At 45.1% G+C, this 59,548-nt stretch overlaps 2 protein-coding genes and 1 long non-coding RNA gene across 11 annotated transcripts; 1 reads left to right on the top strand and 2 right to left on the bottom strand.

Annotated features, from left to right (window-relative positions):
- Nucleotides 1-1,334: 1,334 nt before the first annotated feature.
- Nucleotides 1,335-5,901, bottom strand: LOC311120165 (L-seryl-tRNA(Sec) kinase-like). 2 transcript variants are annotated; one of them, XM_084194782.1, is made up of 6 exons: nt 5,566-5,901; nt 4,862-5,147; nt 3,556-3,757; nt 3,360-3,435; nt 2,613-2,706; nt 1,335-1,940 (listed from the first exon to the last, which is right to left on the bottom strand). In XM_084194782.1, the coding sequence occupies exons 1-6, from the start codon at nt 5,791-5,793 to the stop codon at nt 1,696-1,698; spliced, it is 1,131 nt and encodes a 376-aa protein (XP_084050908.1). In that variant the 5' UTR covers nt 5,794-5,901; the 3' UTR covers nt 1,335-1,695. The 2 variants fall into 2 exon arrangements, with proteins under 2 accessions (XP_084050908.1, XP_084050909.1); XM_084194783.1 differs by lacking the exons at nt 1,335-1,940; nt 2,613-2,706 and adding an exon at nt 2,723-3,084 and having other exon boundaries at nt 5,566-5,890.
- A 9,177-nt stretch (nt 5,902-15,078) lies between these two features.
- LOC311120162 (disintegrin and metalloproteinase domain-containing protein 9-like) lies at nt 15,079-55,444 on the bottom strand. 3 transcript variants are annotated; one of them, XM_084194778.1, is made up of 22 exons: nt 55,257-55,443; nt 48,546-48,655; nt 48,365-48,441; nt 48,188-48,266; nt 45,068-45,144; nt 44,405-44,597; nt 44,194-44,256; nt 43,746-43,817; nt 42,534-42,703; nt 41,055-41,145; nt 35,082-35,212; nt 31,681-31,852; nt 27,495-27,584; nt 27,050-27,245; nt 26,789-26,897; nt 25,859-26,039; nt 25,393-25,482; nt 25,007-25,112; nt 22,562-22,703; nt 17,467-17,585; nt 15,625-15,665; nt 15,079-15,504 (listed from the first exon to the last, which is right to left on the bottom strand). In XM_084194778.1, exons 1-22 carry the CDS (start codon nt 55,324-55,326, stop codon nt 15,379-15,381), a joined length of 2,505 nt encoding a protein of 834 aa, XP_084050904.1. In that variant the 5' UTR covers nt 55,327-55,443; the 3' UTR covers nt 15,079-15,378. The 3 variants fall into 3 exon arrangements, with proteins under 3 accessions (XP_084050904.1, XP_084050905.1, XP_084050906.1); XM_084194779.1 differs by having other exon boundaries at nt 17,507-17,585; nt 55,257-55,442; XM_084194780.1 differs by lacking the exons at nt 15,079-15,504; nt 15,625-15,665; nt 17,467-17,585; nt 22,562-22,703 and adding an exon at nt 24,360-24,472 and having other exon boundaries at nt 55,257-55,444.
- LOC311120163 lies at nt 35,790-41,033 on the top strand. 6 transcript variants are annotated; one of them, XR_014612126.1, is made up of 3 exons: nt 35,790-36,371; nt 36,834-38,382; nt 38,579-41,033. It is a non-coding gene; the product is annotated as an uncharacterized lncRNA (long non-coding RNA). The 6 variants fall into 6 exon arrangements; XR_014612127.1 differs by lacking the exon at nt 35,790-36,371 and having other exon boundaries at nt 36,661-37,225; nt 37,275-38,382; XR_014612128.1 differs by lacking the exon at nt 35,790-36,371 and having other exon boundaries at nt 36,661-37,715; nt 37,780-38,382.
- Nucleotides 55,445-59,548: the final 4,104 nt, after the last annotated feature.

Here is a 59,548-nt window from a genome sequence, read left to right as displayed (position 1 = left end):
TTAGTTGCCCTGGCTGTGTGTTTCGGGTCGTTGTCATGCTGGAAGACCCAGCCACGACCCATCTTCAATGCTCTTACTGAGGGAAGGAGGTTGTTGGCCAAGATCTCGCGATACATGGCCCCATCCATCCTCCCCTCAATACGGTGCAGTCGTCCTGTCCCCTTTGCAGAAAAGCATCCCCAAATAATGATGTTTCCACCTCCATGCTTCACCGTTGGGATGGTGTTCTTGGGGTTGTACTCATCCTTCTTCTTCCTCCAAACACGGCGAGTGGAGTTTAGACCAAAAAGCTCTATTTTTATCTCATCAGACCACATGACCTTCTCCCATTCCTCCTCTGGATCATCCAGATGGTCATTGGCAAACTTCAGACGGGCCTGGACATGCGCTGGCTTGAGCAGGGGGACCTTGCGTGCGCTGCAGGATTTTAATCCATGACGGCGTAGTGTGTTACTAATGGTTTTCTTTGAGACTGTGGTCCCAGCTCTCTTCAGGTCATTGACCAGGTCCTGCCGTGTAGTTCTGGGCTGATCCCTCAACTTCCTCATGATCATTGATGCCCCACGAGGTGAGATCTTGCATGGAGCCCCACGAGGTGAGATCTTGCATGGAGCCCCAGACTGAGGGTGATTGACCGTCATCTTGAACTTCTTCCATTTTCTAATAATTGCGCCAACAGTTATTGCCTTCTCACCAAGCTGCTTGCCTATTGTCCTGTAGCCCATCCCAGCCTTGTGCAGGTCTACAATTTTATCCCTGATGTCCTTACACAGCTCTCTGGTCTTGGCCATTGTGGAGAGGTTGGAGTCTGTTTGATTGAGTGTGTGGACAGGTGTCTTTTATACAGGTAACGAGTTCAAACAGGTGCAGTTAATACAGGTAATGAGTGGAGAACAGGAGGGCTTCTTAAAGAAAAACTAACAGGTCTGTCAGAGCCGGAATTCTTACTGGTTGGTAGGTGATCAAATACTTATGTCATGCAATAAAATGCAAATTATTTACTTAAAAATCATACAATGTGATTTTCTGGATTTTTGTTTTAGATTCCGTCTCTCACAGTTGAAGTGTACCTATGATAAAAATTACAGACCTCTGCATGCTTTGTAAGTAGGAAAACCTGCAAAATCGGCAGTGTATCAAATACTTGTTCTCCCCACTGTATATACAGGGGGTACCGATACCGAGTCAATGTGCGGGGGTACAGGTTAGTCGAGGTAATTTGTACATGTAGGTAGGGGTAAAGTGACTATGCATAGATAAAACAGCGAGTAGCAGCAGTGTAAAAACAAAGGGGGGGGGGGGGGGTCAATGTTAACAGTCTGGGTAGCCATTTTGATTAATTGTTCAGCAGATGTATTTGATTTGCAATGTGGTTATTACAGTTTGTCAGAGTAGAATGCAGCTATGTCCACTCAGGAACAACTGATGTGAGACCATAATGTAGCTACTTCTATTAAAAACTACAACTTGTGATGAATTCACCTTCACCAAAAGCTCTGCTTTTATTTATTTACTACTTTTATTTATTTACATCCTAAAATACTATTTCAGGGAGCTGACTGTGTGGTGTCTTCATTTATATCTAACTCAAAAGGTTACAAGGAAAATGATACATTCAAGAACATATTCACATTTGTAAACAAATAATTCAACAAGAGACAATACAATCAATGAAAGTTACATAATGGCTATCATCTATCCCTCATTTTCTGTTGCATTTATTCTGTCATAAGGAGGAAGGAATCTTGCAATGATTTCCTGTTTCTCTTTGTGGAAGACGTCCACGGCTTGGTTCACAACCTGCTCCACCTCAATGCTCTCTCCCTGGGTTAGGGGAAGGCTGTGGAGAACTTGTTTCCGCAGGTCCTGGAGAAATCTGGTTTTGGATTCATTGAACTCGGCTGCCAGAGACCTCATCCTCTCTGGGGGAAGTTTATGTTCTGAACATCGAGGAAGAAGAGTAGAGATATATTGGTGATCATATAAAAAAGTAGGGAGGCAGTGAGTCAAGAAACGTACTACTTAGAAGCCTACAATATAAACATGATCATTCATTTTCTCTGTGAAACATAAAACATGCCTTGCCTCTATGAACTCTTGATTATGTTAAAAGGTAAGACTCAGCAAGATGACGTTGCAACAAGATTTTGAGATGAGCGCGATGCAAGACTTTGCTCTCGTGCTCTCACACAGTCACAGAGTATCTGGCATGTGCACGAGTTGCTTTTTCACGCTGCTCCAACGTGGTTGGTACGGGACCAAAACAGAGGAGACGTTTAGCCTCGCGCTTCAACGCTCTTAGTTGTTGCGGAAATGGAGTGGATATTGTGTTTACTTGGTGCATGCAACGTCATCTCGCTGAGTCTACCTTTAAGGGAGCGTACACACCAGACCTAATGTCCGTCTACTGTTCATCTGCCCTTTGTTCGCCGTTCGTTCGCCACGGTGTGTTTTAGGGACCAACTGCCGGTGGGCGTCTTGACTGCCGACATTTCCGCTTGCAATCGGTTTGTAAATTACGGCTGGTGCTGTTCAGAGTTGCTAAGTACTCTCGGCCGGCAAACGCTATCAGTGTGTGTGCCTTAAGGATCATAGTAAGGATGAATACTGACCTCTGGCCCCCCGCATGGCCTGTGAGACCAGGCGTCTGCAGGCCTGGTCAGCCTGGTGGATCACACTGGACACACAGCTCTGACGGTCAGCCTCCTACAGAACATAGGATACACCACAGCTCTGACGGTCAGCCTCCTACAGAACATAGGATACAGCACAGCTCTGACGGTCAACCTCCTACAGAACATAGGATACAGCACAGCTCTGACGGTCAACCTCCCACAGAACATAGGATACACCACAGCTCTGACGGTCAACCTCCCACAGAACATAGGATACACCACAGCTCTGACGGTCAACCTCCCACAGAACATAGGATACACCACAGCTCTGACGGTCAACCTCCTACAGAACATAGGATACACCACAGCTCTGACGGTCAGCCTCCCACAGAACATAGGATACACCACAGCTCTGACGGTCAACCTCCCACAGAACATAGGATACACCACAGCTCTGACGGTCAACCTCCTACAGAACATAGGATACAGCTCTGACGGTCAACCTCCTACAGAACATAGGATACACCACAGCTCGATGGTCAGCCTCCCACAGAACATAGGATACACCACAGCTCTGACGGTCAACCTCCCACAGAACATAGGATACAGCAGAGGTCACGTTAACATGGTCAAAATTGCTCATCACCATAATGTAAGTTGCTTTGCCTCCTGAAGAATACAGGAGGGTTTCACAGAGATGTCCTGTGGAAGTGGCAGTGGGTTCCACGAACTAACAGAACATACCTTTCGCTCAGTGTTGTCCTGGACTGGACTCAATGGGTTCTCCAACGCCGTAGAGATCACCTTCACCAACCTTTGGCTGAAGGAGACAGTGAAACATAAGACTAATTTACATAAATAGTAACACAGGATTATATGTTAACATCAGATTTCCTGTCTGACTGCTTGTGTAAGGGGACTCTTTCCTGGACTCACTCACATGTATTCTATGGTGAAGTGGTCTTTGCTGTCCAGAGTGACACTGTTCTGCTCCCATGGGTTTCTCCGAGGGTTCGGAGGCTCCATGCGCTTGGCCATCTCTACTATAACGGCACTGGGTAAGGGCTGGGGCCTCAGCTGGTTTCTCCTGACGCAGGCCTCCACAGGACACTGAACGTACACCTGACAGAATCCCACAGAGTCTGTTTCAAAGACAAAATATATCAAGGTAGACAAACAATATCTACGATGACCAACTCATTAAAATGACCACATAACGTAATTCCACTGTAACGGAATTACGCTGAGACTCTGACCTTTCACTTTAAGACGTATGCCAAACAAAAACCATTCATTTCAAAGTTTAACAAACCATACATACAATTCTATGCACGCTGACTACTGGTTTGAACAATTGACACAGTAAATAATTAAAAACATTTACTGGAAAAATAGATTTGTCAAGTAACCAGGTTCTTGGCAATACTTTATTCGGTGAAAAAAAGTATCTTAGAAATGTCCGTTTCCAGTTGCAGGTGGTTCTACATTTACAGTTGGCATGTTAAGTCATTTAGCAGATGCTCTTATCCAGAGCCACTTACAGTTAGTGCATTCACCTTAAGATAGCTAGGTGGGACATGTTTTGTATCGAGTGAGATATGCACCTTGCAACTGTGTAGATCTTTTGTTTTGGTCGCACCGTGTGACGCGCTGTCATCTACTTCTACAAGCGGCCACGTCTAGTTCCTGTAAAGATGCTGGGAAAGGCTAGATGTGCTGTCATCTACTTCTACAAGCGGCCACGTCTAGTTCCTGTAAAGATGCTGGGAAAGGCTAGATGTGCTGTCATCTACTTCTACAAGCGGCCACGTCTAGTTCCTGTAAAGATGCTGGGAAAGGCTAGATGTGCGGCAGCCTCCTCACTCGGTAACAAAACAAGGATTTAAACATCTTTGAGTTTTCGTGTAGAACCACCTGCAACTGGAAACTGACATTTCTAAGATATTTTTTTTTTTTACCGAATCAAGAACGAAGAAAGTATTGCCAAGAACAGTATGAAAAATGTATGCGCTCACTAACTGTAAGTCGCTCTGGATATGAGCGTCTGCTAAAATGACTAAAATGTAAAATGTAACAGGTTAGTTGACAAATCTATGCCGGCGGTTTGTATGGGGCTTTCTTGTAACGGCCAGTAATGGACTCCAAAAATCTTGGGTTTTATCGCATCGTACGCCAGATAATCTGAAGCTAGGAACTGCCCATAAAATGGCAGATTAATCAAAGTTTCTCTTATCGATTTAACATACGTTTCCTGGCCAGTTGGTACACCTCATATCTCATGCTTGGATAGTAGAAGTTGTCGTCCAGTAGAATGACGAGTGGTGGAGGAGGTGGTCTATCTAAAGGTGAAGGGTAAGCCTGAGAAGAGCCCACTGACGTCCCGTAGACCTGAGCGGCGTGAAGGAGACGACGCCAGGCGTCGCTGTCGATCTGGTAGGCGTTTGGGGTTAGCTGTCCCAGCTCTGTGGGACTCTGTAGGAACTGTTCGACACACCGTAGCACTGCTTGTCTGTGCAACTTCCATTTAGTTTGCTGAAAGACATGGGCAGGCACAGTGACATGAGGAATACATTCGGACAAAAATATGTCGGCTATTTCAAATAGCATTTACATTTACATTTAAGTCATTTAGCAGACGCTCTTATCCAGAGCGACTTACTGGAGCAATTAGGGTTAAGTGCCTTGCTCAAGGGCACATCGACAGATTTTTCACCTAGTCGGCTCGGGGATTAGAACCAGAGACCTTTCGGTTACTGGCACAACGCTCTTAACCACTAATTAACTTCCTTTTGATTCCCCAGGTAAAATTTTTGTCTAATTGCAGTAGTTTACAGGCGGTGTAATGCAGATTTGATTGAATTTCAGCACAAAACATTCCAGGTGGGTAGTTTGAGCATTTACAGCTGTCGGTAGCCTACATTGATATAACAGGACTCAGACGCGTCATTACCGTCTGCGGGCGCGTCATATCCTCTTCATCCTCGACTTCTTTCACATTGAAAGCGTCATCGGGAATCAAGTCATCATAAGAAATGACAGCGGACCTCCACCCTCGTTCTACAGTGTGAGAGTTGACCGCCCGTGCAAGCGTCGACTTTCCTGCTGCAGGCAAGCCGCAGAGAACACACAAGCATGTCCGTGCACATCGCAAATTAACAGCATCTTCATTTAGATCCATCTACGGAACGGTTGGTCACCTTTGCAACATAATTTCACTACAATTCGTTGAGGAAAGTCCTCTTCCTGCCTACAACAAGTCCACTTCTGGATCCAGTACTTCGATGGTGTTTCGGTAAACATAGTAGTTTATGGCCCAGTGCTGCCACCTATGGTGCTGGAGGTTCTACCAAACCAATGGCGTGTTCAGAATAATATCAAAGACAGTACAGTATGAGGATAGGCTGAACTGCTTCTCCAACACACTTGTAGGCGATGTCACGGCGACGTTGGCAACTAAACTCGTCATCGGGTCTAATGGGCCTCTCGCGTCAAACTGCGCATGTGCATGCCGTCTCAAAGGCACTCCTAACGACAAAGTTTTTCAAATCTAATGTTATTGGTCACATACACATATTTAACAGATATTATTGGTCACATACACTGCTCAAAAAAATTAAGGGAACACTAAAATAACACATCCTAGATCTGAATGAATGAAATAATCTTATTAAATACTTTTTTCTTTACATAGTTGAATGTGCTGACAACAAAATCACACAAAAATTATCAATGGAAATCAAATTTATCAACCCATGGAGGTCTGGATTTGGAGTCACACTCAAAATTAAAGTGGAAAACCACACTTCAGGTTGATCCAACTTTGATGTAATGTTAGGACGGCAGGTAGCTTAGTGGGTAAGAGCGTTGTGCCAGTAACCGAAAGGTAGCTGGTTCTAATCCCCGAGCCGACTAGGTGAAAAATCTGTTGACGTGCCCTTAAGCAAGGCACTTAACCCTAATTGCTCCTGTAAGTCGCTCTGGATAAGAGTGTCTGCTAAATGACTAAAATGTAATGTAAATGTCCTCAAAACAAGTCAAAATGAGGCTCAGTTGTGTGTGTGGCCTCCATGTGCCCGTATGACCTACCTACAACGCCTGGGCATGCTCCTGATGAGGTGGCGGATGGTCTCCTGAGGGATCTCCTCCCAGACCTGGACTAAAGCATCCGCCAACTCCTGGACAGTCTGTGGTGCAACGTGGCGTTGGTGGATGGAGCGAGACATGATGTCCCAGATGTGCTCAATTGGACTCAGGTCTGGGGAAAGGGCGGGCCAGTCCATAGCATCAATGCCTTCCTCTTGCAGGAACTGCTGACACACTCCAGCCACATGAGGTCTAGCATAGTCTTGCATTAGGAGGAACCCAGGGCCAACCGCACCAGCATATGGTCTCACAAGGGGTCTGAGGATCTCATCTCGGTACCTAATGGCAGTCTGGCGAGCACATGGAGGGCTGTGTGGCCCCCCAAAGAAATGCCACCCCACACCATGACTGACCCACCGCCAAACCGGTCATGCTGGAGGATGTTGCAGGCAGCAGAACGTTCTCCACGGCGTCTCCAGACTCTGTCACATGTGCTCAGTGTGAACCTGCTTTCATCTGTGAAGAGCACAGGGCTCCAGTGGCGAATTTGCCAATCTTGGTGTTCTCTGGCAAATGCCAAACGTCCTGCACGGTGTTGGGCTGTAAGCACAACCCCCACCTGTGGACGTCGGGCCCTCATACCACCCTCATGGAGTCTGTTTCTGACCGTTTGAGCAGACACATGCACATTTGTGGCCTGCTGGACTTCATTTTGCAGGGCTCTGGCAGTGCTCCTCCTGCTCCTCCTTGCACAAAGGCGGAGGTAGCGGTCCTGCTGCTGGGTTGTTGCCCTCCTACGGCCTCCTCCACGTCTCCTGATGTACTACTCCTGGTAGCACCTCCATGCTCTGGACACTACGCTGACAGACACAGCAAACCTTCTTGCCACAGCTCGCATTGATGTGCCATCCTGGATGAGCTGCACTACCTGAGCCACTTGTGGGGGTTGTAGACTCCGTCTCATGCTACCACTAGAGTGAAATCACCGCCAGCATTCAAAAGTGACCAAAACATCAGCCAGGAAGCATGGGAACTGAGAAGTGGTCTGTGGTCACCACCTGCAGAACCACTCCTTTATTGGGGGTGTCTTGCTAATTGCCTATAATTTCCACCTGTTGTCTATTCCATTTGCACAACAGCATGTGAAATGTATTGTCAATCAGTGTTGCTTCCTAAGTGGACAGTTTGATTTCACAGAAGTGTGATTGACTTGGAGTTACATTGTGTTGTTTAAGTGTTCCCTTTATTTTTTTGAGCAGTGTATTTAACAGATGTTATTGGTCACATATTTAGCAGATGTTATTGCGGGTGAAGCGAAATGCTTGTTCCTAGCTCCAACAGTGCAGTAGTATCTAACAATTCACAACAATACACACATCTAAAAGTAAAATCATGTAATTAAGAAATATATAAATATTAGGAAGAGCAATGTCAGAGTGGCATTGACTAAAATCCAGTACATACATATGAAATGAGTAAAACAGTATGTAAACATTATTAAAGTGTGTCTATGTATATAGGGCAGCAGCCTCTAAGGTGCAGGGTTGAGTAATCGGGTGGTAGCCGGCTAGTGACAGTGACTAAGTTCAGGGCAGGGTACTGGGTGGAGGCCGGCTAGTGGTGACTATTTAACAGTCTGATGTTATGTGATGAAAGAAATAAAAGCTGAAATAAATCATTCTCTCTACTATTATTCTGACATTTCACATTCTTAAAATAAAAGTGGTGATCCTAACTGACCTAAGACAGGGAATTTTTACTAGGATTAAATGTCAGGAATTGTGAAAAACCGAGTTTAATTGTATTTGGCTAAGGTATACGTAAACTTCCGACTTCAACTGTGTATATGTAGGTATGTATGTATATACAGTGAGGGAAAAAAGTATTTGATCCCCTGCTGATTTTGTATGTTTGCCCACTGACAAAGACATGATCAGTCTATAATTTTAATGGTAGGTTTATTTGAACAGTGAGAGACAGAATAACAACAAAATAATCTTGAAAAACGCATGTCAAAAATGTTATAAATTGATTTGCATTTTAATGAGGGAAATAAGTATTTGACCCCCTCTCAATCAGAAAGATTTCTGGCTCCCAGGTGTCTTTTATACAGGTAACGAGCTGAGATTAGGAGCACACTCTTGAAGGGAGTGCTCCTAATCTCAGTTTGTTACCTGTATAAAAGACACCTGTCCACAGAAGCAATCAATCAATCAGATTCCAAACTCTCCACCATGGCCAAGACCAAAGAGCTCTCCAAGGATGTCAGGGACAAGATTGTAGACCTACACAAGGCTGGAATGGGCTACAAGACCATCGCCAAGCAGCTTGGTGAGAAGGTGACAACAGTTGGTGCGATTAATCGCAAATGGAAGAAACACAAGAGAACTGTCAATCTCCCTCGGCCTGGGGCTCCATGCAAGATCTCACCTCGTGGAGTTGCAATGATCATGAGAACGGTGAGGAATCAGCCCAGAACTATACAGGAGGATCTTGTCAATGATCTCAAGGCAGCTGGGACCATAGTCACCAAGAAAACAATTGGTAACACACTACGCCGTGAAGGACTGAAATCCTGCAGCGCCCGCAAGGTCCCCCTGCTCAAGAAAGCACATATACATGCCCGTCTGAAGTTTGCCAATGAACATCTGAATGATTCAGAGGAGAACTGGGTGAAAGTGTTGTGGTCAGATGAGACCAAAATCGAGCTCTTTGGCATCAACTCAACTCGCCGTGTTTGGAGGAGGAGGAATGCTGCCTATGACCCCAAGAACACCATCAACCACCGCCAAACATGGAGGTGGAAACATTATGCTTTTGGGGTGTTTTTCTGCTAAGTGGACAGGACAACTACACCGCATCAAAGGGACGATGGACGGCGCCATGTACCGTCAAATCTTGGGTGAGAACCTCCTTCCCTCAGCCAGGGCATTGAAAATGGGTTGTGGATGGGTATTCCAGCATGACAATGACCCAAAACACACGGCCAAGGCAACAAAGGAGTGGCTCAAGAAGAAGCACATTAAGGTCCTGGAGTGGCCTAGCCAGTCTCCAGACCTTAATCCCATAGAAAATCTGTGGAGGGAGCTGAAGGTTCGAGTTGCCAAACGTCAGCCTTGAAACCTTAATGACTTGGAGAAGATCTGCAAAGAGGAGTGGGACAAAATCCCTCCTGAGATGTGTGCAAACCTGGTGGCCAACTACAAGAAACGTCTGACCTCTGTGATTGCCAACAAGGGTTTTGCCACCAAGTACTAAGTCATGTTTTGCAGAGGGGTCAAATACTTATTTCCTTCATTAAAATGCAAATCAATTTATAATATTTTTGAGATGCGTTTTTCTGGATTTGTTTGTTGTTATTCTGTCCCTCACTGTTCAAATAAACCTACCAATAAAATTATAGACTGATCATGTCTTTGTCAGTGGGCAAACGTACAAAATCAGCAGGGGATCAAATACTTTTTTCCCTCACTGTATGTGTGTGTATACTAACTGACCTAAGACAGGGAATTTTTACTAGGATTAAATGTCAGGAATTGTGAAAAACTGAGTTTAAATGTATTTGGCTAAGGTGTATGTAAACTTCCGACTTCAACTATATATAGAAATCAAAGAAAATAATATTTAGCCATGTTATATTCTAGTCCAGTCACACCTCCTCATTCAAAGGGTTTCTTTATTTTTTCTATTTTCTACATTTTTATTTATTTTTTATTTTTTATTTTTATTTCACCTTTATTTAACCAGGTAAGCCAGTTGAGAACAGGTTCTCATTTACAACTGCGACCTGGCCAAGATAAAGCAAAGTAGTGCAATAAAAACAACACAGAGTTACATATGGGGTAAAAAACATAAAGTCAGAAATACAACAGAAAATATATATACAGTGTGTGCAAATGTAGCAAGTTATGGAGGTAAGGCAATAAATAGGCTATAGTGCAGAATAATTACAGTAGTATTAACACTGGAATGCTAGATGTGCAAGAGATTATGTGCAAATAGAGATACTGGGGTGCAAAAGAGCAAAATAAATAACAATATAGGGATGAGGTAGTTGGGTGGGCTAATTTCAGATGGGCTGTGTACAGGTGCAGTGATCGGTAAGGTGCTCTGACAACTGATGCTCAAAGTTATTGAGGGAGATAAGAGTCTCCAGCTTCAGAGATTTTTGCAATTCGTTCCAGTCATTGGCAGCAGAGAACTGGAAGGAATGGCGGCCAAAGGAGGTGTTGGCTTTGGGAATGACCAGTGAGATATACCTGCTGGAGCGCAGACTACGGGTGGGTGCTACTATGGTGACCAATGAGCTAAGATAAGGCGGGGATTTGCCTAGCAGTGATTTATAGATGGCCTGGAGCCAGTGGGTTTGACGACGAACATGTAGTGAGGACCAGCCAACAAGAGCGTACAGGTCACAGTGGTGGGTAGTGTATGGGGCTTTGGAGACAAAACGGATGGCACTGTGATAGACTACATCCAATTTGCTGAGTAGAGTGTTGGAGGCTATTTTGTAAATTACATCGCCGAAGTCAAGGATCGGTAGGATAGTCAGTTTTACGAGGGCATGTTTGGCAGCATGAGTGAAGGAGGCTTTATTGCGAAATAGGAAGCCGATTCTAGATTTAACTTTGGATTGGAGATTCTTTATGTGAGTCTGGAAGTTGAGTTTATAGTCTAACCAGACACCTAGGTATTTGTAGTTGTCCACATACTCTAGGTCAGACCCGTCGAGAGTGGTGATTCTAGTCGGGTGGGCGGGTGCCAGCAGCGTTCGATTGAAAAGCATGCATTTAGTTTTACTAGTGTTTAAGAGCAGTTGGAGGCTACTGAAGGATTGTTGTATGGCATTGAAGCTTGTTTGGAGGTTTGTTAACACAGTGTCCAATGAAGGGCCAGATGTATACAAAATGGTGTCGTCTGCGTAGAGGTGGATCTGAGAGTCACCAGCAGCAAGAGCGACATCATTGATATACACGGAGAAAAGTGTCGGCCCAAGAATTGAACCCTGTGGCACCCCCATAGAGACTGCCATAGGTCCAGACAACAGGCCCTCCGATTTGACACACTGAACTCTATCTGAGAATAATAGTCTATTGTAGAATAATAGTGAAGACATCAAAACTATGAAATAACATATATGGAATCATGTAGTAACCAAAGAAGTGTTATATAAAATATATTTTGATTTGTTTTTGACATTCTTCAAATAGCCACCCTTTGCCTTGATGACAGATTTGCACACTCTCAACCAGCTTCATGAGGTAGTCACCTGGAATGGATTTCAATTAACAGGTGTGTCTTGTTAAAAGTTAATTTGTGGAATTTCTTTCCTTCTTAATGTGCTTGAGCCAATCAGTTGTGTTGTGACAAAGTAGTATACAGAAGATAGCCCTATTTGGTAAAAGACCAAGTCCATATTATGGCAAGAACAGCTCAAATAAGCAAAGAGAAACGACAGTCCATCATTACTTTAAAGACATGAAGGTCAGTCAATCCGGAACATTGCAAGAACTTTGAAAGTTTTTTCAAGTGCAGTTGCAAAAACCATCAAGCACTATGATGAAACTGGTTCTCATGAGGACCGCCACAGGAATGGAAGACCCAGAGTTACCTCTACTGCAGAGGATAAGTTCATTAGTTACCAGCCTCAGAAATTGCAGCCCAAATAAATGCTTCAGAGCTCAAGTAACAGACACATCAACATCAACTGTTCAGAGGAAACTGTGTGAATCAGACCTTCATGGTCGAATTGCTGCAAAGAAACCACTACTAAAGGACACCAATAAGAAGAGACTTGCTTGGGCCAAGAAACACAAGCAATGGACATTAGACCGGTGGAAATCTGTCCTTTGGTCTGGAGTCCAAATTTGAGATTTTTGGTTCAAACCGCTGTGTCTTTGTGAGACGCAGCGTGGGTGAACGGATTATCTCTGCATGTGTATTTCCCACCGTAAAGCATGGAGGAGGTGGTGTTATGGTGTGGGGGTGCTTTGCTGGTGACACCGTCTGAGATTGTTGTAGAAATATTTTTTAACTCAAAAAGTAGTCAACTTAAAAATATTTCTCAAGAGACTGGAACTTGTGAATTTAGACTTGTATTATTTGCGTAACAAAGCCGAGCTTGCTCCATGGAACAACAACTGCTTGTCCTGAACCGGAGCTCTCCTTTTTATACAGACACATGCATAGCCACACTGATACAGCTGATAGTTCCTCCCTATGTGAATGAATAGCATCTTTCAGTATCACATGTTGGCTACTCACGAGGGCTACTTGCGCTTCTCTAAGTGGGGCCTCTGTATCTTATTAGTGGCATGACTCAAAAAATTATGTACATACGTACGTTAAAGAACAATCACACTCTGTATTGACTATATTCACTATCCAGGCATGCATCTGGAGTACAAAGTATCAATTATGTTCATTCTGTTTCATCATTATCATTTCATAACACATTATAAAACATATCCATTAATACTTAAACATGATTTAAACATGTCATCCATAACCCTTTCTCAACCACATACATTTAAACATTTATCATCCTCCTGCCCAACTACCTCATCCCTATATTGTTATTTATTTTGCTCATTTGTACCCCAGTATCTCTATTTGCACATCATCTCTTGCACATCTATCATTCCAGTGTTAATACTAATTGTAATTATTTTGCACTATAGCCTATTTATTGCCTTACCTCCATAACTTGCTACATTTGCACACACTGTATATATATGTATTTCTGTTGTATTTTTGACTTTGTTTGTTTTACCCCATATGTAACTCTGTGTTGTTGTTTTTATCGCACTGCTTTGCTTTGTCTTGGCCAGGTCGCAGTTGTAAATGAGAACTTGTTCTCAACTGGTTTACCTGGTTAAATAAAGGTGAAAAAAAAAATTAAAAAAAATAAATATGTGCATGTGGCCATGTGTCAGGTCATAAGGTCATAAGCACAAAGAAATGATAACAGTAGTTCCATTGTTACTCCAATCTCCACACAGCCACCACGAGGAGTTGTATCTCCGTCACATGTCATTGACATAACCAGACCAGCTGCAGGGAGTTTATGATAAACACATACATGTTTCTGCTCTGTATTAACCCTTCAACTGGTTCTCAATCCATAAACATTTTAAGGCATATAGGTGTTTAATTCTACAACATATGTACTTGAAAATCATCCATAAGATTAATTTAGAATTCATGGTAGACTTAACCAGCATGGCTACCACAGCATTCTGCAGCGATACGCCATCCCATCTGGTTTGGGCTCAGGGGGACTATTGTTTGTTTTTCAACAGGACAATGACCCAACACACCTCCAGGCTGTGTAAGAGCTATTTTACCAAGAAGGAGAGCGATGGAGTGCTGCATCAGATGACCTGGCCTCCACAATCCCCAGACCTCAACCAAATTGAGATGGTTTGGGATGAGTCGGACCACAGAGTGAAGGTAAAGCAGCCAACAAGTGCTCAGCATATGTGGGAACTCCTTCAAGACTGTTGGAAAAGCATTCCAGGTGAAGCTGGTTGAGAGAATGCCAAGAGTGTGCAAAGCTGTCATCAAGGCAAAGGGTGGCTACTTTGAAGAATCTCAAATATAAAATATATTTTGATTTGTTTAACACTGTGGTGTCCAAGTCAACGTTGCTAATTATGCTGTGATGATAAGAAGTCCGCTTACACCGTTCTTTGATTATAAAGATTTATTATATCAAAGTTCACAGTATTAATTTACAGATATCTGCAGTTATATCTGGAGAGAAACGGCCAATCTGTTGATCCAATATGTTGTCTCTCCCCCTCCCTTTGTTCAGAGCCTGGTATTTATATCCTATGTAACATAATATGGCGTGATTTTAATAAACCAATCCCCGGCTTTCACATATCTCCAAATGTCCTCTATTCCAAGAAACCTATGTAGCAATGTTTTTCCAAATGCTTCAGCAAAGCAGAGTAAAGTTCATCTATTACACCATTTGCAAACATCAGCAAAATCAATAGACCTTCAGACACTACAACACTTTTTTTTGGTTACTACATGATTCAATATGTGTTATTTCATAGTTTTGATGTCTTCACTATTATTCTACAATGTAGAAAATAGTAAAAAAAATAAAGAAAAACCCTGGAATGAGGAGGTGTGTCCAAACGTTTGACTGTAGGTGTGTCCAACTCCGCATTGTTGGAAAATAACCTGTAAGTAAGCATTTCACTGTTAGTCTACACCTGTTGTCTACAAAGCATGTGACCATTTTCTTTTGTTGACTTCTCAAATCCCGGCCTGGTCTGTCTCACGATGTTGCGACTGGGTTTAGAAACTCTGATAATATTCTACAGTATGAAAGATAGGCCTAATAATACAAAGGAAAATAAGGAGAGAAATCTTATAGTCAATATTTATTATGAGTAACATTTAAAGCAACACATTTAAATATAAACAAATATTGTAACGGCTCATAAAATTAATTTTGAGCCTTATTGAAACTTCATATCAACAATATGTATATTTTTATTACAAAATGTTACCTTCATTTCCATAGTACAATATAAAAAGGAATATCTTAAGTCCCTGTCACCAAATTATGTTCCTGCAATAAAATTATTTTAAAAAATTGAGATATCCACAAACGAACATACAATGTATGCAATTTACAATAAGGAATAAGGTTAAAGCCGTGTTATGTCCAAAGGGGTGTTTCTGTCAGGGTATTTGGGAGGGAGGGATGGGTTTGGGAACCCCTGGTCCTTGCTGGGGGAGAGGTGGCTGGGTGGCAGGAGGTTTGTTCCGATAGTTTTCTCCAAACCTAAAAGTGACACATTAAAACAAAATCAACATAAAAAAACAAATACAACTAAGGCATATGCAATGACACTTTTTTCCCCCCAAATGAAAGTCAAAATATGCTATGATAAAGCATTAATACCTGGGACCTGAGGTAGCTGATGGCGGATGTGCAGGCATTGGCTGGAAACAGATATGAAGAGCGCAGAATTACTACAACATATAAATGATGAATAAAATCAGGTCCTAGATCTGTTTGTGTCGTATCGTCCACTCCCATTGGTCGTCGCCAGACATGGCCAGGCTATCGCCCACTCCCATTGGTCGTCGCCAGACTTGGCCAGGCTATCGCCCACTCCCATTGGTCGTCGTCAGACATGGCCAGGCTATCGCCCACTCCCATTGGTCATCACCAGACATGGCCAGGCTAGCGAAAGAAAAGGTCTAACCAGACATGTTTAAGGCTTTGGGTTTAATCCCCTGCAAAGGATGACTTCCCTGCACATTTTTACCACGATGGCAGTTGATGGAAAAACCTGCTCAGCTCTGTATTCTGTTCCACTTAACAAAGACATAGTGTGGTCTGAAATGATTGACCCCCTTGATAAAGATGAGCAAAAATGACTATAAAATAAATCATTTAAAATATTGAGCTATATATTCCCATTTACATTTACATTACATTTGACATTTTAGTCATTTAGCAGACGCTCTTATCCAGAGCGACTTACAGTTAGTGAGTGCATACATTATTTATTTTATTGTTATAAAAATAAAAATAAATCATACTAGCCCCCTGTGGGAAACGAACCCACAACCCTGGCGTTGCAAACGCCATGCTCTACCAACTGAGCTACATCCCTGCCGGCCATTCCCTCCCCTACCCTGGACGAATTGTGCGCCGCCCCATGGGTCTCCCGGTCGCGGCCGGCTACGACAGAGCCTGGATTCGAACCAGGATCTCTAGTGGCACAGCTAGCACTGCGATGCAGCGCCTTAGACCACTGCGCCACTCGGGAGACATAGCCCACTCCCATGGTGGTGCCAAAGAGCTCTATTTTCATGTCATCTGACCAAAGCGCCAGTTCCAATTCAAGTGCCAACGCCGTGACATCAAAATAGAGCTATTTGGCCACGAACGCCAGTGGTGGGTTTGGCGTTTTGAAATGAGAATGCATGAGCAGGAAATAACCCCATACCTACTGTAAAATATGGCGGTGGAGCTTTGATGTTTTGGGGCTGTTTTGCTTCCACTGGTCCTGGAGCCTTTGTTAAGGTCAACGGCATCATGAACTTTACCCAGTACCAGGACATTTTAGCCCAAAACCTGGTTGCCTCTGTGAGGAGGCTGAAACTTGGCCGCAAGTGGATCTTCCAGCAAGACTATAACCCCAAGCACACATCAAAATCCACAAATAAATTGTTATTCGGCTACATAATCAACATTTTGCAATGGCCATCTCAGTCTCCGGACTGAAAACCTGTGGTTTGAATTGATGAGGGTAGTCCCTCTGTAGCTCAATTGGTAGAGCATGGCGCTTGTAACGCCAGGGTAGTGGGTTCGATCCCCGGGACCACCCATACGTAAAAATGTATGCACACATGGCTGTAAGTAGCTTTGGATAAAAGCGTCTGCTAAATGGCATATTATTATTATTATTATTATAGTCCATAAGCGCAGACAAAGGATATCAAGGATCTGGAAGTGTTCTGTATGGAGGAATGGTCTAAGATCCCTCCCAATGTGTTCTCCAACTCATTAAACATTTTAGAAAAAGGCTCAGTTCTGTTATCCTTGCAAGGTCAGGTATTGAAAACAGGGGTGTCAATTTTGACCTTTAACGTTTTGAGAATTATGTATTAAATAATCATTTCAATTTTTTTTATAGCTCAGTATTTTAATGATTTATTTCAGTCATTTTTGCTCATCTTTATCAAGGGTGTCAATATCAGATCCCACTGTACATGCAGTGGAACTGTTTACCTGACGGGGTGGGGCCTGTGTTGCTGGGAAAACTGTTTACCTGACGGGGTGGGGCCTGTGTTGCTGGGGCCTGTGGAGTTGCTCGTCTTGGGACATGGCCATTCGCTGTGTTCTTTGACCTGCGGACATTAGACATCATCATGTGAAAAGCAACAGCTGTGACCGGGAGAAAGTTACCCAGTTTTACATAATACATGCTTTTAATCTCATACAATTTCTATGTCACACAACCTGTTGAACGAATCAAAGAAATGCCACAAACTAGGTTTGTACGGTTTTGTGATGAGATGTACCCAGTTTGTCACTTTTTTTTGTTGGTTTACTCATAAGCTTGGCGTCTATAGCTAGGCTAAGCGTCTATAGCTAGGCTAGGCGTCTATAGCTAGGCTAGGTCGTCTATAGCGAGGCAAGGCGTCTATAGCTAGGCTAGGCGTCTATAGCGAGGCAAGGCGTCTATAGCGAGGCAAGGAGTCTATAGCTAGGCTAGGCGTCTATAGCGAGGCAAGGCGTCTATAGCGAGGCAAGGAGTCTATAGCTAGGCTAGGCGTCTATAGCTAGGCAAGGAGTCTATAGCTAGGCTAGGCGTCTATAGCTAGGCTAGGCGTCTATAGCGAGGCTAGGCGTCTATAGCGAGGCAAGGCGTCTATAGCGAGGCAAGGAGTCTATAGCTAGGCTAGGCGTCTATAGCGAGGCAAGGCGTCTATAGCGAGGCAAGGAGTCTATAGCTAGGCTAGGCGTCTATAGCTAGGCAAGGAGTCTATAGCTAGGCTAGGCGTCTATAGCTAGGCTAGGCGTCTATAGCTAGGCTAGGCGTCTATAGCTAGGCATCTATAGCGAGGCTAGGCGTCTATAGCTAGGCATCTATAGCGAGGCTAGGCGTCTATAGCTAGGCTAGGAGTCTATAGCTAGGCTAGGCGTCTATAGCTAGGCTAGGCGTCTATAGCTAGGCATCTATAGCGAGGCTAGGCGTCTATAGCGAGGCAAGGCGTCTATAGCGAGGCTAGGCGTCTATAGCTAGGCTAGGCGTCTATAGCGAGGCTAGGCGTCTATAGCGAGGCTAGGCGTCTATAGCGAGGCTAGGCGTCTATAGCTAGGCTAGGCGTCTATAGCGAGGCTAGGCGTCTATAGCGAGGATAGGCGTCTATAGCGAGGCTAGGCGTCTATAGCGAGGCTAGGCGTCTATAGCTAGGCTAGGCGTCTATAGCTAGGCTAGGCGTCTATAGCTAGGCTAGGAGTCTATAGCTAGGCTAGGCGTCTATAGCTAGGCTAGGCGTCTATAGCTAGGCGTCTATAGCTAGGCTAGGCGTCTATAGCGAGGCTAGGAGTCTATAGCTAGGCTAGGCGTCTATAGCTAGGCAAGGAGTCTATAGCTAGGCTAGGCGTCTATAGCTAGGCTAGGCGTCTATAGCTAGGCTAGGCGTCTATAGCTAGGCTAGGCGTCTATAGCGAGGCTAGGCGTCTATAGCTAGGCTAGGCGTCTATAGCGAGGCAAGGCGTCTATAGCGTGGCTAGGAGTCTATAGCTAGGCAAGGCGTCTATAGCTAGGCTAGGCGTCTATAGCGAGGCTAGGCGTCTATAGCTAGGCTAGGCGTCTATAGCGAGGCAAGGCGTCTATAGCGAGGCAAGGCGTCTATAGCGAGGCTTGGCGTCTATAGCGAGGCTAGGCGTCTATAGCTAGGCTAGGCGTCTATAGCTAGGCTAGGCGTCTATAGCGAGGCTTGGCGTCTATAGCGAGGCTAGGCGTCTATAGCTAGGCTAGGCGTCTATAGCGAGGCTAGGAGTCTATAGCTAGGCTAGGCGTCTATAGCGAGGCAAGGCGTCTATAGCGAGGCAAGGCGTCTATAGCGAGGCTAGGCGTCTATAGCTAGGCTAGGCGTCTATAGCTAGGCTAGGCGTCTATAGCGAGGCTAGGCGTCTATAGCGAGGCAAGGCGTCTATAGCTAGGCTAGGCGTCTATAGCTAGGCTTGGCGTCTATAGCTAGGCTAGGCGTCTATAGCTAGGCTAGGTGTCTATAGCTAGGCTAGGCGTCTATAGCTAGGCTAGGCGTCTATAGCTAGGCTAGGCGTCTATAGCGAGGCTAGGCGTCTATAGCTAGGCTAGGCGTCTATAGCGAGGCAAGGCGTCTATAGCTAGGCGTCTATAGCTAGGCTAGGCGTCTATAGCTAGGCTAGGCGTCTATAGCTAGGCTAGGCGTCTATAGCGAGGCTAGGCGTCTATAGCTAGGCTAGGCGTCTATAGCTAGGCTAGGCGTCTATAGCGAGGCTAGGAGTCTATAGCGAGGCAAGGAGTCTATAGCGTGGCTAGGCGTCTATAGCGAGGCAAGGCGTCTATAGCTAGGCTAGGCGTCTATAGCTAGGCTAGGCGTCTATAGCTAGGTATCTATAGCTAGGCTAGGCGTCTATAGCGAGGCAAGGCGTCTATAGCGAGGCTAGGCGTCTATAGCTAGGCTAGGTGTCTATAGCGAGGCTAGGCGTCTATAGCTAGGCTAGGCGTCTATAGCGAGGCAAGGCGTATATAGCTAGGCTAGGCGTCTATAGCGAGGCTAGGCGTCTATAGCGAGGCAAGGCGTCTATAGCGAGGCAAGGCGTCTATAGCGAGGCAAGGCGTGTATAGCGAGGCTAGGCGTCTATAGCTAGGCTAGGCGTCTATAGCTAGGCTAGGCGTCTATAGCGAGGCAAGGCGTCTATAGCGAGGCAAGGCGTCTATAGCTAGGCTAGGCGTCTATAGCTAGGCTAGGCGTCTATAGCGAGGCAAGGCGTCTATAGCGAGGCTAGGCGTCTATAGCTAGGCTAGGCGTCTATAGCGAGGCAAGGCGTCTATAGCTAGGCTAGGCGTCTATAGCTAGGCTAGGCGTCTATAGCTAGGCTAGGCGTCTATAGCTAGGCTAGGCGTCTATAGCGAGGCTAGGCGTCTATAGCTAGGCTAGGCGTCTATAGCTAGGCTAGGCGTCTATAGCGAGGCTAGGAGTCTATAGCTAGGCTAGGCGTCTATAGCTAGGCTAGGCGTCTATAGCGAGGCTAGGCGTCTATAGCGAGGCTAGGCGTCTATAGCGAGGCAAGGCGTCTATAGCGAGGCTAGGCGTCTATAGCGAGGCTAGGCGTCTATAGCGAGGCAAGGCGTCTATAGCTAGGCTAGGCGTCTATAGCTAGGCTAGGCGTCTATAGCTAGGCTAGGCGTCTATAGCGAGGATAGGCGTCTATAGCTAGGCTAGGCATCTATAGCGAGGCTAGGCGTCTATAGCTAGGCTAGGCGTCTATAGCGAGGCTAGGCGTCTATAGCGAGGCAAGGCGTCTATAGCGAGGCAAGGCGTCTATAGCTAGGCGTCTATAGCTAGGCTAGGCGTCTATAGCTAGGCTAGGCGTCTATAGCTAGGCTAGGCGTCTATAGCTAGGTGTCCATCCAATTAGCAATAGATTTTCATGCGAATACTCTAGAATCCGCATAAAGAAAATATGCACATTTTCCCACCAGTGGTGTGTTTCCACCAAACTGACTTGTTGCGGATAAAAAAAAGTGCGTGATGACGAAGTGCACACGAAATGTTCTTCTTTGCTTAAGTATTCGTGTACCGAATAACAATCTAAAGTTCAATATGTTTCCGTTTGCATTTTTAACTCGACCAATAGTTTTTTTTCACAACTGTTTGCGTTAAAATAGCAAATGTGCCCACTCTGGTCTTGGCACGCGAGCTCCAGCCAACCGCTCAACAGCTCTCAGATACAGTGGGTTAGTCTGAGCTCCAGCCAACCGCTCAACAGCTCTCAGATACAGAAGGTTAGTCTGAGCTCCAGCCAACCGCTCAACAGCTCTCAGATACAGTGGGTTAGTCTGAGCTCCAGCCAACCGCTCAACAGCTCTCAGATAGAGTAGGTTAGTCTGAGCTCCAGCCAACCGCTCAACAGCTCTCAGATACAGTGGGTTAGTCTGAGCTCCAGCCAACCGCTCAACAGCTCTCAGATAGAGTAGGTTAGTCTGAGCTCCAGCCAACCGCTCAACAGCTCTCAGATACAGAAGGTTAGTCTGAGCTCCAGCCAACCGCTCAACAGCTCTCAGATACAGTGGGTTAGTCTGAGCTCCAGCCAACCGCTCAACAGCTCTCAGATAGAGTAGGTTAGTCTGAGCTCCAGCCAACCGCTCAACAGCTCTCAGATACAGTGGGTTAGTCTGAGCTCCAGCCAACCGCTCAACAGCTCTCAGATAGAGTAGGTTAGTCTGAGCTCCAGCCAACCGCTCAACAGCTCTCAGATACAGAAGGTTAGTCTGAGCTCCAGCCAACCGCTCAACAGCTCTCAGATAGAGTAGGTTAGTCTGAGCTCCAGCCAACCGCTCAACAGCTCTCAGATACAGTGGGTTAGTCTGAGCTCCAGCCAACCGCTCAACAGCTCTCAGATACAGTGGGTTAGTCTGAGCTCCAGCCAACCGCTCAACAGCTCTCAGATACAGTGGGTTAGTCTGAGCTCCAGCCAACCGCTCAACAGCTCTCAGATACAGAAGGTTAGTCTGAGCTCCAGCCAACCGCTCAACAGCTCTCAGATACAGTGGGTTAGTCTACATGATGAGATTATTATGGGTAAGAGAGAGAGAGTATTTGTGTTTGTCAAACGGCAGTCGAGCATCGATCATCATGTCACCAGAATAAGACCTTAGATTTTTTTTGGCAGTCGAGCATCATGTCACCAGAATAAGACCCTCGATATTTATTGGAAAGGAGCATCAAGCTCATCACCGTGCACTTTCACCACCCTGTGAAGTTCATCATAACTTATTTAATCTGTAGCCTGATAAACTGAATGGTTTCCAGAGTCGCAGTGGGAGGACCACACACCATATCATCGCGTGACCCCAAGTTTACTTCGATATAATGGTTATTATTTCAATATTTGCACATAAAAAGGTGTTTCCGTCGCCATTTCTCGCATAAATAATATGATCAATCCAAAAGGATCCCACCATTGTCGAACAAACACATGATCTGCTAGCATTTATACCATGTCACCGCAACATCCTGTTTCCATCACAGCTGACTTTACTCACAAACTGTGGATGGAAACGTGGTTATAGACAAACATTGTTTATACACATGACTGGGTTTACCTCGAGCATGTTGAGCGCAGTCCTTTGAGGCATCGTTCCAGGGTATCCCTTCTAAACACATAGAGCAGCACCAACACCAGGAGCACCAGGATGGGAACCACCAGCAGAAAGAAGATCAGCAGGCCGTCCCTCAGGGAGTGATCTGGGAACAGCAGAGGGATAGTTATTAGTGAAGATCAGCAGGCCGTCCCTCAGGGAGTGATCTGGGAACAGCAGAGGGATAGTTATTAGTGAAGATCAGCAGGCCGTCCCTCAGGGAGTGATCTGGGAACAGCAGAGGGATAGTTATTAGTGAAGATCAGCAGGCCGTCCCCCAGGGAGTGATCTGGGAACAGCAGAGGGATAGTTATTAGTGAAGATCAGCAGGCCGTCCCTCAGGGAGTGATCTGGGAACAGCAGAGGGATAGTTATTAGTGAAGATCAGCAGGCCGTCCCTCAGGGAGTGATCTGGGAACAGCAGAGGGATAGTTATTAGTGAAGATCAGCAGGCCGTCCCCCAGGGAGTGATCTGGGAACAGCAGAGGGATAGTTATTAGTGAAGATCAGCAGGCCGTCCCTCAGGGAGTGATCTGGGAACAGCAGAGGGATAGTTATTAGTGAAGATCAGCAGGCCGTCCCTCAGGGAGTGATCTGGGAACAGCAGAGGGATAGTTATTTGTGAAGATCAGCAGGCCGTCCCCCAGGGAGTGATCTGGGAACAGCAGAGGGATAGTTATTAGTAAAGATCAGCAGGCCGTCCCTCAGGGAGTGATCTGGGAACAGCAGAGGGATAGTTATTAGTGAAGATCAGCAGGCCGTCCCTCAGGGAGTGATCTGGGAACAGCAGAGGGATAGTTATTAGTGATGATCAGCAGGCCGTCCCACAGGGAGTGATCTGGGAACAGCAGAGGGATAGTTATTAGTGAAGATCAGCAGGCCGTCCCTCAGGGAGTGATCTGGGAACAGCAGAGGGATAGTTATTAGTGAAGATCAGCAGGCCGTCCCTCAGGGAGTGATCTGGGAACAGCAGAGGGATAGTTATTAGTGAAGATCAGCAGGCCGTCCCTCAGGGAGTGATCTGGGAACAGCAGAGGGATAGTTATTAGTGAAGATCAGCAGGCCGTCCCTCAGGGAGTGATCTGGGAACAGCAGAGGGATAGTTATTCGTGAAGATCAGCAGGCCGTCCCTCAGGGAGTGATCTGGGAACAGCAGAGGGATAGTTATTAGTGAAGATCAGTAGGCCGTCCCTCAGGGAGTGATCTGGGAACAGCAGAGGGATAGTTATTAGTGAAGATCAGCAGGCCGTCCCTCAGGGAGTGATCTGGGAACAGCAGAGGGATAGTTATTAGTGAAGATCAGCAGGCCGTCCCTCAGGGAGTGATCTGGGAACAGCAGAGGGATAGTTATTCGTGAAGATCAGCAGGCCGTCCCTCAGGGAGTGATCTGGGAACAGCAGAGGGATAGTTATTCGTGAAGATCAGCAGGCCGTCCCTCAGGGAGTGATCTGGGAACAGCAGAGGGATAGTTATTAGTGAAGATCAGCAGGCCGTCCCTCAGGGAGTGATCTGGGAACAGCAGAGGGATAGTTATTAGTGAAGATCAGCAGGCCGTCCCTCAGGGAGTGATCTGGGAACAGCAGAGGGATAGTTATTCGTGAAGATCAGCAGGCCGTCCCTCAGGGAGTGATCTGGGAACAGCAGAGGGATAGTTATTAGTGAAGATCAGCAGGCCGTCCCTCAGGGAGTGATCTGGGAACAGCAGAGGGATAGTTATTAGTGAAGATCAGCAGGCCCTCCCTCAGGGAGTGATCTGGGAACAGCAGAGGAATAGTTATTAGTGAAGATCAGCAGGCCGTCCCTCAGGGAGTGATCTGGGAACAGCAGAGGGATAGTTATTAGTGAAGATCAGCAGGCCGTCCCTCAGGGAGTGATCTGGGAACAGCAGAGGGATAGTTATTAGTGAAGATCAGCAGGCCGTCCCCCAGGGAGTGATCTGGGAACAGTTATTAGTAAAGAGAACAATACAACTTTATTGTCCATGTTACAACAAATGCGTCTTCTGCCCCAACTCCCCTGACAGCACGCATCACACACAGGTGCAGTCCATTCAGCTCACTGCCCCAACTCCCCCGACAGCACGCATCACACACAGGTGCAGTCCATTCAGCTCACTCTGTGCAGTGTGACGAGTTTGCACATTTGAGACATGCCTGAAACTGCAAACCCAATCGGTGCACAGGGCGAGGTAAAACACCTTACCATATAGACCAGCAGACAGGACTGATCATGAGGGATCCACTTTAAAAGACACTCTACTACACTTGAAAACCAATCAATTAAGCTATAATATATCAGACAGCGGTAGTAACAATCTATAATGGCAGGTAGAGATGGGAAAGGTGTCCAGTGAACAGTACCTATCTATAATGGCAGGTAGAGATGGGAAAGGTGTACAGTGAACAGTACCTATCTGAGCAGGGCCGCTGTCCACACTGCCCCCACTCCCGGACTTGGCACAGTAAGGAGGTCCCCAGCCGTCAATACAGTGGCAGTTCCCCTTGTTATTACACACCTGGGGAAGATATATCAACCAATCAATCAATTAATTAATTAACCAATCAACCAACCAATACAATAGACACTGAGATCTCTCCCCAGAAGAGGCCATCAGAGAGCCTGCAACATGTGATGTGTCCAACCCCTTCTAGAGGACGAGATCTCTCCCCAGAAGTGGCCATCAGATAGTGTCCAACCCCTTCTAGAGGACGAGATCTCTCCCCAGAAGAGGCCATCAGAGAGCCTGCAACATGTGATGTGTCCAACCCCTTCTAGAGGATGACATCTTATCTTACCCCCCGACTGTTACATGTGTTCTTGGCATCACAGTGGAGGTTCACAGGCAGTAGAGCTGAGGCATTCACACACTGGAAGTCAATACAGGCCTGGAAGAAAAAAGATGAGTACTGGGTTTTATCTCTGGATTCAATCAAATGTCCCATAGCAATGTCTACAAAGCATTACTGTCCTCCTAATGCCTCAACACACACCCACACCCTGTGGAAGAAGTGAAATCATCTTAGAAAGATAGGTCGGCAGGTAGCTTAGTGGTTTAGAGCGTTGTGCCAGTAACCGAAAGGTCGCTGGTTCTAATCCCTGAGCCGACTAGGTGAAAAATCTGTCGATGTGCCCTTGAGCAAGGCACTTAACCCTAATTGCTCCTGTAAGTCGCTCTGGATAAGAGTGTCTGCTAAATGACTAAAATGTCAAATGGAAAGATGGAAAAGGGACCCCAAAACCAAAATGACCCATAAGCCTTACCATTCCCTTGGCACAGGGGCTGCCCCGGTGGACATAGGCAGGGTCCAGAACATCAGTGCCAAGGTTAAAGTCTGCGTTGACACATGACGAGCCATCTATAATCTGGTTACTGACGGAGCCTCCAGGAGGGGGCTTGTTGGTGTCTACATTAGTGCACTGCACCTTCCCACACATGGCATTACTGCAGGGAGACAGTGGAGACAGGGACGGCATCAGCAGTAACTCTATACTCAGTCTGGTTCTGGTTCTATACTCAGGCCGTTTCTGGTTCTATACTCAGCCCGTTTCTGGTTCTATACTCAGTCTGGTTCTGGTTCTATACTCAGCCCGTTTCTATTCTCAGTCTGTGTCTGTTTCTATACTCAGTCTGGTTCTGGTTCTATACTCAGTCTGTTTCCGTTTCTATACTCAGCCCGTTTCTGGTTCTATACTCAGTCTGGTTCTGGTTCTATACTCAGCCCGTTTCTGGTTCTATACTCAGTCTGTTTCTGGTTCTATACTCAGCCCGTTTCTGGTTCTATACTCAGTCTGTTTCTGGTTCTATACTCAGCCCGTTTCTGGTTCTATACTCAATTCCTATACTCAGGCCGTTTCTGGTTCAATACTCAGTCTGTGTCTATACTCAGCCCGTTTCCTATACTTGGTCTGTTTCTATACTCAGCCCGTTTACATATTCAGCCCGTTTCTGTTTCTATACTCAGCCCGTTTCCTATACTCAGCCCGTTTCCTATACTCAGCCCGTTTCTGTTTCTGTTCCTATACTCAGCCCGTTTCTGTTTCTGTTCCTATACTCAGCCCGTTTCTGTTTTCTATACTCAGCCCGTTTTCCTATACAATATGACAAATATAAATTCACTAAGACAAAATAAATAAAATATTTCTTATCTTACTTTTAATTATGAATGCTGATAACAAATTCTGAGCACTTACGCCAAGCTACATTTCACATAGTTCCCTGACGATGTCCTTCCACAGTTCCCAAACGTATCCCCCTTTAGATTAGCAGTCTGAAAGCAGACATCTGCTGCCTTTCTTGCACCTGGAAATAAAATAATCAAAATATATAAATTTCAGACTAAGAAATAAAAGTATTAACTGCCAGACACAAGGTGACAGTACTTTCTTGTTCGTTTAAAAAGGCCAATGCAGTCATGTCAGATATACCGGTGTTCATTTTGTACAATAGCCTACCTTCTTCAAAGAGAAATTTGCATTGGTAGTCGTAGGTCTGGCAGCGGCCCTCGTAACAGTACGCTGCGTCATTCTCACAGGGAAGCCCGTCCATGATATAGAAGTCAGAGGGACAGAAGGCTGTGGAGCCGTTGCAGTATTCTGGGAGGTCACATGTGTTGACAGATCCCCTGCACGGTGTCCCTGACACGCTGATCTGAAATTGGAGAGAAATTAGGCCGGAGAAACGTTATTAATCATTTTTCAAAAATCGGTTGACGGATCCATCATTGCATTAAAAAGTTGCAACCTCCCAAACATTTCTGACAAACAGCGCAACACAATCCTAGGCCCTCCCCCCCCCCCCCCAACAACAAACGACTCTAATTGAAAATCATTGATTTGCTGTCCGGTTTGGGAGCATCCTAATCCATACAGTTTAGAAGACAGACAGCAGCCGACTAACCTTGCAGTCCTTGCAGCAGCTTCCCTGAGCGCAGGCCGATCCCCAGGTCAACTTACAGGTGGCCGCGTCACAGCACTTATTGGTACACTCCTGCAACATCGGCAAGATTAGCAAATTCAGGCATGACACGCCAACAACTAATTCTGAACCTACACATCCATGCATAACTGACCAAATTATAAAACAAATCCTTAAAGTGAGTGTGGAAGAGCTGAAAAAAAAAATGATTGTTGTCTATCAACAATGATAAAGCTACCTGGGTCTGACATCTTGGATGGAAAATTACTGAGGATGATAGCGGACGATATTGCCACTCCTATTTGCCATCTCTTCAATCTAAGCCTGCAGGAAAGTGTGTGCCCTCAGGCCTGGAGGGAAGCGAAAGTAATTCCACTACCCAAGAATAGCAAAGCAACCTTTACCGGCTCAAACAGCCAACCAATCAGCCTGTTACCAACCCTTAGTAAAGGGGCCATTTCTTTGGGGGACCAGATACAATGCTATTTCACAGTAAGCAAGTTAACAGACTTCCAGCACGATAATAGGGAAGGACATTCAACAAGCACAACATTGACTGATGACTGGCTGAGAGATATTGATGATAAAAAGATTGTGGGAGCTGTTCTGTTAGTCTTCAGTGCAGCTTCTGACATTATCAATCATAATCTGCTGATGGAAAAACTTGTTATGGCTTTACATCCCCTGCTATATCGTGGATCGAGAGCTACTGGTCTAACAGAACACAGAGGGTGTTCTTTAATGGAAGCCTCTCCAAGCCTCTCCAACAAAATCCAGGTAGAGTCAGGCATTCCCCAGGGCAGCTGTCTAGGCCCCTTACTTTTTTCAATCTTTACTAATGACCTGCCACTTGCTCTGAGTAAAGCCTGTGTGTCTATGTATGCTGATGACTCAATATTATACACGTCAGCTACCATAGCAAGTGAAATCACTGCAACACTTAAAGAGCTGCAGTCAGTTTAAGAATGGGTGGCAAGAAATAAGCTGGTCCTAAATATTTAAAAAACTAAAAGCATTGTATTTGGCACCAATCATTCACTAAACCTCAACTAAATCCTGTAATGAATAATGTGGAATTTGAGCAAGCTGAGGAGACTAAACTGCATGAAGTAACCCTGGGTTGTAAAATGTAATTGTCAAAACATATTGATGAAACAGTAGCTAAGACGTCCATAATAAAAGCGCTGCTCTGCTTTCTTGACATTGCTATCAACAAGGCAGGTCCTACAGGCCCTAGTTTAGTTGCACCTGGACTACTGTTCAGTCGTGTGGTCAGGTGGCACCAAGAGGGACTTGGGAAATTACAATTGGCTCAGAACAGGGCAGCACGGCTGGCCCTTAAATTACACGGAGAGCTAACATTATTAATATGCATGTCAATCTCTCCTGGCTCAAAGTAGAGGAGAGATTCACTTCATCACTACTTGTATTTGTGAGAAGTATTTGACATGCTGAATGCACCGAGCGGTCTGTTTGAACTACTGGCACACAGCTCGGACACCCATGCATACCCCACAAGACATGCCACCAGAGGTCTCTTCACAGTCCCCAAGTCCAGAACAGACTATGGGAGGCGCACAGTACTACATAGAGCCATGACTACAGGGAACTCTATTCCACATCAAGTAACTGATGCAAGCAGTAGAATCAGATATTTTTTTAAAAACCAGATAAAACTACACCTTATGGAACAGCCGGGACTGTGAAGAGACACACACACAGACACAGACACACATAAGACACGTACACAAGGATAGATATGTGATAGAGTAGTGGCCTGAGGGAACACACTTAATGTGTTGTGAAATCGGTTGTAATTGTATATAACTGCCTTCATTTTGTTGGACCAAGTACAGTAGCTGCTGCCTTGGCAGGAACTAATGGGGATCCATAATAAACCCCAGGAAGAGTAGCTGCTGCCTTGGCAGGAACTAATGGGGATCCATAATAAACCCCAGGAAGAGTAGCTGCTGCCTTGGCAGGAACTAATGGGGATCCATAATAAACCCCAGGAAGAGTAGCTGCTGCCTTGGCAGGAACTAATGGGGATCCATAATAAACCCCAGGAAGAGTAGCTGCTGCCTTGGCAGGAACTAATGGGGATCCATAATAAACCCCAGGAAGAGTAGCTGCTGCCTTGGCAGGAACTAATGGGGATCCATAATAAACCCCAGGAAGAGTAGCCGCTGCCTTGGCAGGAACTAATGGGGATCCATAATAAACCCCAGGAAGAGTAGCCGCTGCCTTGGCAGGAACTAATGGGGATCCATAATAAACCCCAGGAAGAGTAGCCGCTGCCTTGGCAGGAACTAATGGGGATCCATAATAAACCCCAGGAAGAGTAGCTGCTGCCTTGGCAGGAACTAATGGGGATCCATAATAAACCCCAGGAAGAGTAGCTGCTGCCTTGGCAGGAACTAATGGGGATCCATAATAAACCCCAGGAAGAGTAGCTGCTGCCTTGGCAGGAACTAATGGGGATCCATAATAAACCCCAGGAAGAGTAGCTGCTGCCTTGGCAGGAACTAATGGGGATCCATAATAAACCCCAGGAAGAGTAGCTGCTGCCTTGGCAGGAACTAATGGGGATCCATAATAAACCCCAGGAAGAGTAGCTGCTGCCTTGACTCCAGTATCTATGCTGCAATAGTCTATGTGCCGGGGGGCTGGGGTCAGTCTGTTATATCTGGTGTTATTCTCCTGTCTTATCTGGTGTCCTGTGTGAATTTAAGTATGATCCCTCTAATTCTCTCTCTCCCCCTCCCGGAGGACCTGAGCCCTAGGACCATGCCTCAGGACTACCTGGCCTGATGACTCCTGGCTGTCCCCAGTCCACCTGGTCGTGCTGCTGCTCCAGTTTCAACTGTTCTGCCTGCGACTATGGAACCCTGACCTGTTCACTGGACGTGGTACCTTGTCCCAGACCTGCCGTTTTCAACTCCCTCTCTCTACCGCACCTGCTATTTCAACCTCTAAATGCCCGGCTATGAAAAGCCAAGTGACATTTACTCCTGAGGTACTGACCTGTTGCAACCTCTACATTTGACATTTTAGTCATTTAGCAGACGCTCTTATCCAGACCGACTTACAGTTAGTGAGTGCAATTATTTATTTATTTTTCATACTGGTCCCCCGTGGGAATCGAACCCACAACCCTGGCGTTGCAAGCGCCATGCTCTACCAACTGAGCTACACAGGACTACAACCACTGTGATTATTATTTTACCCTGCTGGTCATCTATGAAGAGTAGCTGCTGCCTTGGCAGGAACTAATGGGGATCCATAATAAACCCCAGGAAGAGTAGCTGCTGCCTTGGCAGGAACTAATGGGGATCCATAATAAACCCCAGGAAGAGTAGCTGCTGCCTTGGCAGGAACTAATGGGGATCCATAATAAACCCCAGGAAGAGTAGCTGCTGCCTTGGCAGGAACTAATGGGGATCCATAATAAACCCCAGGAAGAGTAGCTGCTGCCTTGGCAGGAACTAATGGGGATCCATAATAAACCCCAGGAAGAGTAGCTGCTGCCTTGGCAGGAACTAATGGGGATCCTTAATAAACCCCAGGAAGAGTAGCTGCTGCCTTGGCAGGAACTAATGGGGATCTATAATGAATCCAAAACACCAAACAACACTCAGCCAAAGCTCCCATTAACACAACAGCTTCGTAATAATATAAAGCAATTAATCATGAATCAATTATACATATCAATCAATGTGTCAATGAATCAACAAATCAAGCATTATAGAAAGCCATTCAATAGGTAACTTATTCCCACTAGTATGGTGAGGCACCATGGCCTATTGTTATTGTTGACAGACAGGTAGTCAGACAGACAGGCAGACAGACAGACAGACAGGCAGACAGACAGACAGGCAGACAGACAGACAGAGACAGAGGCAGACAGACAGGTAGTCAGACAGACAGGCAGACAGACAGGCAGACAGACAGGCAGACAGACAGAGACAGACAGGCAGACAGACAGACAGGTAGTCAGACAGACAGACAGGCAGACAGACAGAGACAGACAGGCAGACAGACAGACAGGTAGTCAGACAGACAGACAGAGACAGACAGACAGACAGAGACAGACAGACAGACAGACAGAGACAGACAGACAGACAGACAGACAGAGACAGACAGGCAGACAGACAGAGACAGACAGTACCTGGGGTGTTCCACAGTCGCACGCCTCTCCTTCCTCCAACATGCCGTTGCCACACTTAGCAACAGAGATGACGTTTGACTGGGAGGGCTGGTTCAGCAGACACATCCCTCCGCCACGCAGGACCAGACGCTCAAAGTCAGAGGCACTACAGCCACTGAAGAGGGTGGATCCACTGGGAGGAGAAGACATCTAACAATGCTGTACATGCATACTATAGAAATGGAATCATTCAATCATTTACAAAATCAATGGCTTTATTTCTATCAGACATCCACTTATCAATTTGACCAACAGTATGTGGACACCCGCTCGTCAAACATCTCATTCCAGAATCATGGGCATTAATATGGAGTTGGTCCCCCCTTTGCTGCTATAACAGCCTCCACTCTTCTGCTTTCCACTAGATGTTGGAACATTACTGCAGGGACTTGCTTCCATTCAGCCACAAGAGCATTAGTGAGGTCGGGCACTGATGTTGGGCGTTTAGGCCTGGCTCGCAGTCGGCGTTCCAATTCATTCCAAAGGTGTTCAATGGGGTTGAGGTCAGGGCTCTGTGCAGGCCAGTCAAGTTCTTCCACACCGATCTCGACAAACCATTTCTGTATGGACCTCGGTTTGTGCACAGGGGCATTGTCATGCTGAAACAGGAAAGGGCCTTCCCCAAACTGTTGCCACAAAGTTGGAAGCACAGAATCATCTAGAATGTCATTGTATGATGTAGTGTAAAGATTTCCCTTCACTGGAACTAAGGGGCCCGAACCATGAAAAACATCCCCAGACCATTATTCCCCCTCCACCAAACTTTACAGTTGGCACTATGCATTGGGGCAGGTAGCGTTCTCCTGGCATCCGCCAAACCCAGCTTGGTCCGTCGGACTGCCAGATGGTGAAGCGTTTCCACTGCTCCAATCCAAGGGCAGCGAGCTTTACACAACTCCAGCCGACGCTTGGCATCGCGCATGGTGATCTTAGACTTGTGTGCGCCTGCTCGGCCATGGAAACCCATTTCATGGAGCTCCCAACGAACAGTTCTTGTGCTGACGTTGCTTCCAGAGGCCGTTTGGAACTCGGTAGTGAGTGTTGCAACCGAGGACAGACAATTGAATTATGCTATGCGCTTCAGCTCTCGGCGGTCTCGTTCTGTGAGCTTGTGTGGCCTACCACTTCGCGGTTGAGCCGTTGTTGCTCCTAAACGTTTCCACTTCACAATAACAGCACTTAAAGCTGACTAGGGCAGCTCTAGCAGGGCAGAATGTTGACAAACTGACATGCCGGAAAGGTAGCATCCTATGACAGTGCCACGTTGAAAGTCACTGAGCTCTTCAGTAAGGCCATTCTACTGCCATTGTTTGTCTATGGAGATTGCATAGCTGTGTGATCGATTTTATACACCTTTCAGCCACACCCGTTGCTGACATAGCCAAATCCACTAATTTGAAGGGGTGTCCACATACCTTTGTGTATACATACACTACCAGTCAAAAGTTTGGATACACCTACTCATTCAAGGGTTTTTCTTTATTTTCTACATTGTAGACTAATAGTGAAGACCTCAAAACTATGAAATAACACATGGAATCATGTAGTAACCAAAAAAGTGTTAAACAAATGAAAAGAGATTTTATATTTGAGATTCTTCAAATAGCCACCATTTTGCCTTGATGACAGCTTTGCACACTCTTGGCATTCTCTCAACCAGCTTCATGAGGTAGTCACCTGGAATGCATTTCAATTAACAGGTGTGCCTTCTTAAAAGTTCATTTGTGGAATTCCTTTCCTTCTTAATGCGTTTGAGCCAATCAATTGTGTTGTGACAAGGTAGGGGGGTATACAGAAGATAGCCCTATTTGGTAAAAGACCAAGTCCATATTATGGCAAGAACAGCTCAAATAAGCAAAGAGAAACAACAGTCCATCATTACTTTAAGACATGAAGGTCAGTCAATGTGGAAAATGTCAAGAACTTTGAAAGTTTCTTCAAGTGCAGTCGCTAAAACCATCAAGCGCTATGATGAAACTGGCTCTCATGAGGACCGCCACAGGAAAGGAAGACCCAGAGTTACCTCTGCTGCAGAGGATAAGTTAATTAGAGTTACCAGCCTCAGAAATTGCAGCCCAAATAAATGCTTCACAGATTTAAAGTCCCAGACAAATGTCAACATCAACTGTTCAGAGGGGACTGTGTGAATCAGGCCTTCATGGTTGAATTGCTGCAAAGAAACCACTACTACAGGACACCAATAAGAAGAGACTTGCTTGGGCCAAGAAACACGAGCAATGGACATTAGACCAGTGGAAATGTGTCCTTTGGTCTAGAGTCAAAATTTGAGATTTTTTGTTCCAACCGCTGTGTCTTTGTGAGACGCGGTGTGGGTGAACGGATGATCTCTGCATGTGTATTTCCCACCGTAAACCATGGAGGAGGTGGTGTTATGGTGTGGGGGTGCTTTGCTGGTGACACCGTCTGTGATTTATTTAGAATTCAAGGCACACTTAACCAGCATGGCTACCACAGCATTCTGCAGCGATACGCCATCCCATCTGGTTTGGGCTTAGTGGGACTATCATTTGTTTTTCAACAGGACAATGACCCAACACACCTCCAGGCTGTGTAAGGGCTATTTGACGAAGAAGGAGAGTGATGGAGTGCTGCATCAGATGACCTGGCCTCCACAATCCCCCGACCTCAACCCAATTGAGATGGTTTGGGATGAGTCGGACCGCAGAGTGAAGGAAAAGCAGCCAACAAGTGCTCAGCATATGTGGGAACTCCTTCAAGGCTGTTGGAAAAACATTCCAGGTGAAGTTCGGGCTCTGTCGTAGCCGGCCGCGACCGGGAGACCCATGGGGCGGCGCACAATTGGCCCAGCGTCGTCCAGGGTAGGGGAGGGAATGGCCGGCAGGGATGTAGCTCAGTTGGTAGAGCATGGTGTTTGCAACGCCAGGGTTGTGGGTTCGATTCCCACGGGGGGGCCAGTATGAAAAAAATCATGTATGCACTCACTAACTGACTAAAAATGTAAATGTAAAAAAAAAGTTGGTTGAGAGAATGCCAAGAGTGTGCAAAGGGTGGCTATTTGAAGAATCTGAAATATATATATATTTTAAATTGTTAACACTTTTTTGGTTACTACATGATTCCATGTGTTATTTCATAGTTGAGGTCTTCACTACTATTCTACAATGTAAAAAAAAAATAAAAATAAAGAAAAACCCTTGAATGAGTAGGTGTGTCCAAACAGTGTTGACCAATACAGTGGCAACTTCACATCTAATATAGTTCAACAAACAGGTTGAATAGCAGATGGCCTCTTAAAAAGACAATGCAAAGGGGGAAAAAAAAGGGGTCAAATAAAAGGAGAACGTTGGTTTAGTGTGTGGTGATGACAGGACTTTACTTACGATGCCGTGGCAGCCATGACACAGCTCCCTCCATTACAGGTGCAGCGGCCGTCATCGTGATTCATGCCCAGGTTGTGGCCCATCTCGTGGGCCACTACGGTGGAGACGTAGCCCAGATTGTCGCCACCATACTGGAGAAAACATTCAGTGGAAGACACACACGCGCGCTGCTCATATAGGTTTCATATTTGGAATCGTTCAAAGTGTATAAGAAGAAATTATGATTTAAACCAAAAGCACAAAAAGGAGTTTAAAATACTCTGAGTACCATAACGACAAACAGGAGCCTTTGGAACCTGGTATTACACAGAGCGCTGCACATTACAATACAAAGGAGAATCTGTGGAATGCCACAGACGCTGTGCTTCGTCACTGTGGACTGGTCTGTGGAATGCCACAGACGCTGTTCTTCGTCACTGTGGACTGGTCTGTGGAATGCCACAGACGCTGTGCTTCGTCACTGTGGACTGGTCTGTGGAATGCCACAGACGCTGTTCTTCGTCACTGTGGACTGGTCTGTGGAGTGCCACAGACGCTGTTCTTCGTCACTGTGGACTGGTCTGTGGAATGCCACAGACGCTGTTCTTCGTCACTGTGGACTGGTCTGTGGAATGCCACAGACGCTGTGCTTCGTCACTGTGGACTGGTCTGTGGAATGCCACAGACGCTGTGCTTCGTCACTGTGGACTGGTCTGTGGAGTGCCACAGACGCTGTGCTTCGTCACTGTGGACTGGTCTGTGGAGTGCCACAGACGCTGTTCTTCGTCACTGTGGACTGGTCTGTGGAATGCCACAGACGCTGTTCTTCGTCACTGTGGACTGGTCTTGCCTGTTACATCTGTGTAGCCGTTTGACTCCTGTGTTATTCATGAGCAGCGTCCCAAATGATACCCTATTGCTTTTATAGTGCACTACTTTAGATCAAGGCTCTGGTCAAAAGTAGTGTCATTAAAAGGGAATATGGGTGTCATTTGGGAAGCAGCCATGGTGTGTCTGAGAACAAACTGCACTATTGTCTTCCGACATCAGAGTGACTCATGAATAATCTAGACCTATCAGGTGGCTGACATGACCTCACAATGCTAACAACCACAACGTCAGATGGTACTAGCTGGCTAGCTGTTACAAGGATTAGTCTGCTAGGTGTTAGGGTCCTGTCTCTGGCTAGCTGTTACAAGGATTAGTCTGCTAGGTGTTAGGGTCCTGTCTCTGGCTAGCTGTTACAAGGATTAGTCTGCTAGGTGTTAGGGTCCTGTCTCTGGCTCGGTGTTACAAGGATTAGTCTGCTAGGTGTTAGGGTCCTGTCTCTGGCTAGCTGTTACAAGGATTAGTCTGCTAGGTGTTAGGGTCCTGTCTCTGGCTAGCTGTTACAAGGATTAGTCTGCTAGGTGTTAGGGTCCTGTCTCTGGCTAGCTGTTACAAGGATTAGTCTGCTAGGTGTTAGGGTCCTGTCTCTGGCTAGCTGTTACAAGGATTAGTCTGCTAGGTGTTAGGGTCCTGTCTCTGGCTAGCTGTTACAAGGATTAGTCTGCTAGGTGTTAGTCTGCTAGGTGTTAGGGTCCTGTCTCTGGCTCTGGCTCGGTGTTACAAGGATTAGTCTGCTAGGTGTTAGGGTCCTGTCTCTGGCTAGCTGTTACAAGGATTAGTCTGCTAGGTGTTAGGGTCCTGTCTCTGGCTAGCTGTTACAATGATTAGTCTGCTAGGTGTTAGGGTCCTGTCTCTGGCTAGCTGTTACAAGGATTAGTCTGCTAGGTGTTAGGGTCCTGTCTCTGGCTCGGTGTTACAAGGATTAGTCTGCTAGGTGTTAGGGTCCTGTCTCTGGCTAGCTGTTACAAGGATTAGTCTGCTAGGTGTTAGGGTCCTGTCTCTGGCTAGCTGTTACAAGGATTAGTCTGCTAGATGTTAGGGTCCTGTCTCTGGCTAGCTGTTACAAGGATTAGTCTGCTAGGTGTTAGGGTCCTGTCTCTGGCTAGCTGTTACAAGGATTAGTCTGCTAGGTGTTAGGGTCCTGTCTCTGGCTAGCTGTTACAAGGATTAGTCTGCTAGGTGTTAGGGTCCTGTCTCTGGCTAGCTGTTACAAGGATTAGTCTGCTAGGTGTTAGGGTCCTGTCTCTGGCTCGGTGTTACAAGGATTAGTCTGCTAGGTGTTAGGGTCCTGTCTCTGGCTAGCTGTTACAAGGATTAGTCTGCTAGGTGTTAGGGTCCTGTCTCTGGCTCGGTGTTACAAGGATTAGTCTGCTAGGTGTTAGGGTCCTGTCTCTGGCTAGCTGTTACAAGGATTAGTCTGCTAGGTGTTAGGGTCCTGTCTCTGGCTAGCTGTTACAAGGATTAGTCTGCTAGGTGTTAGGGTCCTGTCTCTGGCTAGCTGTTACAAGGATTAGTCTGCTAGGTGTTAGGGTCCTGTCTCTGGCTAGCTGTTACAAGGATTAGTCTGCTAGGTGTTAGGGTCCTGTCTCTGGCTAGCTGTTACAAGGATTAGTCTGCTAGGTGTTAGGGTCCTGTCTCTGGCTAGCTGTTACAAGGATTAGTCTGCTAGGTGTTAGGGTCCTGTCTCTGGCTAGCTGTTACAAGGATTAGTCTGCTAGGTGTTAGGGTCCTGTCTCTGGCTCGGTGTTACAAGGATTAGTCTGCTAGGTGTTAGGGTCCTGTCTCTGGCTAGCTGTTACAAGGATTAGTCTGCTAGGTGTTAGTCTGCTAGGTGTTAGGGTCCTGTCTCTGGCTCGGTGTTACAAGGATTAGTCTGCTAGGTGTTAGGGTCCTGTCTCTGGCTAGCTGTTACAAGGATTAGTCTGCTAGGTGTTAGTCTGCTAGGTGTTAGGGTCCTGTCTCTGGCTAGCTGTTACAAGGATTAGTCTGCTAGGTGTTAGGGTCCTGTCTCTGGCTAGCTGTTACAAGGATTAGTCTGCTAGGTGTTAGGGTCCTGTCTCTGGCTAGCTGTTACAAGGATTAGTATGCTAGGTGTTAGGGTCCTGTCTCTGGCTAGCTGTTACAAGGATTAGTCTGCTAGGTGTTAGGGTCCTGTCTCTGGCTAGCTGTTACAAGGATTAGTCTGCTAGGTGTTAGGGTCCTGTCTCTGGCTAGCTGTTACAAGGATTAGTCTGCTAGGTGTTAGGGTCCTGTCTCTGGCTAGCTGTTACAAGGATTAGTCTGCTAGGTGTTAGGGTCCTGTCTCTGGCTAGCTGTTACAAGGATTAGTCTGCTAGGTGTTAGGGTCCTGTCTCTGGCTAGCTGTTACAAGGATTAGTCTGCTAGGTGTTAGGGTCCTGTCTCTGGCTCGGTGTTACAAGGATTAGTCTGCTAGGTGTTAGGGTCCTGTCTCTGGCTAGCTGTTACAAGGATTAGTCTGCTAGGTGTTAGGGTCCTGTCTCTGGCTAGCTGTTACAAGGATTAGTCTGCTAGGTGTTAGGGTCCTGTCTCTGGCTCGGTGTTACAAGGATTAGTCTGCTAGATGTTAGGGTCCTGTCTCTGGCTAGCTGTTACAAGGATTAGTCTGCTAGGTGTTAGGGTCCTGTCTCTGGCTCGGTGTTACAAGGATTAGTCTGCTAGGTGTTAGGGTCCTGTCTCTGGCTAGCTGTTACAAGGATTAGTCTGCTAGGTGTTAGGGTCCTGTCTCTGGCTAGCTGTTACAAGGATTAGTCTGCTAGGTGTTAGGGTCCTGTCTCTGGCTAGCTGTTACAAGGATTAGTCTGCTAGGTGTTAGGGTCCTGTCTCTGGCTCGGTGTTACAAGGATTAGTCTGCTAGGTGTTAGGGTCCTGTCTCTGGCTAGCTGTTACAAGGATTAGTCTGCTAGGTGTTAGGGTCCTGTCTCTGGCTAGCTGTTACAAGGATTAGTCTGCTAGGTGTTAGGGTCCTGTCTCTGGCTAGCTGTTACAAGGATTAGTCTGCTAGGTGTTAGGGTCCTGTCTCTGGCTAGCTGTTACAAGGATTAGTCTGCTAGGTGTTAGGGTCCTGTCTCTGGCTAGCTGTTACAAGGATTAGTCTGCTAGGTGTTAGGGTCCTGTCTCTGGCTTGGTGTTACAAGGATTAGTCTGCTAGGTGTTAGGGTCCTGTCTCTGGCTAGCTGTTACAAGGATTAGTCTGCTAGGTGTTAGGGTCCTGTCTCTGGCTAGCTGTTACAAGGATTAGTCTGCTAGGTGTTAGGGTCCTGTCTCTGGCTCGGTGTTACAAGGATTAGTCTGCTAGGTGTTAGGGTCCTGTCTCTGGCTAGCTGTTACAAGGATTAGTCTGCTAGGTGTTAGGGTCCTGTCTCTGGCTAGCTGTTACAAGGATTAGTCTGCTAGGTGTTAGGGTCCTGTCTCTGGCTCGGTGTTACAAGGATTAGTCTGCTAGGTGTTAGGGTCCTGTCTCTGGCTAGCTGTTACAAGGATTAGTCTGCTAGGTGTTAGGGTCCTGTCTCTGGCTCGGTGTTACAAGGATTAGTCTGCTAGGTGTTAGGGTCCTGTCTCTGGCTAGCTGTTACAAGGATTAGTCTGCTAGGTGTTAGGGTCCTGTCTCTGGCTAGCTGTTACAAGGATTAGTCTGCTAGGTGTTAGGGTCCTGTCTCTGGCTCGGTGTTACAAGGATTAGTCTGCTAGGTGTTAGGGTCCTGTCTCTGGCTAGCTGTTACAAGGATTAGTCTGCTAGGTGTTAGGGTCCTGTCTCTGGCTAGCTGTTACAAGGATTAGTCTGCTAGGTGTTAGGGTCCTGTCTCTGGCTAGCTGTTACAAGGATTAGTCTGCTAGGTGTTAGGGTCCTGTCTCTGGCTCGGTGTTACAAGGATTAGTCTGCTAGGTGTTAGGGTCCTGTCTCTGGCTAGCTGTTACAAGGATTAGTCTGCTAGGTGTTAGGGTCCTGTCTCTGGCTAGCTGTTACAAGGATTAGTCTGCTAGGTGTTAGGGTCCTGTCTCTGGCTCGGTGTTACAAGGATTAGTCTGCTAGGTGTTAGGGTCCTGTCTCTGGCTAGCTGTTACAAGGATTAGTCTGCTAGGTGTTAGGGTCCTGTCTCTGGCTAGCTGTTACAAGGATTAGTCTGCTAGGTGTTAGGGTCCTGTCTCTGGCTCGGTGTTACAAGGATTAGTCTGCTAGGTGTTAGGGTCCTGTCTCTGGCTAGCTGTTACAAGGATTAGTCTGCTAGGTGTTAGGGTCCTGTCTCTGGCTAGCTGTTACAAGGATTAGTCTGCTAGGTGTTAGGGTCCTGTCTCTGGCTAGCTGTTACAAGGATTAGTCTGCTAGGTGTTAGGGTCCTGTCTCTGGCTAGCTGTTACAAGGATTAGTCTGCTAGGTGTTAGGGTCCTGTCTCTGGCTAGCTGTTACAAGGATTAGTCTGCTAGGTGTTAGGGTCCTGTCTCTGGCTAGCTGTTACAAGGATTAGTCTGCTAGGTGTTAGGGTCCTGTCTCTGGCTAGCTGTTACAAGGATTAGTCTGCTAGGTGTTAGTCTGCTAGGTGTTAGTCTGCTAGGTGTTAGGACAAAACCACTACGCCACAAAGGAAGCCTTTTCATTGGTTTCTTTGGACTACAGTAATTTCAATGTAAACTTAGATTAAAAATACCATTAAAAAGACTGCATGGGAGCTTTAAACTCAAACTACCTGCGGGGGCTGCATTGAATGGGCGTATCCGTCCCACGGGCATCGAGTTTGAAACATGCTTTTGAGGAGACCGGTTTTCAGGATGTCTCATGGTCTGACAAACACCACTCTTGCTCAGTCACCTTTCACCTCGGATGTGGAAGTGCAACATCGGTGGATGTGGTGGATCAAGATGCATCCAATGCAAAAAACACAGATATCTCTATCTTAAACTGACACGTTTCTATGGGGATTTTTTATTATTACGCTAATTGAGTTTCCGTAGGGACATCGACCTTAGGGGGTTAAACTCAAACTACCCGCGGGCTGCATTGAATGGGCGTATCCAGCCCGCGGGCCTCGAGTTTTGAAACATGCTTTATGTGTTAGTCTGATACAAGGGTAAGTTGTACTGTCTACTAACCACATTGATTCCTCCAGCGGTGGCCGCAGAACACACGGTGCCCACGAACGCCATGCCCAGGACCCCTCCCGCATACGCACCCGCCCGACCACTGGGAAACAAAGACAGAATAAAAAAACATTACAGGATAAAACAAAGCTGATCAACTAACAGACCGCTGGGAAAACCAAGAGAAAACATGTCAGACATTACAGGACAAGTATCGTAGCTGTAGATCAGCTTACATTACAGAAAATCAGTGGTGTAAAGTACTTCAGTAGTTTTTTTTGGGTATCTGTACTTTACTTTTTATATTTTTGACTACTTTTACTTCACTACATTCCTAAAGAAAATAATGTACTTTTTACTCCATACATTTTCCCTGACACCCAAAAGTCCTCGTTACATTTTGAATGCTTAGCAGGACAGGAAAATGGTCCAATTCACACACTTATCAAGAGAACATCCCTGGTCATCTCTACTACCTCTGATCTGGTGGACTCACTAAACACAACTGCTTTGTTTCTGAATGATGTCTGAGGGTTGGAGTGTGCCCCTGGCTATCCGCAAATTTAAAAAAAACACGAACAATTGTGCTAACTGGTTTGCTTAGTATAAAGGACTTTGAAATGATTTATACTTTTACTTTTGACAGTAAAGTACATTTTTGCAATGACATTTACTTTTGATACTTAAGTATATTTAAAACCAAATACTTTTTGACTTTTACTCAAGTAGTATTTTACTGGAGTGACTTTCACTTTTACTTGAGTCATTTCCTGTTAAAGGTTTCTTTTACTTTTACTCAAGTATGACAACTGGGTACTTTTTAGTTCATTGTTCCTGTACTGGAGTTCAACCTGGGACATCAGGGTCGGTGCAATTCATTATCAGATAGGAGAGAACCAGCAGTAGTCCGGACCTCGTGGGGCTTAAGATGATTGGGTAATCGGGACACAATTGAAACATTTATCAACTAGTCATTGCTATGCATCGGCTGGAGACAAACTGCTCAGTATTAGATGAATAATAATAAATAATAATATGCCATTTAGCAGACGCTTTTATCTAAAGCGACTTACAGTCATGCGTGCATACATTTTTGTGTATGGGTGGTCCCGGGGATCGAACCCACTACCCTGCCGTTACAAGCGCCGTGCTCTACCAGCTGAGCTACAGAGGACCACACGCTAGTCGGTGGTCGGATGCTAAATCACAGACCTGGCTGGCTGAAGACACCAGCGGTATTCAAATATTTAAAATGGAACAAAATAAAAAGGAGAAAATGTCAATAAATGTACTGACATATGCAAATATCTAATACAATAGAATATGCCACTTAGCAGACTGTCTTTTCAAAGCCACGTACATACTATAGTGACTGTATGCATTTTTTTAGTATGTGTACATGTGATCGCTACGGGAATCGAACCCACGACCTAGCTAGCGCCATTCTCTTACGAACTGAGCCACACAGAACCCATACATCTCTCCACTCACACAACGAGCTGCGCGTCGTCATGCCTGATCCGGGGTAGCAGCTCCGTCGTCCTCCACTTGACGAAACTTCCCAACACTTCCCCCGCGGATCCTTCCACACTAAAGGGGTTGGCTTCCTTAAAGATCTCCAGGCCGACCAACACCACGCGGATGTTCAGCTTCTTATAGTACTGTAGGATGGGTGGAGAAAAACATATAAAAAGACATCAGTTTATGCTAATTATTTACGGCCACACAGCCACATAATCTAGTACCCTCAAATTCAAATCTGGACCTGGAAGCGGACCTGTTGCACCCTCTACAACCACTGGGATTATTATTTGACCCTGCTGGTCATCTATGAACGTTTGAACATCTTGAAGAACGATCTGGCCTTAATGGCCATGTACTGTTATAATCTCCCCCCGGCACAGCCAGAAGAGGACTGGCCACCCCTCAGAGCCTGGTTCCTCTCTAGGTTTCTTCCTAGGTTGCTTCCTTTTCTAGGGAGTTTTTCCTAGACACTGTGCTTCTACATCTGCATTTAAGTCATTTAGCAGACGCTCTTATCCAGAGCCACTTACAAATTGGATCTGCATTGCTGCTGTTTGGGGTTTTAGGCTGGGTTTCTGTATAAAGCACTTTGTGACATCTGCGGTTGTGAAAAAGGGCTTTATGAATAAATACATTTGATTGTCTAGTACCTTCAAATTCAAATCTGGACCTGGAAGCCACTTATTTAATTGTTACCCTCTAATCAGGGACTGAGTTAGACCTGTGCCACCAGGTGGGTGATATTAATGATCAGGTAAAACAGACAACCAGCAGTGGGCCGTACGTCCCAGGGAGAACAGACAACCAGCAGTGGGCCGTACGTCCCAGGGAGAACAGACAACCAGCAGTGGGCCGTACGTCCCAGGGAGAACAGACAACCAGCAGTGGGCCGTACGTCCCAGGGAGAACAGACAACCAGCAGTGGGCCGTACGTCCCAGGGAGAACAGACAACCAGCAGTGGGCCGTACGTCCCAGGGAGAACAGACAACCAGCAGTGGGCCGTACGTCCCAGGGAGAACATTTGAACACCCCCTTGGTCTAGTACTTTCTCTTGTTTCTCCTGAGTGAAGAGCTCATTGTAGCCGTAGGTCTCAATGAGGACGAAGAAAGTACGTTTCGGTGTAACAATGTTTGTTCGCTTGAGACTGAGTAGCGAGAGAGGGAAATAAGTTTGTCACCCCATCCAGCAGATTGGCTAGTTCCACCATCTCCTGTCGCACCGCTGTCTCGTTCTTCTTCTTGTAGGTATACTTTGGACATGGTGAGAAACAGCAGAACTCAGTCAGTTGATGATCATGTAGGAATACATTCTAATATAACCCATTAGAGTATCATTAACTCACGATTACACATTAGGCAAGTGGTTTTGAAACCTATCCTCGGGGACCCCCCCAGACGTTTTCACAATTTAGTCGTAGCCCTGAGCCATCTCACCTGATTGACCTAGGTGAAGGGCTTGGTGATTAAGTTGACAAGTTGAATCAGGTGAGCTAGCTGTGGAATAGTTAAATGCATGGAACGTCTGGGGGTCGGCTGGGGGTCGGTTGGGGGTCCCAGAGGAGAGGTTGGAACACCCTATACAAGTTACACATCATCTATAAAATTGACAAATAGTAAGTATTTTACCCTGAGAAAGTCAGCAACCAACACCAACTCGACATATCTGGTCTGAGGTAAATTACGCTTTCTCTGTTATGAAGAAATGAGAGAAAGTCCTTAGTGAGACTAGTACATCCATTCGCGTGTGTTTAGTCTGGACAGTCATCAGTACATTCACCCTGAATACACTTTAATATCTGTTATGTTCTGCTAGGCTGTGTAATAGACACATCCCAACCCGTAAAAGTGCCGTCATGGAGAGGGAGGGGTCGAAGGGTGAGTGACTCTCAGTGTGCGACGTCTCATTGGTCACTCCGCAGACAAAGGGCTCTGATTGGCTGTGCTCCAGGCGGTAGAGGAGGTGCTCATTATTTGTCGACTGCTTGACTGGTTCAAGCCCATAACTCTGGTTGCCAAGGAGAATGACACCCCTAAAAAGAAGCAGATAAATAATCAATGCTGACAAATTACTTTATTCACAGAACATCAATGGTTTAACAACATTTCCTCCCATCAAGCTGAAGTCAGCCAATAAAAGTAAAAGACAGGGAAACAGGATAAATGGTTCGACAAACCAGGAAACTATTATGAAAGGACTGGAGAACTTCCTTGTTAAGAGGCATTTAAAGCCCTCTCATGAGAACAATGAATGTGGAATACAACACAACCCTATTTACAGGTCTACAAACACAAAAGCATGTGGTCCCCTGTAGCTCAGTTGGTAGAGCATTGGCGCTTGCAACGCCAGGGTAGTGGGTTCGATCCCCGGGACCACCCATACGTAAAAATGTATGCACACATGGATAAATGGCATATTATTATTATTATTATATAAGACTGACCTGAGGTCAGCAGGTACTGAGGATTAGTATTATTATATATAAGTGAATGAGAGACTGACCTGAGACCTGAGCAGGTGCTGAGGGCGACCAGAGAGTCTTCATGATCCTCCACATCGCCATGGTAATAACAATGGACCTGCAACACACGTCACCATGGTAATAACAATGGACCTGCAACACACGTCACCATGGTAATAACAATGGACCTGCAACACACGTCACCATGGTAATAACAATGGACCTGCAACACACGTCACCATGGTAATAACAATGGACCTGCAACACACGTCACCATGGTAATAACAATGGACCTGCAATGTGACATGCAGCTATACACAGGCATGTCATTCAAACAAGAGCAGCCATGTGGAAATATTATGTATGTACAGTGGGGAAAAAAAGTATTTAGTCAGCCACCAATTGTGCAAGTTCTCCCACTTAAAAAGATGAGAGAGGCCTGTAATTTTCATCATAGGTACACGTCAACTATGACAGACAAATTGAGATTTTTTTCTCTCCAGAAACTCACATTGTAGGATTTTTTAATGAATGTATTTGCAAATTATGGTGGAAAATAAGTATTTGGTCACCTACAAACAAGCAAGATTTCTGGCTCTCACAGACCTGTAACTTCTTCTTTAAGAGGCTCCTCTGTCCTCCACTCGTTCCCTGTATTAATGGCACCTGTTTGAACTTGTTATCAGTATAAAAGACACCTGTCCACAACCTCAAACAGTCACACTCCAAACTCCACTATGGCCAAGACCAAAGAGCTGTCAAAGGACACCAGAAACAAAATTGTAGACCTGCACCAGGCTGGGAAGACTGAATCTGCAATAGGTAAGCAGCTTGGTTTGAAGAAATCAACAGTGGGAGCAATTATTAGGAAATGGAAGACATACAAGACCACTGATAATCTCCTTCGATCTGGGGCTCCACGCAAGATCTCACCCCGTGGGGTCAAAATGATCACAAGAACGGTGAGCAAAAATCCCAGAACCACACAGGGGGACCTAGTGAATGATCTGCAGAGAGCTGGGACCAAAGTAACAAAGCCTACCATCAGTAACACACTACGCCGCCAGGGACTCAAATCCTGCAGTGCCAGACGTGCCCCCCTGCTTAAGCCAGTACATGTCCAGGCCCGTCTGAAGTTTGCTAGAGTGCATTTGGATGATCCAGAAGAGGATTGGGAGAATGTCATATGGTCAGATGAAACCAAAATATAACTTTTTGGTAAAAACTCAACTCGTCGTGTTTGGAGGACAAAGAATGCTGAGTTGCATCCAAAGAACACCATACCTACTGTGAAGCATGGGGGTGGAAACATCATGCTTTGGGGCTGTTTTTCTGCAAAGGGACCAGGACGACTGATCCGTGTAAAGGAAAGAATGAATGGGGCCATGTATCATGAGATTTTGAGTGAAAACCTCCTTCCATCAGCAAGGCCATTGAAGATGAAACGTGGCTGGGTCTTTCAGCATGACAATGACCCCAAACACACCGCCCGGCAATGAAGGAGTGGCTTCGTAAGAAGCATTTCAAGGTCCTGGAGTGGCCTAGCCAGTCTCCAGATCTCAACCCCATAGAAAATCTTTGGAGGGAGTTGAAAGTCCGTGTTGCCCAGCGACAGCCCCAAAACATCACTGCTCTAGAGGAGATCTGCATGGAGGAATGGACCAAAATACCAGCAACAGTGTGTGAAAACCTTGTGAAGACTTACAGAAAACGTTTGACCTGTGTCATTGCCAACAAAGGGTATATAACAAATTATTGAGAAACTTTTGTTATTGACCAAATACTTATTTTCCACCATAATTTGCTAATAAATTCATTAAAAATCCTACAATGTGATTTTCTGGAAAAAAAATTCTCATTTTGTCTGTCATAGTGTACCTATGATGAAAATTACAGGCCTCTCTCATCTTTTTAAGTGGGAGAACTTGCACAATTGGTGGCTGACTAAATACTTGTTTTCCCCACTGTATGTATGTATGTATGTATGTATGTATGTATGTATGTATGCATGTATATGTACAGTACCAGTCAAAAGTTTGGACACATCTACTCATTCAAGGGTTTTTCTTTATTTAAAAAAATAATCTGAAAAAAATAAACTTTTGACTGGTACTGTATATATATATATAATATATATATATATATATATATATATAATTAATTATATACACATACACACTGGCCAGTTTATTAGATACACCGCCCCGTTCATGAAAATGGATCGCTCCTACAGACAGTGAGTCACGTGGCCGTGGCTTGCTATATAAAGCAGGCAGACAGGCATCGAGGCATTCAGTTACTGTTCTATTGAACGTTAGAATGGGCAAAACGAGTGACCTAAGCGACTTTGTGCGTGGTATAATCATCGGTGCCAGGTCTCAGAAAACGGCCGCCCTCCTGGGCTTTTTACGAACAACAGCGTCTAGGGTTTACCGAGAACGGTGCGACAAACAAAAAACATCCAGTCAGCGGCAGTCCTGTGGGCGAAATAATCGTGCAAGCTTACAGGTATGCCACAAACAGACAAATAACGGTACAGTACAACAGTGGTGTGCCGAACGGCATCTCGGAACGCACAACTCGTCGGTCCTTGTCACGGATGGGCTATTGCAGCAGACGACCACACCGGGTTCCACTCCTATCAGCTAAAAACAAGAAGAAGCGGCTCCAGTGGGCACGCCATCACCAACACTGGACAACTGAGGAGTGGAAAAACATCACCTGGAACATGACAGCTAGTTCAGTTTACTTGAGTGGCCTGTGCAGTCCCCAGACCTCAACCCAATAGAGCATCTTTGGGATGAGATGGAACGGGCTGTTCACAGCATGAATGTACCGCCGTCCAATCTGCAGCAACTGCATGATGCTATCGCATCAGCATGGACGAACATCCCTGTGGAACGTTTCCGACACCTTGTAGACTACCCCGAAGAATTCAAGCTGTTCTGGAGGGAAAGGGGGGGGGGTCCGACCCAGTTCTAGATGGGCGTACCCAATAAACCATGCCCTCCAGCCCGAAGAAAGCATGCCTCCCACCCCACCCAGCAACCAAGGTTGCTTGTCAGTCCCCCTCCCACCCACCCACCCACCCATCCATCCATCCCGAGTCTCCCCTTACATTCCCCCCAATGTCATTCTGTAATGTAGTCACTGCTACTTACATCGGGCTTAGGATATGTAGGCGTCAGATTCCCACTGTCATCATCGGAAAACTGAACAAAGCTTTCGGATAAATACTCTCTGACAAAAGAAAAATACACAGATCACTCCACAAGAATAGAATTGTGTGACATGAAGGTAATTACTAATATGCAATAGAAAATAATGAGCTGACATACGTGTTCTTTTTTAGATGGAGGAAGTGTTCCTTGTCGTCAATGATCAACGAATAAGAAAGCCTCTCAGGTTCTTGAGTCTGAAATGAGTTCCAACGCAGCACAGTCACGTCACATGAAAATACACCAGTCATTTACCATCGTGTGTCAAAAACCACGAGTTGGAGACCTGTAGGTATCCTACCTTTCCCGAGTCAGGAAGTCTGTCTGCATCTCTTGCCCATCTCCTCTGAATAAGCTGAGGCTTCACAACCGTGTAGCTGGAAAGTTTAGATGTCTGTCCGTTGAAAATATCTGAAAAGGTCAAAAGAACAGCTATGAACTACCTGGTTCATATTCTAATAGCCAATGTCCTGAATGGCGAAGATTACATACACAGCCAAAGTCTAACAGTCCAATCAATCAATCAGCTAATTAAATCAAGTAAAAAAAAACATACATCTACTGAAATGTGTCAATGATGACATATTGGCATGGTTCCCAAGTTCGATAAATGAGTGGAAAACACTGATGCACTGCTGAGTATAGGTGATTCGTTAGGCGCCTTCGACATTGAAGCCGACTTTTACATTTACATTTTAGTCATTTAGCAGACGCTCTTATCCAGAGCGACTTACAGGAGCAATTAGGGTTAAGTGCCTTGCTCAAGGGCACATTTACGTCATTTAGCAGACGCTCTTATCCAGAGCGACTTACAAATTGGTGCATTCACCCTATAGCCAGTGGGATAACCACTTTACACTTTTTTATTATTATTTTTTTTTTTTTTTGGGGGGGGGGGGGGGGGGGGGTAGAAGGATTACTTTATCCTATCCCAGGTATTCTTTAAAGAGGTGGGGTTTCAAATGTCTCCGGACTTGAAAGGCGAATCGAGACTGACTGCTCTACAAAATCACCTTGCATCATAAATACAGTGCCTTGCAAAAGTATCCTTGGATTTCATCACATTTCATTGTGTTACAAAGTGGGATTCAAATGTCATTTTTTATCAACAATCTACACAAAATACTCTGTCAAAGTATATTTTATAAATGTTTTACATTTAAAGATTAATAGAAATTAAATAACAAAAATATAGTCTTTGCATTAGTATTCAGCTCCCTAAATCAATACATGTTAGAAACACCTTTGGCAGCGATTACAGCTGTGAGTCTTTCTGGGTAAGTCTAAGAGCTTTACCACACCTGTATTGTGCAATATTATTTTTATTACATTTGCCCATTATTCTTTTCATAATTCTTCAAGCTCTGTCAAGATGTTGGGAATCATGGCTAAACAGCTATTTTTAAGTCTTGCCAAAGATTTTCAAGTAGATTTAAGTCAAAACTGTAACCGGAGTGGCCACTCAGGAACATTCACTGTCTTCTTGGTAACCAACTCCAGTGTAGATTTGGCCTTGTGTTTTAGGTTATTGCCCTGCTGAAAGGTGAATTCCTCTACCAGTCTCTGGTGGAAAGCAGACTGGAGCAGGTTTTCCACTAGGATTTTGCCTGTGCTTAGCTCCATCCAGTCCCATTTATTTTTATCCTGAAAAACTCCTCAGTATTTGCCGATGTCAAGCATACCCATACCATGATGCAGCCACCACCACGCTTGAAAATAATTAAGACGATTAAAGCATGCTTCAGTTCAGCTGGCACCTAGCCGAGCTACGCTAGCCAAACTGAACGAGTCTGCTCCCATACTCCCATAAAAGATATTCACTTGAAAAACAAGAAAAAAAGCGGCAATTATACACTTCCTCAAAATAGTCTGAATTCATCTAAGATAACTCAAGAAATCTGTCATTCATTTTGACGTTTTTGCTGAGGAGATCGTAGTCGCGCGATTTTGCATCTGACTATAATGATTGGTGCAGGTATTTTTCCATGAGGACGAGTCGTCTCTCGTTGAATGACACCAGGCACTTCATTGAAGAATCCCTACTGTTGACCAATCACCGACGAGGGGGCGTAGACTTCGACTTTCCTCGAGAAGAAATGTGTGCCCGAACAGCCCGAAAACCCCCTTGCCTAAGTCCAAAACGAACAAAAATGTCACAAAATGTTGTCATAATAAATGCACGAACTGTTCCGAACTGTTTCAGCTGGGAAGCATGCGGACGCCTTTACTTAGTGATGTGTTGTGTTGTATTTGCACATTCTTTGGGGGGGGTGGCATTAGGCCAAAAAGTGTGTTCCTTTGCAGTGTTTTTTTCCCCTTCAGTATTACTTCAGTGCCTTGTTGCATACAGAATGTTCTGGAATATTCTGATTCTGTATATTTCCATTGTTCTTTTCACTGTCGTTTAAGTCGTGATTGTGTCGTCACTACAAATGTTGATCCACCCTCAGTTCTCCCATCACAGCCATTGAACTCTGTACATGTTTTAGAATAACCAATGACCTCATGGTAACATCCCTGAGCAGGTTCATTCCTGTCCTGCAGTTCAGTTCAGAAGGACAACTATCTTCGACGTGTCTGGTTTAATACGTAATCCACAGCATAATTATTAACTTGACCAATGCTTAAAAGAGATATTCAATGTCTGATTTGTTATTGTTTCCCCATCCACCAATCACTGCCCTTCTTTATGAGGCTTTCGAAAAGCTCCCTGGTCTTTGTAGTTGAATCTGTGCTTGAAATTCAATACTTGACTGAGGGACCTTCCAGATGTTGTATGTATAGGGGACAGAGGAAGGGGTAGTGGACCTTCCAGATGTTGTATGTATAGGGGACAGAGGAAGGGGTAGTGGACCTTCCAGATGTTGTATGTATAGGGGACAGAGGAAGGGGTAGTGGACCTTCCAGATGTTGTATGTATAGGGGACAGAGGAAGGGGTAGTGGACCTTCCAGATGTTGTATGTATGGGGGACAGAGGACGGGGGAGTCATTCAAACATCATGTCAACCCATATTACTTCACACAGAGTGAGTCCATGTAACTTATTATGCGATTTGTTAAGCCACATTTGACTCCTGAACTAATATAGACTTTCCTAAACAAAGCGGCTGAATACTTATGCAACGACTATATTTTAGTTATCTAAATTTTTATTTATTTTTTTTATCTTCCATTTTGACTGAGTATTTTGAGTATATTGTTGGCAAAAAAAAAGACTATTAAATCCACTTTAATCCCACTTTTTAACACAATAAAATGTAAAGAAATCCAAGGGGTCTGAATCCTTTTGCAAGGCACTGTGACTACTCCGTATGAATCCAAGGGGTCTGAATCCTTTTGCAAGGCACTGTGACTACTCCGTATGAATCCAAGGGGTCTGAATCCTTTTGCAAGGCACTGTGACTACTCCGTATGAATCCAAGGGGTCTTAATCCTTTTGCAAGGCACTGTGACTACTCCGTATGAATCCAAGGGGTCTGAATCCTTTTGCAAGGCACTGTGACTACTCCGTATGAATCCAAGGGGTCTGAATCCTTTTGCAAGGCACTGTGACTACTCCGTATGAATCCAAGGGGTCTGAATCCTTTTGCAAGGCACTGTGACTACTCCGTATGAATCCAAGGGGTCTGAATCCTTTTGCAAGGCACTGTGACTACTCAGTATGAATCCAAGGGGTCTGAATCCTTTTGCAAGGCACTGTGACTACTCCGTATGAATCCAAGGGGTCTGAATCCTTTTGCAAGGCACTGTGACTACTCCGTATGAATCCAAGGGGTCTGAATCCTTTTGCAAGGCTCTGTGACTACTCCGTATGAATCCAAGGGGTCTGAATCCTTTTGCAAGGCACTGTGACTACTCCGTATGAATCCAAGGGGTCTGAATCATTTTGCAAGGCACTGTGACTACTCAGTATGAATCCAAGGGGTCTGAATCCTTTTGCAAGGCTCTGTGACTACTCCGTATGAATCCAAGGGGTCTGAATCCTTTTGCAAGGCACTGTGACTACTCCGTATGAATCCAAGGGGTCTGAATCCTTTTGCAAGGCACTGTGACTACTCCGTATGAATCCAAGGGGTCTGAATCCTTTTGCAAGGCACTGTGACTACTCCGTATGAATCCAAGGGGTCTGAATCCTTTTGCAAGGCACTGTGACTACTCCGTATGAATCCAAGGGGTCTGAATCATTTTGCAAGGCACTGTGACTACTCCGTATGAATCCAAGGGGTCTGAATCCTTTTGCAAGGCACTGTGACTACTCCGTATGAATCCAAGGGGTCTGAATCCTTTTGCAAGGCACTGTGACTACTCCGTATGAATCCAAGGGGTCTGAATCCTTTTGCAAGGCACTGGGACTACTCCGTATGAATCCAAGGGGTCTGAATCCTTTTGCAAGGCACTGTGACTCAGTATGATTTGTAGATCAGTCAGTCAGTCACAACTGACCCATGATGCAACACGGTTTTGATGCTCTCGAACGAGGCCATTATCATCTGTTCTCTTTAGGTATGGATAGTACTGCATATCTGGAGTGAGTGAAGTGGGCGTGACGAAAGAAGTGATGGCGTAACATCAGCGGGTAGATCAACAGTGATGGCGTAACATCAGCGGGTAGATCAACAGTGATGGTGTTACATCAGTGGGTAGATCAACAGTGATGGTGTTACATCAGTGGGTAGATCAACAGTGATGGTGTTACATCAGCGGGTAGATCAACAGTGATGGTGTTACATCAGCGGGTAGATCAACAGTGATGGTGTTACATCAGCGGGTAGATCAACAGTGATGGTGTTACATCAGCGGGTAGATCAACAGTGATGGTGTTACATCAGCGGGTAGATCAACAGTGATGGTGTTACATCAGCGGGTAGATCAACAGTGATGGCGTAACATCAGCGGGTAGATCAACAGTGATGGTGTAACATCAGCGGGTAGATCAACAGTGATGGCGTACCATCAGCGGGTAGATCAACAGTGATGGCGTAACATCAGCGGGTAGATCAACAGTGATGGCGTAACATCAGCGCTCCGTTATTGGTTAAACGGTTTTGATTGAGCAGTGTGGTTTTTCGTTTCTTACCATATCCCTTTTCTTACCCCCTGAGGAGCACCTGGCTCCTCAGGGGGTGGGCCTACGCCCTCCCAGGCCCACCCCATGGCTGCGTCCCTGCCCAGTCATGTGAAATCCATAGATTAGGGCCTGATTAATTTATTTCAATTGACTGATTTTCCTTATATGAACTGTAACATAGTAAAATCATTGAAATTGTTGCATGTTGCGTTTATATTTTTGTTCAGTATAGTTATGTCTTGTGTAGGCTGCTATCTTAATTGAAATACAATTATGTGAGGGTAAAGAAATTGCCACATTAGCTACCACCGGCAATACCGTTATACAGCTGCCCAGTGGGAATCACCTCAGGTTCAGTTTGCTCCTAGCAGATATCGGCTTGGTGAAGCGACCGTCTGGTGCTCTCATACTCCCTAAAGACCTTGGCTTGAAAAACTAGAAAAACGCTACAATATTACTGTTGTTTCTCTCTCTTGAGCCACCGTAGCAACAACATAGCCAGAAACGGTTGCTCGAAATCGTCTGAATTAATCTAAGATAAATCAAGAAATCTGTCATTCATTTTGGATGTTTTTGCTGCTGGAGGTCTTAGTCGCACAATTGTACATCTAGCTAAGATGTTTGGTGCAGTATTTCTGAAGTGAAAAACTGTGCATGAAAAGTAGTCATCTCTTGTTGAACGACAACAAAAACACTTCATGTTCCCGCTCCTACTAGGAGTAGTACTGTTGACAGCCGAAGGGGCGTAGACTGCGGCTCAGGAACTTCGACTTGCCTCAATAAAACCTTTGTGTTCAGAACAGACCAAAAACCCTGCCGAAGACCAACACGTCAAACGTGTTCAGAACAGACCAAAAACCCTGCCGAAGACCAACACGTCAAACGTGTTCAGAACAGACCAAAAAACCTGCCGAAGACCAACACGTCAAACAATGACATGGGGCGAACTGTTTCGACTGGGACGCACACCGTCATCTTTTGATCGACTCGTCGTGCAGCCCAACCAGGCACGTAAAACAGTCTTCAGTGGCAACAAATCAGCCCAATTACCCCACCTAGTGTGTTGTGAAATCGGTTATGAATGTATTGTAATGTTTTTAAAATGGTATAAATGCCTTTAATTTTGCCGGACCCCAGGAAGAGTATGGGGGATCCATAATAAATCCAAATGTCATGATGACAGACACCTGTCTCGATCAATGAGACAAGACTTAAAATAGACAAGATGACGGCATACACATTGTTGGATTACTTCATGGAGCAAAACAACTATTTTTTTAAAATAATGGGGCATTGTCAAAATTCAAAACGGACCCCCTGCAACTTGACACAGACATTTTATAAGACTCCTGTTTCCATGAATTGAGGAGGAAGAAAGTATCGCCAAGGTTGGTCAAACATTCTCTGTGCTACACCAAACAGTACCTAACCTGTAACTCCCAGGAATACCACAAATATTTGGTTAAATCACATTATCTGATGTAACAATCTGTAGCACTTCCTCTTGGCTTCCAGAACCCAAAACACTGAAGTAAACTTCCCACTTTATTTTTTGTTAACCTTAAATAAAATAGCTAAACTAAACTAAATATAAAATAGTAGTGTCAAAACAACTTAACTTACATTTTTCACAATGTGTATATTTGTGGTGTGTCACATTCCATGTTGTATTTGTTTAGCCGACGTTTCATATCCGGGTCCACGCATTAAAAACTGATTTAGGATCAGCCCTTCCCATCCCCGCCCAAACCTTTAGGCATTATGTTGAAACAATAAGACCGACCCTGGATCAGTATTTCTAGCAGGCAATAACTAAATTAATTATTTTGTGCGGAAGGAACCTATTCCCGAGGCATTGTAATCGCAACAGGTACCAAGCTTAATGTAGAAGGCTATCACCTAAAGGCAATAAAAAAAAAAAAACATCTCAATCTCTCACCCACCTTGATTGTTCTCGGTTCCAACGATGCAACAAATTAGAACCACTAAAGTCACTAGACTTTTCCCCACCATGATCGTTGCTACAGCATTTGTCCATTGACGGCTGCTGTGTTATCGTGCTGTGCTCGGCGGCCAGGGCAGGTGTGAAGGCTAGGGTGTGCACCGGTGAGCCAGAGGGGGTGTGCCGAAAGTAATTCTTCTTCTGTGGGGGTTTATCGGCGTTTGGCATCCAACGTTATGGTGCACTACCGCCACCTACTGTACTGGAGTGTGAGCCAGAGAGGACAACTAAATCCTACCTGCCAGCCCCGACTGTCTTACAAAATAAAACGAAACGTTAGAAACTATATCTACTGATGTTCACTTTTTATATTCAGTTCTTCTATCCTCTTCTCTCTCATCCCAGCTAACAAAAAACATTCCCACAACTTTAGAGAACGTTCCCTTAAGAGCCTCCTTAGGTCATTAACATTTTCATAGGAATGTTCCTGTGATGTGCAAGGAACGTTTCCTGGAGACCATTCCCTTAATTTATAATAGAACTTACCCAGAACATGTTCTCGGAACTTAAGATATGAATGTTTTTAACATGTTTCATGGGAACGTTGCAAGCTCATTCATGTGTCCAGTTTTCTGTGGGTTAGGAGAATATTCCATCAACGTCCCACCAAACGTACACAGAACATGGTTGCCGTGTTCTCAGAACATATGATATTAATGTTCTAGACAAGTTTCATGGGAACGTTGCAAGAACATTTATGTGTCCAAAGAAAACTAATTTCATACAAGGTGTTGTTACTGTTGCCAAGCCAATCAAGGCCCTGATTGGTGAACCATGGATCCATTCATTGCTCTTTGTCTGTTGGCAGGGTTAGGGATACTCATACACACAGTGCTTTTAACATGTAGTGTTTTCAACTTACATGATTACATTTTGCGTCTAATAATTATTATTCAACATGTCCTCACCTGGGATTTGACCTCCCGAGTGGCACAGTGGTCTAAGGCACTGCATTGCAGTGCTAGCTGTGCCACTAGAGATCCTGGTTCAAATCCAGGCTCTGTCGTAGCCGGCCGCGACCGGGAGACCCATGGGGCGGCGCACAATTCGTCCAGGGTAGGGGAGGGAATGGTCGGCGGGGAGGGATGTAGCTCAGGTGGTAGAGCATGGCGTTTGCAACGCCAGGGTTGTGGGTTCGATTCCCAGGGGGGGCCAGTATGAAAATAATAAAATAAAAAATAATGTATGCACTCACTAACTGTAAGTCGCTCTGGATAAGAGCGTCTGCTAAATGACTAAAATGTAAATTTGAACTCACAACCCCTTGGTTCACGGTACTCCGATCTTCCTGCTACAACACCATATCTGTGTCAGCTGATATGAAAAAAATACTATGGTATAAATACTATAGTGCTCACTGTCGTGTGTTTTGGCAGACTTTACTGTAGTATACTGTAGTCTTTACAGTTTGCTATAGTATAAATACTGTAGTAAAATAACTCTGGTATACTGTAGTATTTACTATAGTGTTTTGGTTTTATTATCTTTGACATAGAAATGGGGGGCTTTCTACCTGAGGAAACCTACTGGAGAAATACTAAAATAACACATTTTTCCCATAACCTGTAAGTAGGACTGGGGTGTGACAGGAGAGTTCAGCGCTTCTGCTCTTTTCTATAACCTGAAGGGAACACAATATACGGTCTATTCTATAACCTGAAGGGAACACAATATACGGTCTATTCTATAACCTGAAGGGAACACAATATACGGTCTATTCTATAACCTGAAGGGAACACAATATACGGTCTATTCTATAACCTGAAGGGAACACAATATACGGTCTATTCTATAACCTGAAGGGAACACAATATACAGTCTATACTATAACCTGAAGGGAACACAATATACGGTCTATTCTATAACCTGAAGGGAACACAATATACGGTCTATTCTATAACCTGAAGGGAACACAATATACGGTCTATTCTATAACCTGAAGGGAACACAATATACGGTCTATTCTATAACCTGAAGGGAACACAATATACGGTCTATTCTATAACCTGGAGGGAACACAATATACGGTCTATTCTATAACCTGAAGGGAACACAATATACGGTCTATTCTATAACCTGAAGGGAACACAATATACGGTCTATTCTATAACCTGAAGGGAACACAATATACGGTCTATTCTATAACCTGAAGGGAACACAATATACAGTCTATACTATAACCTGAAGGGAACACAATATACGGTCTATTCTATAACCTGAAGGGAACACAATATACGGTCTATTCTATAACCTGAAGGGAACACAATATACGGTCTATTCTATAACCTGAAGGGAACACAATATACGGTCTATTCTATAACCTGAAGGGAACACAATACACGGTCTATTCTATAACCTGAAGGGAACACAATATACGGTCTATTCTATAACCTGAAGGGAACACAATATACGGTCTATTCTATAACCTGAAGGGAACACAATATACGGTCTATTCTATAACCTGAAGGGAACACAATATACGGTCTATTCTATAACCTGGAGGGAACACAATATACGGTCTATTCTATAACCTGAAGGGAACACAATATACGGTCTATTCTATAACCTGAAGGGAACACAATATACGGTCTATTCTATAACCTGAAGGGAACACAATATACGGTCTATTCTATAACCTGAAGGGAACACAATATACAGTCTATACTATAACCTGAAGGGAACACAATATACGGTCTATTCTATAACCTGAAGGGAACACAATATACGGTCTATTCTATAACCTGAAGGGAACACAATATACGGTCTATTCTATAACCTGAAGGGAACACAATATACGGTCTATTCTATAACCTGAAGGGAACACAATATACGGTCTATTCTATAACCTGAAGGGAACACAATATACGGTCTATTCTATAACCTGAAGGGAACACAATATACGGTCTATTCTATAACCTGAAGGGAACACAATATACGGTCTATTCTATAACCTGAAGGGAACACAATACACGGTCTATTCTATAACCTGAAGGGAACACAATATACGGTCTATTCTATAACCTGAAGGGAACACAATATACGGTCTATTCTATAACCTGAAGGGAACACAATATACGGTCTATTCTATAACCTGAAGGGAACACAATATACGGTCTATTCTATAACCTGAAGGGAACACAATATACGGTCTATTCTATAACCTGAAGGGAACACAATATACAGTCTATTCTATAACCTGAAGGGAACACAATATACGGTCTATTCTATAACCTGGAGGGAACACAATATACGGTCTATTCTATAACCTGAAGGGAACACAATATACGGTCTATTCTATAACCTGAAGGGAACACAATATACGGTCTATTCTATAACCTGAAGGGAACACAATATACGGTCTATTCTATAACCTGGAGGGAACACAATATACGGTCTATTCTATAACCTGAAGGGAACACAATATACGGTCTATACTATAACCTGAAGGGAACACAATATACGGTCTATTCTATAACCTGAAGGGAACACAATATACGGTCTATTCTATAACCTGAAGGGAACACAATATACAGTCTATTCTATAACCTGAAGGGAACACAATATACGGTCTATTTTATAACCTGAAGGGAACACAATATACGGTCTATTCTATAACCTGAAGGGAACACAATATACGGTCTATTCTATAACCTGAAGGGAACACAATATACGGTCTATTCTATAACCTGAAGGGAACACAATACACGGTCTATTCTATAACCTGAAGGGAACACAATATACGGTCTATTCTATAACCTGAAGGGAACACAATATACGGTCTATTCTATAACCTGAAGGGAACACAATATACGGTATACGGTCTATTCTATAACCTGAAGGGAACACAATATACGGTCTATTCTATAACCTGAAGGGAACACAATATACGGTATACGGTCTATTCTATAACCTGAAGGGAACACAATATACGGTCTATTCTATAACCTGAAGGGAACACAATATACGGTCTATTCTATAACCTGAAGGGAACACAATATACGGTCTATTCTATAACCTGACGGGAACACAATATACGGTCTATTCTATAACCTGAAGGGAACACAATATACGGTCTATTCTATAACCTGAAGGGAACACAATATACGGTCTATTCTATAACCTGAAGGGAACACAATATACGGTCTATTCTATAACCTGAAGGGAACACAATATACGGTCTATTCTATAACCTGAAGGGAACACAATATACGGTCTATTCTATAACCTGAAGGG

The sequence above is a fragment of the Coregonus lavaretus genome, assembly GCF_964263955.1.
Source record: "Coregonus lavaretus genome assembly, contig: HAP1_SCAFFOLD_279, whole genome shotgun sequence".
NCBI lineage: Eukaryota > Metazoa > Chordata > Actinopteri > Salmoniformes > Salmonidae > Coregonus > Coregonus lavaretus.
This window is presented reverse-complemented; position numbering and strand designations above follow the sequence as displayed.

Coding starts and splice junctions, on each gene's coding strand:
- LOC311120162 (XM_084194778.1), bottom strand. CDS start 55,326: ATGGTGGGGAAAAGTCTAGTGACTTTAGTGGTTCTAATTTGTTGCATC. Junction 43,818..44,193: donor TGGTTGCTGACTTTCTCAGG/GTAAAATACTTA, acceptor CCATGTCCAAAG/TATACCTACAAGAAGAAGAA. Junction 15,505..15,624: donor TCAGCTACCTCAGGTCCCAG/GTATTAATGCTT, acceptor TGTCACTTTTAG/GTTTGGAGAAAACTATCGGA.
- LOC311120165 (XM_084194782.1), bottom strand. CDS start 5,793: ATGGATCTAAATGAAGATGCTGTTAATTTGCGATGTGCACGGACATGC. Junction 3,758..4,861: donor GTACCAACTGGCCAGGAAAC/GTATGTTAAATC, acceptor TCTTTGAAACAG/ACTCTGTGGGATTCTGTCAG. Junction 1,941..2,612: donor GGCCATGCGGGGGGCCAGAG/GTCAGTATTCAT, acceptor CTCGATGTTCAG/AACATAAACTTCCCCCAGAG.